General features: G+C 36.9%; 5 protein-coding genes, 1 long non-coding RNA gene and 3 other non-coding genes across 10 annotated transcripts; 2 read left to right on the top strand and 7 right to left on the bottom strand.

Annotated features, from left to right (window-relative positions):
• Positions 1-11,535: 11,535 nt before the first annotated feature.
• Positions 11,536-21,061, top strand: LOC107760096 (microtubule-associated protein TORTIFOLIA1). Of its 2 annotated transcripts, XR_012711486.1 has the most exons (8): positions 11,536-12,481; positions 14,862-15,053; positions 15,542-15,644; positions 15,728-15,784; positions 15,884-16,326; positions 16,410-17,294; positions 19,053-19,310; positions 20,685-21,061. XR_012711486.1 is itself a non-coding variant. In XM_016578116.2 (7 exons), the coding sequence occupies exons 1-7, from the start codon at positions 11,825-11,827 to the stop codon at positions 19,248-19,250; spliced, it is 2,535 nt and encodes an 844-aa protein (XP_016433602.1). In that variant the 5' UTR covers positions 11,536-11,824; the 3' UTR covers positions 19,251-19,492. The 2 variants fall into 2 exon arrangements, 1 of the variants encoding a protein (XP_016433602.1); XM_016578116.2 differs by lacking the exon at positions 20,685-21,061 and having other exon boundaries at positions 19,053-19,492.
• On the bottom strand, positions 20,428-25,137 carry LOC107760097 (putative serine/threonine-protein kinase PBL23). Its single transcript, XM_016578117.2, has 5 exons — positions 24,569-25,137; positions 23,361-23,542; positions 22,522-22,711; positions 21,648-22,039; positions 20,428-20,952 (listed from the first exon to the last, which is right to left on the bottom strand). The coding sequence occupies exons 1-5, from the start codon at positions 24,714-24,716 to the stop codon at positions 20,641-20,643; spliced, it is 1,224 nt and encodes a 407-aa protein (XP_016433603.1). The 5' UTR covers positions 24,717-25,137; the 3' UTR covers positions 20,428-20,640.
• A 1,794-nt stretch (positions 25,138-26,931) lies between these two features.
• LOC142165308 (small nucleolar RNA R21) lies at positions 26,932-27,011 on the bottom strand. Its single transcript, XR_012696149.1, has one exon. It is a non-coding gene; the product is annotated as a small nucleolar RNA R21 (small nucleolar RNA).
• A 560-nt stretch (positions 27,012-27,571) lies between these two features.
• LOC142165314 (small nucleolar RNA R21) lies at positions 27,572-27,653 on the bottom strand. The gene has a single exon (XR_012696152.1). It is a non-coding gene; the product is annotated as a small nucleolar RNA R21 (small nucleolar RNA).
• Positions 27,654-27,703: 50 nt separating this feature from the next.
• LOC142165312 (small nucleolar RNA R21) lies at positions 27,704-27,784 on the bottom strand. The gene has a single exon (XR_012696150.1). It is a non-coding gene; the product is annotated as a small nucleolar RNA R21 (small nucleolar RNA).
• An 8,817-nt stretch (positions 27,785-36,601) lies between these two features.
• LOC107760095 (vacuolar protein sorting-associated protein 22 homolog 1) lies at positions 36,602-40,745 on the top strand. The gene is made up of 7 exons (XM_016578115.2): positions 36,602-36,741; positions 36,834-36,944; positions 38,186-38,321; positions 38,994-39,148; positions 39,681-39,788; positions 40,191-40,280; positions 40,402-40,745. Exons 1-7 carry the CDS (start codon positions 36,691-36,693, stop codon positions 40,504-40,506), a joined length of 756 nt encoding a protein of 251 aa, XP_016433601.1. The 5' UTR covers positions 36,602-36,690; the 3' UTR covers positions 40,507-40,745.
• Positions 40,746-42,161: 1,416 nt separating this feature from the next.
• LOC107760094 (protein FATTY ACID EXPORT 6) lies at positions 42,162-46,055 on the bottom strand. The gene is made up of 3 exons (XM_016578114.2): positions 45,729-46,055; positions 43,635-43,722; positions 42,162-42,423 (listed from the first exon to the last, which is right to left on the bottom strand). The coding sequence occupies exons 1-3, from the start codon at positions 45,925-45,927 to the stop codon at positions 42,351-42,353; spliced, it is 360 nt and encodes a 119-aa protein (XP_016433600.1). The 5' UTR covers positions 45,928-46,055; the 3' UTR covers positions 42,162-42,350.
• A 6,868-nt stretch (positions 46,056-52,923) lies between these two features.
• LOC107814451 (bifunctional dTDP-4-dehydrorhamnose 3,5-epimerase/dTDP-4-dehydrorhamnose reductase-like) lies at positions 52,924-53,232 on the bottom strand. Its single transcript, XM_016639865.2, has one exon. It carries the CDS (start codon positions 53,230-53,232, stop codon positions 52,924-52,926), a length of 309 nt encoding a protein of 102 aa, XP_016495351.2.
• A 2,644-nt stretch (positions 53,233-55,876) lies between these two features.
• LOC142163416 (uncharacterized) lies at positions 55,877-57,684 on the bottom strand. The gene is made up of 3 exons (XR_012694480.1): positions 57,553-57,684; positions 56,808-56,969; positions 55,877-56,667 (listed from the first exon to the last, which is right to left on the bottom strand). It is a non-coding gene; the product is annotated as an uncharacterized LOC142163416 (long non-coding RNA).
• Between the last annotated feature and the right edge of the window lie 13,188 nt (positions 57,685-70,872).

Genomic DNA, 70,872 nt, shown 5'->3' with positions numbered 1-70,872 from the left:
ATGGACGAAACATAGAATCTGTATTACAACCCTGGAATAATCCAGATAAACTGAAAGAGAAAGCAAAGCCCACTACCAAAGCTCCTTCCGAGTAGGAAGAGGAGTAGCTTCCCAATTACTGATCTTTACACTTGGCCCAATGAATTACACATCCGCTTGACTTGATCCTTCTCCAGTTTCCACCATGTTAACATCTCTGAATAACCTATCGAACCCCTTATCTAAATCTTTATCAACATCAATCAATGAAACGGGAACCGTTGCTGTTGGGCACTTTCTGGCACTGGGCCTAACAAATGATCTGGATAGCCGCGGGATGGGCTTTGGAAGGACCCACACCCTTTGCCTCAACTTTTTATATCTTCTTACATTTGCAGTTGTGGTCTTAAACCCCAAACCAAAGGTATCTAAGTTTTTGGGCAGAGACACTAGTTGTACGATGCCCTGCAACGAAGTACCCAAACCCTTGCCAGGTATGAAGCCATTCTTCAACATCTCAGAAACCACCATGTCTGACGCGGCTGTTACTTTAGGAACTAGAATGCTTTTCCCCTCTGGGATATTTTCAACTGATACTGCTTCAAAGACCTGATATACCCATGGCCCTTTGTCGTCTTCAATTTCGATGAAAGGTATGATGGCATCACTTTGGGCACACATATTATCCTCACCGTGCGCCACAATTTCCTGTCTGTCCCATTTAAATTTAACCATCTGATGCAAAGTAGACAGTACTGCCTTGGCGGCATGAATCCAGGGTCGCCCTAGCAAAAGATTGTAAGAAACTGCCACGTCCAACACTTGGAATTCCATAGTGAACTCAGCGGGCCCTATTGTCAATTCCAGTATTATATCACCTACTGAATCTTTGCCCCCACCGTCGAACCCCCGAACATAAATGCTATTCTTGTGAATTCTATCATTGTCTACTTTCAGCTTGTTCAACGTGGAGAGAGGGCAAATGTTCGCACTAGACCCATTGTCGACCAGAGCTTTGGTAACCATAGAATCTTCGCACTTTACTGTTAGATAAAGTGCCCTATTATGCTCCGTACACTCCACGGGCAACTCATCATCGGAGAAAGTAACTCTGTTTACCTCAAATATTTTATTTGCTATCTTCTCCAGATGGTTTACCGAGATCTTGTCGGGAACATAGGCCTCATTCAAGATTTTCATCAGCGACTGACGGTGCTCATCTGAATGGATTAGCAATGAGAGCAATGAGATCTGAGCAGGCGTTTTCCTCAACTGCTCTACAACTGAATAGTCCTGCACTTTCATTTTCCTCAAAAACTCTTCCGCTTCCTCTTCAGTTACGACTTTCTTTACCAGTGTCGGATTATCATTTGCTCTTCTTAACTCCTCGGGAGTAAAACACCTTCCCGAGCGAGTTAAACCCTGTGCTTCACAGACTTCTTCTTTGACTTCCTTCCCTTTGTACGTCATTACCACTCATTCATAATTCCAAGGAATGACCTTGCTGTTGATTATTGGTAACTGGGTTACTGGTTTGATAATAACCAGATCTGCGCGGGCACCTTCCACGATTATGATAGGTTGGCTGACCGCTCCTGGTACAATCACCTTTATCCCTTACTGTTTCGTTGCAACCTTGCTCGAAGACCCTTTCTCAACTGCCACAGCTGGCTCAACACTCTTTTTGCTCGGCTTGAGCACCAACTTCTCACCTGCTGATTGTTCATCTATCTTGACTCCACTAGACTGAATCATCATGACGGTCTGTGATGGCTTCTTGGGCTCTCCCTCCGCATGCACTATTTGGATCATATTTGCCTCTTGGTGGGCTGGTATTGGATTCCTGTTAATATTGGGCGCCTCGGGAGCTTGAACTTCAATTCTATTGGTATCAATAAGCTCATGTATCGCACTTTTCAAGTGCCAACACTTCTCTGTATCATGACCCAGAGTACCAGAACAATACTCACAGCTGACAGTATAGTCAAGATTCTTTGGATGAGGATTTGGCAGTTTGGACTGTATCAGCCTTAGCATATCTAGTTGTTTTAGCATATGGAACAGACTAGTGTATGATTCTCCCAAAGGAGTAAAAATTTTCTTTTTCTGCAGCTTTTCACCCTTGAATGCTTGACTAGGCTAGAAACTTGGTCCGGGAGTGTTTTGGTAGGCTTGTGGATGTGGATAAGTATTTTGTAGGATGGGAGCACGCCATTGAGTGTGGGCAGGAGGTTGGTTGTATGCTTGTGCATGGTGGACGAAAAAATGAGGTTCTGGTGGGGGATAGTAGTGTTGGGGTGGATTGTGGTGATAAGTTTGTTGGTGGGGTCGAGGTTGATTGTAGTGGTAAGGTGAACCTATGGATCCGGACCAAGTTCCTGAATCAACCATTACTGCTTCCTCTCTTTTCTTTTTCCCAATCCCTCCTATGCCGCCCTGAATAGCCAGAGTAGTTGCTTTGATAGCCGAATAGCTCATGATTTTATTCGACTTGAGGCCCTCTTCTACCATGCCCCCCCGTCTTTACCACTTCGTTGAATGACTTTCCCACAGCTGAGACCAAATGGCCATAGTAAGTAGGTTCCAAAGCCTGTAGGAACTAATCTACCATCTCAATTTCATTCATTGGGGGATCTACTCTTGCTGCTTGCTCCCTCCATCGGAAACCATATTCTCTGAAGCTTTCACTGTGCTTCTTCTCCAGTTTAGTCAAGGACAGTCGATCTGGAATGATCTCAAGATTGTATTGGAAGTGACAAGCAAATGTTTGTGCCAGATCATCCTATGTGTACCATCTTCCATGGTCTTGGCAGGTATACTATTCCAATGCTGATCCACTCAAACTATGACTGAAGTAAGCCATTAACAATTCATCTTTTCCTCCCGCTCCCCCATCTTGCTGCAAAAACCCCTCAAGTGGGTTACTGGATCACTGTGCCTGTTGTATAAATCGAACTTGGGCATCTTGAAACTTGCCGGTAATTGCATATTCGGGAACAGACATAGGTCCTTGTCGGCCACGCTTACTTGCCCTCCCAATCCCCGCATGTCTCTGAATGATTGTTCTAAGCTTTTAACTTTCCTGAACATCTCCTCATGTTCGGGATTTTTGACTGGTTTATCAGCTTCTATCGGGAGGTCAAAGCGAGGAGTATAGGAATGGGTTTCTGGAGCTTTGAAAGTGGGCTCCAAGGGGTAGTATTGGTTGTCCTAGGCCTGGAACATAGGCTCGCTAGGAGATTTGTGGAGTGTAACTGGTGGAGGTGCTACGAAGACAGGAGTTACTGGTAGAGGAGGGTATGGAATTGGTTTAGGGGGTGGAGATTGTGGTGTATGAGAAGTAGTGCCCCGGTAGTGTTGGTAAATGGGAAAGCTCGAGGATAGATCGATGGCAAGATGATCCTGAGTTTGAGCCGGTGGTGGAGTGAAGGTAGGGTTAACTGGGTAAGCGGATGGCGATTGTCCTTTAGCCCAGGCCTGATACATTTCGGCCATTTGTTGTTTCAATTTGTACATCTCTTCTTTCATGGCGTTAACGTCCAACTCTTCTCCTTCGATGACACTGGTGTCTACATCTAGGATAGACATGATTATTTCACCGTTGGATCTGGTTTGGTATGGGTGGGTTGCCAGTATGCTTAGGTGAACTAACTGCTTGAATTCTGGAAACAACAACCAAACTTGTTAGTGATTAGAGTTTTAACAAATAAGCAACCGCACATAGGAATACAATGCACCTAGGCAATTAGTCATTTCTATCATGCATTTGCTTGGTTGCTTGTGTCATCCCGACTTTTTCTTATTTATGACATCTCCTTTTACTGTCACTCATGCCTATTTTCCTTTTAGTTGTGTCGAATCCTATAGATATTGCCTACGTATCATGACCTCGCATGAATCAGACTGACCGTAGTTCTGGTGGAAACAATTATTATTATTTTTATTTATTTTAACAAACGAAACAGTACAATGACAGAAATGATATTACATTTGGACAACACATTAAGAAAATGGTTTAAAAGACTCAACATGGACTCAAACTAAAACATGACTATTATATGAAAAGTTCTAACAATTATGACTATACTTCACTCAAGAATCTTTTGCTTTCAATCACTGGAACATCTGCTCAGGGTGGGGCTTGACCCGGCTGACCCCCTAATGTACGGTACATCCTCTCTAACTCTACTGCAAGATGACGGGAAAAAGTAGGCACATGCTCCAAAAACCTCTCATAATCCATCCCCTAGCAGTTCACATAACTTTGAGAGGTATAAACGGCCAAATCATGGATTTGTGCTTTGAAATCTTGGAGATTCTGGTCTTGGTTTTGTAATTGTTGTTGGCGAGTGATGGCTATATCTCTTATGTGTCCCTCGCGATCTAAAACCGACTCCAATTGAGCCCGAAGTCTGGCCTGCTCGAGTCTTTCTTGTGCTCTCTCCCTATTAATATCTGCATGTTGATGTTCTCTGTTGTACCTTCTCATTTCTTCCAATTGTGCATGGAGCTGAGCCGTTGAACGTATCCAATGATCCTTCTCTTTTTCGAATTGAGCCATTTCTTCTTCAAATCTCATTACTTGGTGTTCTTTACTAGATTTGACCTCCTCATTCAACTGTATGATTTTTTCCTTAGCTTTGTCTAACGCCTTTTTGGTTTTTGCCAAAATGGAGTCATAATCTTGCAACTTTTCCATCAGATTGGCAATGATTTTCTGATCTTTCCAACTTCTTACTGGCACTTCAGAGGCTTTCTTTATCTGTTGAAACTGAGCGCGGAGAGTTTTATTCTCGCAAATCAGACTCTTTTTTTCACCTTCTGCTTCTTTTGCTTGTAAGTTTTTCTCAAAATTGAGGTTCCTCAAGCTTTCTTCTAAGGCATGAATAGTTGCTTTGTACCCCTTTTCCTTTTCACCCCAAGCCAACCGTTCTTGGATTTTGTCATCAAAGGCTTGGATATGCGGTCTTTTTATGGGCCTTCTGGGATCGGGTTCTGGTGCATCATCCACACGAGATCTTTTCTCAAACCACCTAGCATAACCTGGATCTATCTCACCTTTCACAGGATTTGGAACTTGGGTATCATCTTTCAAGTATCGACAACCATTCCAAATCTGCTGGATTAAAGCCTTAGGCAGTGTGGCTTCGGGGTGTAGCTCAATCACTTGCACACTCAAATCTTCATCATCAGGCACCACTTGGTATCTCCCTAGCTGTCTTAGAACTCTCTATGGCGCATATGGCTAGACACTCTTCAAACCCAACAACAGCAAATAACTCTTTAAGGCCGACATGTGTATTACCTCTTTTACCGGGAGCCGTCCCAAAGTCCACTCAATTTGACTTGCAATTAAAGATCTTAGGTGGGATATCCAGGCTTCCAGCCCTTATAGAGATTTATAATCTTTTATTCTTTCTTCATAACTCTCACTAAAATTGTCCCTGCTCGGACCATATTGCATGAACTTGAGGTGATGTCGAAGATGTTCAGTCAACCACATTTGCAACAAAATATTGCACCCTTCGAAGAATTTTACTCCGGACTTACACAAAGTCAATGCCCGATAAATGTCTGAGAGAATGATCGGGGCAAGAGTGTGATGCTCTTTGGTAGTGAGGACTTGTACGACTCTGGCTATGCGAATATCAATCGTCCGCTCTTTGTTTGGGAAGACCATGATTCCCAGAAAAGCTACTATGAAAGCGAAACGATGGTGAATCTGTCAGGTGTCCTTGCTTTGTTTGTTAATAAGGCACTTTTCATGAATTTCAAACTCATCCGGCTTTCCGAACCTTGAATATAAGAAGTTGAAAGAATAACACCCTTTAACAACGTTGCTTTTTCTGATTTGATTACTGATATTTAGAAGACCAAAGAATCGGTGCACAAAGGGGGCCTTTGGGAATATGAGATTCTGGTTTCTCAAATCTTCGTCAAAACCGGAATATCCAGCTATTTCTTCTAAAGTGGAAGTAAGCTTAAAATCAGAGAAGCGAAAGACATTGTGAACAGGGTCCCAAAAAGTCACTAGTGTCGTAATCAAATCATCGTGTGGTTTAACTTTCATAATATTTGTGAGAGCTCCCAAATACTTAATGACCCATTCCTGACCATCTCCTCCTAATTCATACCACCACATCTGGAGCCGAAATAGAAACTCATCTACATCTGTGAATGGTGGGTTCTGGATAGTGCTCATTTTGTACCTGTGAGTGATTTTTTTTTTTTTAAAATCAAGACTCATTTTGACGCAAAAATCATCACTATTTCTAAAAAATTCATAAAAATATCCTGCTTTGTCAATACGGCCTTTCATCACTTCGATGAAGAAAATTTAAAGGCTGTATTTGCTAACCGGTCAAAAATTTTGAAAAATGATCAAAGGCGACTGTTCTTGCAAAAATCGCCTTCCGGCGCCCTTTTGGGGATATTTGGCAAAATTTTGGACAAGAATGGCATCGCCTTATTTATGGCAAAACAATGACATTTATGTACCCACATTTTTGTGATTATTAATTTTTCATTTATTTCTTTTTTTTTCCAAAAATAGTTGGGCCCGATGTGGGCTGCCTACGTATCTCACATCCGGTGAGAATCAAACTTATGTAGTTCGTATTAAAAAAGACCACTCTTAAAAGAAACACAAAATTTTCTTCTTTTTTTTACAAAAAAAATTTTTTGGCAGAATTTCAATATATTTTGGAAATTGGTTTTTCAAAAACAGACAATTTTCTCTCTTGGTTCTCACATTGATTTTCCTTCTCTAACTTTCCCCTATAAGCCGGTCAACATGCAAATCCGAAACAAATGAATGCACAAGTAGCAAGTAAGATGCATTAGGATGGTCTTTTCGTTTCGGGTACATCTGTCCTAGACAGACCCAACCCCTGTCTCTCTCGACCGAGACTGGGACCTAACTTCGACCGTCATTACGTAGATCCTTCATTGCTTCTGCTTGTACTGATGTCAGTCGTTGGATCGGGCTATTGAGATCATCTTTATCGGCTCTTACCTCGGCACAATAGGCGTTATGAATTTCTTCCCAAGTTGTGGGAGGGTATTTCATGAGCCTACTTACTAGCTTTCTGGTTGCTCTCGACCCATTTCTGCTGTCACAGCTCCTTTTTACCTACACCCCGGAAGGGTATAAGGGAGTTTTTTCCAATTTAAGTGACATTATTCAAAATGGGATTATTTATTTATTTTCAGAGTCGCCACTTGAAATATTTTAATTGGTGTCCCAAGTCACCGATTTATTTTAAATCCCAAGTCAAGGAAATTTCGACTTTCCTTTTTAAGTCTGTGAACCAAAAATTCTAGATAAGAAATTCTGTTAACCTGGGAGAAGGTGTTAGGCATTCCCGAGTTCTGTGGTTCTAGCACGGTCGCTTAACAATTTATACTTGGCTTAGTAAAATTGTTTAATTACTGGTTTTAGAACCTATGTGCATTTAACTTTCACCGCTTTTTAACTAAGAAAATTATCTTGAAATGGGTCACGCACACATGTACCCAATGACGATAGTTCATTTATTAATACGCGCCTAAAGCATACTACCGATTTGTGAGTTATTCGTTTCCTGTGTTTGATTTAAGGTTAGGATAGATATGGAATTATTAAGCCCAAAAAACAAACTTCTTAGTGAACTTAATAATTTCAAATACCTTATCCAACGTTATTTTTTGTTCTTTTCCTTTTTTTTAAAAAAAATATTCCTACTAAATTAACACTTGAAAATTTTCAACTTTTATGGCTAAGTGGTAAAGAATTGTAAACACATTTCTTTAAAAGAAACTTACTATAATCTTAAAAAGAAAATTTATTAGTTTATGGTCTATTCACAAGAATGATTAAAAATATTTAACTGATTTATGACTTAGGGATACTATATAATTATTTCGTCCACGATTAACGATGCTCTATTATTATTTAAAAATTTGGCCGAAGTTGCGCGAACACATACTCCGATTTATTTTGAAAATCATAATTATGTCACGCGAACATGTACATAATCACAATAATACATTGAACGTGCTTAAAGCAAACTACGATCATTTGTTATTTTATATCTAAGTCATAAGAAATTAATACGAAGGCCATAAATTATTTGTGCTCAATTAAACAACCTACGAATTGCAACAAGATTCTTTTAGCATTAACCTCACTAATAGCCAAATTCAAATACCCAAGCATCACAAATTAGCACAAGTAAAGATTATACGATAAAGAAAATCTTGACGCATTGTTATTATTCCAAAAGAAATAAACTTCTCTTAGCATGAAGGAACAATTCTAACTTTTTAAAACAAACACACCGAAAATGAAGATATGACACCCCTTCAACACAAAATTATTTACATTAACACCGTCAATTGTAAAGATAGGACGCAGATGGTAAACTAGGCTTTGCGTCAAGTAAGAGTTAAGTCATGACTTAAAATTACTAGCCTAAGTCATGTGAGCTTGAGTAATTATAGCCGACTCCAAATTAACACAGGTAATGGGATACAAATGAACATGCCAGACTTTCGTCCATTTGAGCGCAACAAACAATTTAAGCCAAATTCGAAAGAATGCCTAATAAAAATGCATAATATCAGAATGATTTATAGTATTGATATGAGTCCTATTTTCATCTCAAATCTGGGCTCAAAAGGGAGCCCAAGTCACGTTGTAAATGCTACTGGCCTAATGATTTCTAAGTAGCCTGAATTAGGCCCAAAAGAAGGCCCAATTCGGCAACTATTATGCATTGACAAAAAAACAGGGATTCAAGGTCGAATTCCTTCAGCAGCACAAACAGTATCCAAACTCAAGATTGAAGGACCCCAAATTGACTTACAACACACGAAATGGTCCAGACTTAACTCAAAAACAACCATGAATGCTCATTTAATAATTAACCCAAAGCTGACCCTATGTGAATCAGTTAAAATCCATAAGACATACACATATTCATCCACTTAGCCTCCAAAGTTAATTGCTTCAAAAAGAACGAACAACTAAACAGCCAGGAGAGACTCAGAACTAAATACAATAGCAATTCTATAAACTAATCTGATAAACATTAAAAAGAATCGAATTTACCTCACACTAAATGCATTCACAAGCCTATCATAAATGTATGAGTATGAGCTTACTAATAGTTTTAGCATGGATATCATAGCTAATCATGATTCGAATAAAAAATTTAGACAAGAAAACAGACAACTGATGCCTCAGATAGTTTATAACTTAACAGAATCACATGGATTCAGCTGATCCATATTTGACTTGAATATTGTTAAGATCAAATACCTATTATTTCTAGCAGAATTTAAACACAAACATGCCTTTCATGGCTCAAATAAACCTTCACTACAACAAATGATAAATGGTCCTTAAATCACACGGAAACTAACTAAGAAATGAAATGAACTACAACGCAGTGTCAAATAAATGAAGTACAACACTAGTTGGAGCCATATTCTGAATCTCACTCTTTCATTTCATACATCAAACCTGACTGCACATATTTAATAGAGCTCAAAATATAGTACCTGGATATGAAATGAACCAAGGAAGTGAGGTCAGTGATCAGCAACGCTATCCCTGTTAGGGTTTCACCAAACTTTTTCAGTATTATCGATGGTACTTGTTCTCTCGAAAGATCGTTGCTTTTTACTGTTGTGACGTAGTGGACGATATGATCTTCCGAATCTGTAGTACCGTTATATATCTTCAGATACGGTGGCATTTTGAAGGTTTTAGGAATGGCGTGGGGGCTGCTTCCTCGTTGTATAGTTGTTCGATGAATCGACCAACGTCCCGTTTTGGTAACAGCCTTAGGCTCCTGGTGTCTTATCGACCCTTTCTTGATATTCCTTCATCTGGTCGCGGAGCGCCTTATTTTCGTCTTCCATTTCTTCCATTTTCTTTAGAATGGCTGCGAGTGCGTCACTACCTACATCAACAGTAGTGTGAGTGTTACCGGTTCGGGGGGCATCTTGTTCGCCTGTGGCTGTGGTGATTTCTACGTGTGCAGTGTCCCTATTCTCCCTTTGGGTGGGTTTATCAAGTATGTTATTCGGAGTGTTTGTTAGCCATTCTTCCAGTAGCCTTTTTACCACCAATGGCGCTTCTTCCGTTATTGATGTGGAAGCTTCTTTTTTGCGCGAAGCAGTAATGCTTTCGTGGGGGGAGGTGAAGCATTTCGCCTAGGCATGACGCTTGGCATCATGTTCTCATTGTCTTCCCTATCATCTTCATTGATAGTGTTCAAGATGTTGGTAGTCACACCTGCTATCATTTTCAACCTCACATCTCTTTTCCCTGCCATTGTTAGTTGGTGCAAACGAAGAAGAGTTGTGTCCCCTTTTTCTTTATGATCTAGTAAGAACTACAGTTTCAACTGAAAAACTCCCCACAGACGGTGCCAAATTGTTTGTGCAAATAAATGCTAAACTAATTAATGTAAATTGATAGGATGAATCTCAGTTGAATTTAATAATCTCTAGATTAAATGGGAACTAAACTTCTGTACGATGAATAACGTTTATAGCATTAGACAGAGAAATCGTTATGTTATGAGTGACAAGATGTATGATATCATAAATGTATAATAAATGCAAAAAATAGTAGTGATTGTGATATAGAGGAATAGTCACCCAATGATCATATGATTGGATGTTTCCTTTTTCTGGCGACGTGGAACGGAAAGCATTCAATGTCTAAGTGGGATCTTGTGATTTATGGATAAAAATGATCAACAACAAGTATATGGATGCTATGAATAAGACAACTTTCTAGTATATTCTTTTCTCAATCTTACAATATCTCTCAATTCTAGATAAGGGCAGTTCCCCCTTGCTTACTAACTCCTCCTATTTATAAGGGACATTTCCCAAAAAATCCTAAGAAGTACAACACAAAGAATATTCCAAAGGTATATTCGTTTTGTCTCTTTCGGAGTTGACACTACTGACCCTACCTCACTTCGGCTGCTCGCCTCTGGTCGTCGTCCTCTGCCACGACGGCTGTTAGTCGTGATATTGTAATGACTCTGTTCCCTGGCTTCGCTTATCCGTCGTCGTCGTGGTAACCAAATTTGGACCAATACACATATGCCAATTTTAGTACCTTCTTGGCCAAAAGTGCTTTCTTTTTTGTTCAAAGTACTTTTCTTAAAAAAATTAAGTTGTTTGGCCAAACTTTTTGAACGAAAAAAAATTACTTTTGAGTAGAAGTAGAAGCAGTTTATGAGATGTAAAAAAATAGTTTTTCTCAAAAGCACTTTTAAGAAAAATATACTTATTAGATTATTTTTTAAAAGCTTGGCGAAACACTAATTGTTGCTTAAAAAAACTTTTCAACTTAATTAGTCAAACATATACTTATTAGAATTATTTTTTAAAAGCTTGGCGAAACACTAATTGTTGCTTAAAAAAACTTTTCAACTTAATTAGTCAAACATAAAGTGATTTTGCCAAAAATACTTTTTTGAAAAATACTTTTAAGAAAAAACACTTCTCAAAATAAACATATTTTTAGAAGTTTAGCCGAAGATTATTGCCGTAAAAGAGTTGTAGTGAAATGAAAACAAAAAAATTTGGCTCCACACCACACCGTTCAATGTTCACTCACAGAGCAGATCTCCTTTTCCTTTCAAAATTTCTCATCTGCTCTGAAAGCTTCTTGCTTCCTTTTGTAGCAAAACCCAACTTTCTCCCTTCACCCTCACAATTTCAAATTTCTTCTGTTCCCTTCTCCTCTTCCACTATGCCTCACTAACAGTGACCTCCAAAAACACACACACACACACATTGTAAAAATCCAATCTTTTCAATCAAGATTCACAAAAAAATGGCTTCAACAGTACCCAAATCGACAAAACCTTCAAAACCCACAAATCAATTTTCATCCCATTTAGCCATGATTGAGCTGAAGCAAAGAATTCTCACATCTCTCTCTAAACTCTCAGATAGAGATACCCATCAGATCGCCGTTGAGGATCTTGAAAAAATCATTCAAACCCTATCAAACGACGGCGTTTCAATGCTCCTCAACTGCCTTTACGACGCCACTAACGACCCTAAACCCGCCGTTAAAAAAGAATCCCTCCGCCTCCTCCCTACCGTATGTGCTTCACATAATGATTCTGCGGCCACCCATTTGACCAAAATCATAGCCTGCATTGTTAAAAAGCTTAAGGATTCTGATTCGGGTGTTAGGGACGCGTGCCGCGATGCGATTGGGTCGTTGTCTTCGATGTATTTGAAGGGAGAGAGTGATCAAAGTGGGGTTGCATTGTTTGTGAAGCCATTGTTTGAGGCAATGAATGAGAATAGTAAGAGTGTTCAGAGTGGTGCAGCTATGTGTATGGCTAAAATGGTGGAATGTGCTTCCGAAACGCCTTTATTGGCTTTTCAAAAGCTTTGTCCAAGGATCTGCAAGTACCTTAACAATCCTAATTTCATGGCTAAGGCTTCTTTGTTGCCTGTTGTTTCAAGCTTATCACAGGTTCTCTTAAAGCAGTTACTCCCTTTCGATACAATTTATTTGACATAGTTTGCATTGACACGGAATTTAAGAAAAAAATGAAGACAGTTCGAAATTTGTGATCATAATCATGTCATAACATTTCCGTGACTGAAAAACTTTTGAAAAACTTGTTGCCTTAAACATGCCATAATATTTGTGTGACTATAAAAGCTTCTCGTTAAGGATAAAATGAGAAGTGTAAAATTAATAGATTTGAATTATAGATGTTTGTGTTTGTCGTTCTTTTTTTGAAACGAACTAATAAGGAAATAGTGTCACATAAACTGGAACTGAGGAGTATTTGTTTACCTTGGTATTGCATCATGTTTATTCATTTCTGGAATGTAGTGTTATGCTCTTGATATTAAGTTGAAGCCAGTGAACTTTTGTGCTGGTGTTGCAGGCCTAATATATAGTAATTAATATATAAAAGTGTCCCTCTTTAATAGCTTAAGCTTTATAAGATAGCTAACATAATTTAACATATTAAGTCTCAATGCTGCCTATCAACTAAATATTTTCGCATATTTGGTGCAAAGCATCAGCCAGCACGTGAGGGCGTGTGTTGCAAACCTGAAACAAATAAATAGAGTGCCATTTCTCCAACAATTTAACACTTTTAGACCAGGGGGTTTACACAGTTCAACACTAGTTTGCTTTAAGACGTATCTGTTTATTAAGGTTTTAATTTCAAGTTTCAACACGTAAGTGAGTGAAACATTTTATTTTTTGTTATAGATGATGTTTAATTACAAAAAGAGAAATCAAATAGTGTTACCTAATCCGTGCCTTCAGTATGATAGATATTGACTATAGGCTTTTTGGTACGAAATAGTGAAAGCCAAACTGGAGTCTGATGAAGGACTTAAGATTATAGGCGCTTCTTATGTAGTGTGCATTTGGTGCAGCATGAGGAAATGGTTATTTCCATGCCCAACGTGTTCTATGATTCCGAAACTGTTTTCTGTCATTATCATTTGAGAATGCCTCTTGTTGAGGGAGCAGCCACTAGTCAGTTATCATATTCAATAACCTGATATTTGTATTCTGATAATAATTAAGATAGCATTTCTGCATCTTTTTTGGTTCTCGAAGCACTTACACCTCTTTGAACTCTTTGCACAAAGATATTGTCAGTGGATTTAGCTGTTTCCCGCAGCTTTATGTATTTTTAGGAGTGCATTCTATAATGACTTGTTCTGCACCAAGCATATTTTGAACATGTAGGTGATGATGAGCATAAGTATGAGTATAGATAGATCTAAAACAACTAGAGGGCTGAATTGTGTCTAGAAAAGCAAAAACACTGGGAGAAACATTTGATAACATAGTTAGTCAAGTGATACTTTTGAAAGAGCTGTGCTTTCTAGGATTAGATTTCTTGAAGTGAAAAGAAGGGTTTAAGTTCAGACGTTGAGCGGAAGAATGTCCCATAGTTTCCTAAAAATATACCCCTAAATTAACTAATTAAGATGGTGCGAAAATAAAGAGAGGGGCCCCAAATTTGTGAATTCTTTAGAAATAAATTCAAACATTCTGCTGGTTCATGGATCAACCAGATCAAGTTACGTGAAGGGCTGCTTTATTTTTTTCTTAATTTTTGCATAAGCATCACACCAGAACAAGGACTTCCCTACTCAGGAACTGTAGGCTATGCCAAAGCTCGCGACTCATGACCTCTAGGGCAATTCTGGAACACTTGAGTCTCCAAAGTGAAGAGAGATAATGTGTAACTACCTTATCAAAAGAAAGTGAAGATAAATAATGTTAAGTTGTCAACTCTCAAGATCTGTGAACAGCAAGGAATACTATGTATTTGTAAAACAAAAGTATAAACCAATACTGAATTATATCTTACTTTGGGAATGGTTAAATGAGTCCTTAATTTGCTAAGTATACTTATCCGAGAAGGATAGGGTTGTGTTTGTTTTTTACTGATGATATTTTGTTAGACGTACTTGTATAAAAAGGAAAAAACAAAAAAGATATTGTGATATGAGTGACGTCTGGTTATACCTTTTTTTATAGGCATGAGTTCTGGTTATACTTGATAAATCTTTAGTTCTGTTAATATTTATACATGTTTGGCCCCTTGTAAATTATTCTTCAGTAATGGCTTTTGCTTGCTTATTATAGCAGCAGCCGAGGACTCATCTTTTTGTATTAGATTTGTTGTCCTTCCGTGTGATATTGGCAAAACTGTATAAGTACATGAACTATACTTTGAGATAATTCACACCTTCGGATTTGTCTCTTTTCCCGTCCTTTCTATTTGGCATCACATATAATGAAAGCTTAAATGTCATCTTTAAAGCGGTTGTGGCTATATTTAAAGCCTTCAGAAACCATACTATTGCAGGTAGGAGCCATAGCACCACAAAATTTGGAACCTTTATTGCAGACAATTCACGAATGTCTCAGTAATTCGGATTGGGCAACTCGTAAGGCTGCAGCTGATACATTAAGCGCCTTGGCGTTGAATTCAAGCAACTTGGTAGCAGGGGGAGCCACTTCCACTTTAACTGTGCTTGAAGCTTCTCGGTTTGACAAGGTACCTTCCTGTAGTAATTCTGTAACATAGTGTTAGGGTAACTTCATAGATTATTTTTGAAGGGTACTATAATACTAGTTTGATAAAGCTTGGTCAACAATAACGAGAATCATGTCTAGCCAAAGTTGCCCTTAAGAGAGTTGAAATGATTTAAATCATGTATGAGTTTGCTGCTGAAGGCCAAATTAGACGGTCCTAAAGTTGGTGGGTGAACAATAACACTTCTGGTGACACGATTATCATGGAGCATTTCCAAACTTGAATATATAAAAAATAAACTGAATTTTGACTAACCAAAATGTAAAAGTGAATGAGATTAAATTTAAACATATCTTTGAACATGAAGTTTGCAAGCAGATTGCAACTCTATGTTAAATGTTAATTTTGTGGGTACACTCAACTTCAGCAAATATATGTTATTCACTTATTTGTTTGTCATTATGGGTAATATTTTTCTAGCAAATCTAAATCGTAATTGCGTTTTCCAGATAAAACCCGTGAGAGATAGTATGCTGGAGGCTTTGCAGCACTGGAAGAAAATTGCAGGGAAAGAAGATGGAGCCGCAGATGATCAGAAAGCTTCAGCTCATGGTAAGCGGGGAAGCGTGTATATTTTATATGCCGCTTTAAAGTCTATGGATCTCCTTCCTGCTTTAACGGGACTATCATTTCAGCTGGTGAATCTTCTGAATCTGCTGGATCGTCAGAAAAGAAGGATCTCCAAAATGCTGGTGAGTGCAATGAGGCTTTGGTCAAGGACTCATATAATGGAGCTTTTTCCAATAATTCTATTTCCTAAACTCAGGCTAGCAACTTTTCTGATAAAACAGTGGGCATATTAAAGAAGAGAGCTCCAGCTTTGTCGGACAGAAAGTTGAACCCAGAATTCTTTCAGAAACTTGAAGAAAGGAGTTCAGGTGATTTGCCGGTGGAAGTGGTTGTCCCTCGTCAATGTCTTAATGCATCAAATGTACCAACTGAAGTAGAGTCTGAGTCAGACAAAGCAGAAACAGGACAGAGAATAATTAGGAAAAGCCAGCTTGATGCTGGGTATAGTAACACGGAGAGTCAAACTTCCGGGGTAAGTGGCAGACATGACACTGTTGATGAGGGAGATTTGAATCAGAGAGAATCATCCAGTTACCGTGCTGGTTTTGCAAAAAATTCTGGTCCATCTGAGGGGTTTATGGCTAACAAAGGAAACTGGTTAGCCATTCAAAGGCAATTGTTACTTCTGGAGAAACAACAAGCTCATCTAACAAATATGTTGCAGGTTCGCCTATTTAATATTAATTTTCTTATTTTTACAATGGTTTCACTATCCACTTTTCTACCAACAGCTCTCCCCAATTGCAGGATTTCATGGGCGGATCTCACGGTAGCATGGTGGCTCTTGAGAATAGAGTACGTGGCCTTGAAAGAGTCGTTGAAGACATGGCACGTGATTTGTCGCTTTCAGCAGGTCGAAGAGGTGGTACTACTTTTGCAGCGAGATTTGATGAATCTCATAATAGGCCTCTTGGGAAGTATAATAGCTTTCATGATTACTCCAGTACCAAGCTAGGTAGAGGTAGTGAAGGGAGCATCTCATTTGGCGAAAGGTTTGTGCCATCTGATGGTAATTCTTCGGGCATGAGGGGAAGGAGCCCACCAGGGAGATTGGATAATCCTGATGCTTGGGACTTTCATGCATATGGTAAGAATGGGCAATTGGGCTCTAGGAGAGGTATAGGTGGTGGGCACATGGATGCTAGGTCGTCTAAACCAGAAAACGAGATAGATCAGGTTGGCACCAGGAGAGGATGGGCCAAAGGAGCGGGACCCGTTAGGTTTGGCGAGGGACCTTCTGCCAGAAGTATCTGGCAAGCTTCAAAGGATGAAGCAACTTTGGAGGCAATCCGTGTGGCTGGTGAAGACAATGGAACTGCTCGAGGTGCTAGAGTAGCTATTCCAGAATTAGAGGCTGAAGCACTAACAGATGACAACGTCGTGCGAGAGCGTGATCCGGTTTGGAATTCTTGGACCAATGCAATGGATGCATTTTCTGTGGGTGATATGGAATCAGCTTTCTCTGAAGTTCTGTCTACTGGAGACGATTTCTTGCTTGTGAAGCTGATGGATAGATCAGGCCCAGTGATCGATCAACTATCTAATGAGGTGGCAAGTGAGGCCTTGCATGCTATTGCTCAGTTTTTTATGGAGCCAAACTTGACAGACATCTGTTTATCTTGGGTCCAACAGGTACAAATATCTCTGATGCCCTTTCTTGAGTTCATGTTAATAGATTTTTCTTCTTCCAGAGTAAGTTGTTTCCGTAGAATATCTCTACAATTGCAATAATGTCTTGTAGTTTTAGTTGTCTTCTCGGGTTAGGAGGTAGACGTCATAGAGCTCCTCTGACAGAAACATGTAGTTCCTCAACCTGATTCGTCCACATAAGTACAACCTCCTCTTACCTGATACAAGCAGTCAAGTTTTGAATGGGAGCATTGCGGAGAGTCAAGTTCCTAGCCTTCCCTGTGCCATGCAGAATCTGTTCATTTTGCACTCCAAGAGCACATATAGCAATGAACTATTTTATGCTACCTAGTTTGTAAATTCTGAATGGAGTGTATTTACCATTGAGTTTATAAAAAACAAAGGAGCTAATGTGTTGAATGTAAATAATGAGGTAATGGGCTCTGAACGTTATCTTTTTGCTCACTCATTCAAAAAATAAGTCTCACTATCAAGAGAATTTAATGAAATCTATTTCGTTCACTTTTGGGTATAACCCTTCTACATTTAGCATTTCCTTCAGACTGAGCTCAAGTAAATCATGAATTTCTACGTAACATGCAGATAAGTAGGAGTCAATCTGTCAGTTTTCCCTTTAGTTTGTCGCTGGATTTTCTCTAATGGAAAATTGTGCCTTGACTTGAACTGTTCATTTCCTTTTCAATATCATGCGAGCGAAAGATAAACCGCATCATTACTGTATAACAGACAAATTATTCATATTTCACATCAATTTCTGTAACTACTTAATACTTTCTTCTTAGAATATGGAGGTCGATGATTAGGGTAGAAAGGTAATTGGTCGTAGTGTGTTTTTCTGATCTGTTCCAGGTTTATTAGAGCTAGGCTAGCTGACTAGTACATTGTCTTCGATTCTTAGAGTGGTAGTACTAGGGTTGTTTTTTATACTATCTTCCGTTTCGGTTTTCTGGTACCTTGTTGTGTTACTGCTTGTTGCTATTGCCTTTTCTATTGGTATTGCTTTCTTCCATTTGTTTTTTTCTCCGGTTCTTACATTGCTAGTATCATTTTTCTAGCCTTGTTGTTATTTACTTGTTTTCTGCTCTTCCTCTTGAGCCGAGGGTCTTTCGGAAACAGCCTCTCTACTCCCCTAGGGTAGGGGTAAGGTTTGCGTACGCATTACCCTCCCCTGACCCCACTTGTGGGATTTCACTGGGTTGTTGTTGTTTTTGTTGTTCTACATAATAGTTTCTTCAATTATTATTATCTGGCGCTTAACCACTACAAATCTGAATCTATAAACTTTCTATTATCAGCTTAGGCTTTCAAATGCTCTTCTCTGGTGAATTAATCAATTAGGAATGTCGTGTCTGGACTGCAAGACAGTTCTATTTTTAGTCTGTTTAGCTTTATTTTTTGGAAACACGTGTGCTAGGATAGGGTTTGAAAGATTTTCTTGTGTGCCTGAAGATTTAATCTTGGAAGAGCCTTTCGTCTCCCGAAAAACAAATTTCAGATCTGTACTCGTTATTCTAGAAAATAAAACAACTATTTTCCAGAAAACTATTGTTTCGTTTACAATAAGGTCCCTAAAGTTTGAATATTTCCCACATTATTTTCTCTTTTTCCCCTCATAATCTGTGTCAAAATCCTCTGTTGCATTTGTGAAGTGTGAACAAATTAAGCTGAAGCTTGATACAATCTTATTAAGTTTTTACACTGACTTATATCATTGTCCTTTTTTTTTCACTGTGTTTTCAGTTACTAGATATTGTTGTAGAAAATGGACCTGATGTAGTGGACATTCCTATGGAAGTGAAAAAAGAGCTGCTGTTTAATTTGAATGAAATTTCATCATCAGTAGATATGCCCGAGGATTGGGAAGGTGCAACACCAGAGCAACTGTTGTTGCAATTGGCTTCTGCTTGGGATATTGATCTGCAAGAGCTGGAGAAGTAGCTGCCTTCTAGCTGGTTCCGCCTGTTGCATGAAGTTACTGTCTCGTGAATTTTCTCCCGGGCAAGCTCAATTTACATAGAAGCAACTCTTTTCCCAGTTTACTAGTTCACCTTGGAAAATATTTCTGCATTGATTGATATTTGAGATTTGATGTAAATTGCGATGCTTTATTCTTCGAATTCTTGTACTTGGGCAGTCTGCTTCGCTTGCAAATCACAATTTTGCTGTCATCTTAACCAAAATTGTGTCATGGATTGTTCTCGCAGCTCAATAGTTAAGCGGTCTGTGAAAGTTAAATAAGATTCATATATAACGTTTAGTAAAGGATCACCACGAAAGGGTGTGGTGGGATCAATGAGTTTTTTCCGTCCGTAGCTAGAGGTCTCAGGTTTGAGCCTGAAAAATTCTGCTCTCCTTTTATACTTTGTTACTACTTTTTCTTTTATTTTCACACTCCTTTCCCCTTTATAGCTTGAGTAGAGTGGAGAGATAGACCAAGACCTTTTTTTATAGTTTCTAATATGTCTCTTCATACATACCCATCAAAAGTACTTATTCCTTAGATTTGAGTTCAAATAATTGCTATTCAACTATGCCCCTAGGGCCCAGCTCAAGTGGCAAAGGGTAGTGGATTTGTGTCTTACGTCACAGGTTCAAGCCCCCACACCATGCAAAGCAAAGCCTGATATTTAAGTGGAGAAGGGTAGAGGGGCGGACCCATTATCCACCGAGTTTCGAAGGCTGCGGTTGGTCCAAAGGATCGCCCCAGACGGATTTCTCGGTCATCAAAAAAAATAAAAATTGCTATTCAACTATGTAGTTCATTAAAACATAAGATTCTCTAAATATTCCAAATACTTAAAAGGGGAGCAATGGTAAAGTTGTCTCTCTGTGACCTATAAGTCATGGTTCGAGCCGTGAAAGCATTAACTGATATTTGCATTAGGGTAGGCTGTCTACATCACGTCCCTTGAGGTGCAGCCCTTCCCTCGATCCTGCGTGATCCTGCGTGAACGCGGGATGCCTTGTACATCGAGCTGCCCTCTTTATATCCAAATAGTTAGTTGACTTTGGTCATTGTAATCTAATTTATCCATTAAAAATTGACAAAAAAACAGTCATAATTAACATATAAATGTTCTTCATATATAGAGGAGGTGTCCATTTAACATTGATAGATTGAACTATGGTCATGTATCTTTGAATAAACTTGAAAAGTTATAAGGACTTTAGTCATTGTCTATATGCATGGTATGTACATTAGTCCCTTAAAAATTAAGTATATGTGTCAATACATAAACATGGTCATGAAAGGCTATATTTTCCTAACATAATGTACAAAATCTGAAGAAACTTCACAAGAAAAAGTAGTCATTATGCTTAGAAGGTTTTAGTCTTTTGCTGTATCAACATTAGCTTCATTGCTTTCAACAGTTTCAGTGTTATTTGCATTACTTTGCAATGGAGCTGGGGATTTGGAAGTGTCTTCTGCAGCTTCCTCTTCTTCCTTTTTCTTGTTCCCTGATAGATATGCCAAAGCAGTGACGACATCGCTGATCAACGGACGAACACTGGCTTCCTGTTGCAGACACATTGCTGCAATTGCTAGAGCTTGGTACAGTCCCTTCTTTGGGTAGTTCCCTTTCAGCATTGGATCTACCATTAAGTGAAACTTTTTCTTGTCTTTGAACAGTGGTTGTGCCTGCCAAGCAATTTGTGTAAGAGTTAACTTTTATACGTTGACAGTGTAAAAGAATTCTTATATTCTCAACTCTTTGAAAAGATAATTATAGGTTATCCGTCCATAAAAAGTCAGATTAGTAACCTAAATCAGGCAAATCGCCTGTGCTATAGCAGGTTAACAAACATTAATGTCAGTGAATAAAGATTAACACAACAATAAGAGTTGCCACCATGTGACAAGGAGGTTATGACTTTAAGTCGTGGAAACATCCTCTTGCAGAAATGTAAGGTATGATTGTGTAAGATAGACCTACTGTGGTTTCTCCCTCCTCCCCCCCCCCCCCCGACATAGCGAGAAATTTGTAGAAATGACACCAGGTAGCCACCTTAAAGGGCTGCTATTTAGGAATTAGCCAGTGTGTCAGGAATTTCAGTTTGTCAGTTCAGATTTTCAGGACAGAATTGTCCTGAAGTTAAGATTTTTAGTTTAAAATTTCAGTATAAAATAAATACTGGCTAATCTAATCTCTAAATAGCATCCCTGAGAATGGCTATCTGTGCACTTGCCCCGAGAATTTTGTGCACTGGGCTGCCCTTTGTTGTGTATATAAGTTTGGAATGGTTCATAATGTTACAACAATGTTTTAATTGGAAGTAAAAGTGTGACCTCATTGCTTAAGCATTTCATAGTGGCAATGAAATGTTGGAACTTACCCACTGAACAAGATTCTGTTCTGCACTTGGTTTTGAGGTGTCAATGACTCTTCTTCCTGTGATCATTTCCAAAAATACAACTCCAAAGCTGTAAACATCAGATTTTGCAGTCAATTGACCTGTGGAAGCATATTCAGGTGCACAATAACCATAGGTTCCCATGACCCTGGTGGACACATGACTTTTATCGCCCGTTGGCCCTAACTTGGCAAGTCCAAAATCCGAGAGCTTCGGATTGAAATTCTCGTCTAGAAGTATGTTGGAGGCTTTAAAATCGCGGTAAATCACCGGAGGGTTAGCTGTTTCATGCAAGTATTCAAGTCCTTTTGCTGCTCCTTCTGCAATTTTCATCCTTGTATCCCAATCAAGTGGGTTTTTTTCTGGATCAAGTTCTGCCAAACAAGGTGAATATAATTGGTAAACAAAGTGAAAATAAACTCAAGGCTCATGTTAGTGGTTATGTTGCGCGAGCTTTCCAAAAATATTGTTGCACCAGTGTCGGATCCTCCAAAAGTGCAATAATGTTGGAGGATCCGACATGCACCTAGCAACATTTCTGGAGAGTCCGAGCAACATAATTAGCGGCCTTGTATCATTAACAGTGCTAAAAAAGGTTGGCAAAAGAGTAGGCTGGTGCATTAAGCTCCCGCTATGCGTTGGGTCCGGGGAAGGGTCAGACCACAAGGGTCTATTGTACGCAGTCTTACCCTGTATTTTTGCAAGAGGCTGTTTTCACGGCTCTAACTCGTGACCTCTGGTCACATGACAGCAACCTTACCAGTTACGCCAGTGCTAAAAAAGGTTACTTGATGAGTATGCAAAACTTCAAGTTGTGTAAAGGAAGTAAGAAATGGTGGCATATCCATATACATACCAAGAAGGTGATCTTCTAGTGAACCATTTGGCATGTATTCATATACTAATATTCTCTGGTCACCATCTGAACAATATCCTACCAAATTGACAAGATTAGGGTGATGAAGAAGACTTAATATCAGAACCTCCACAAGAAATTCTCTAGTTCCTTGGAAACCATTCCTGTCAAGTTGCTTCACAGCAACATCCTTGAATAAAAACAAACAAACAAACAAAAAATAAAAGAAGTTAAACCTTTTGATAGAATAATCATTCTAACTCTCAAAATTTGAAGCAATCATATTAAATTATTAATATTGGAGAGATAGAGGGTGTGATTGGTATGAAGGAAAATATTTTAAAAAAATAAGTCAACTTTGGTGTTTGGTTGCCAGAAAATATTTTCTAAAGAAAATTATTTGAAATAACTTCACTTATTTTTTGGTAGAAATCATTTTCCTTCACAATATAAAAAAAGGACAGCCCAGTACACAAGACATCCCGCCTTCACACAGGATCCGGGGAAGCGCCATACCCTAAGGGGTGTGATGTAGACAACTTGCCCTAATGCAAGCATTAATGGCTTCTTCATAATCATCTAAACTCTTAAATTTATTGCACGGCTTTAACCAACATTTAGACATTATCATCAATCTTTAATACTCAAATTTTTTATCAAAATACTCTCCGATTTGCTAATGTTATTATCAATCTTTAACTGATATTTTCTTTGAAAAATATTTCACTCTCCCATCAAACATCGAAAAATAAGTCATTTTTTCGAAGAACCTTTTTAAAAGTTAGACTTCTGTCATACCAAACACACCCGAGGGAGAAAATCGAAAGCGAGGAGAGTACCAAGTTCTTGCTTTCAATGTGTCCCTTGTACACTCTGCCAAAACCACCTTCACCAAGCAAACGATCATTGTCAAAGTTTTGAGTGGCAAGTTTCAATTCTTGGAATGTGAAGATTTCAGCAGAAATGTTTCCTTTTCCAAGTTTTGCTATTTCTTCTGCTATGTACCTCCTTCTGCTGCTGTCTGCACACCAGCACAAGGATGATTATGATGTGAAAGCTGGAGAAAACTAAGGTCCGTTGGTGAGGTTAATTAGTTTTAGAATGGTAAAAAGGATAGTTCGGTGCACGAAGCATTCCGCATTAACGCAGGGTCCGAGGAAGGGCGGCACCGTAGGAGGTATGATGTAGGCAGCATATCTTGATGCAAACATGGTGGTTGATTCCACGGCTCGAACCCATGACCTATAGATCATACAAGCAATTCACATGGTGGTTCAACTATTTTTATGTTGATCGTCAACCTATTGCAACCCTTTTCAATGAATTTCCAACACAAGCATTTTTCGTATGGGAGTTCTACTATTTTTATGTTCGCTATCAACCTATAGCAACTTCAATGAACTTCCAACACAAGAATTTTATTATGGCGATTCCATTATTTTTATGCTGGCGGTCAACCTATCGCAACTTTTTCCAATGAACTTCTACCACAAGCATTTTCATATTGGAGTTGTATTATTTTCATGCTGGCTATCAACCTATCGTAACCTTTTTTTGTGGGGGGTCTAGAGTTGGGACCGGTTAATTAGCTGAGTACACATAGGCCTAGTTTTTCAAAACACACACTAATGTGATTAATTTATGTTTGATGGCACCCAAAAAAAAGCATTTGATTCTTTTATCAAGCACCATACCATTGAATTTATTCAGCAACTATGTTTATTTTGATGGTTAATCAACTTTTTTTTTTTGGGGGGGGGGGGGGTAGGATCTTTTAAACCAAAGGCAATGTCTTTTTATTGATAAAACAGCAACAACAACAATAACAAAAAACTTGGTGTAATCTTACGAGTGGGGTTTGGAGAGGATAGTGTATACGCAGACCTTACCCCTACCTTGAAAAGATAGAGATGTTGTTTTCGATACACCATCGGAAAAGAAAAATGCAAAATTGTAAAACATTCAAAGACAATGCAATTCCAATTAAATTTAACAAAATGGGATGGCCAAAAATAATAGATAAAATCAAAGGGCAGACAAATTTTACCATTTCTAAAAGAAAGATTGGATTGAGTTTTTGTGTTCTTGTGTTCTTGAATATTCTTTCTCAAAGATCTTTTATGAACAGCTTCTTCCTTTGCAACACAACATGTAAAGCAATTCATCTTCATTTTCTTCTTGTTACCCAATGTCATACCTAATATTCACAACAAAAAATCATCAACAATGAGCTTCTCTTTTTTATTTCTTATATTTTCCTGGCCGACAGATTTCGCTCATCAAGTTCTTGTTTGATTTTCTGCCTGTCACAACACCACAATATTCATCTTTTTTGGGATTAATGTCCTAACTGTTGCCAATTTAATTTGATCTTCTGCTCGTTAGAACACCACAATGTTCGTCTTTTGGGGATTAATATCCTAACTATTGCCAAATTTAATGATGAAAATTCCCAAATAGGAATCTAAGAGGAACACATTAACAAATTTGATAATCCACATGAAGATGAAAAATTGAAACCCTTTAATTCCAGAAAGAACCAATTTTCTTTCTGGCCTTTTAGGGAATCAATTTTTTTTTTTTTTTTTTTTTGGGTTAGGAAAAATGTTTATTTTGCTTCCTTGCCCTTCAGACAATGATTTCTGGTATGATAGGAATATATTTAAATTCATTTTGTTCCTTCTTTGGAGAATATTACACTTGTCAGGGAAATATTTCTCTGAAAAGCAAGTAATTTTTTTTTTTTTTTGTATGACTAAATTGACTGGCTCTCCTTCTCTCCTTCTTTTTTTTTTTTTTTTTTTTGCCTATGCAAATTACTAATTTTTATTTTTTTTATAACTGATAGCAATAAGGTGGTTTTTATATTTATTCTCTGACTTTAATTAAAAGGTGACTTACTTTATCATTTTCTCCAGTTTAGCAAGAACAAATGGACCTTCCATTTAGTTAGGAAAATTTCAAAATGTACATAGATCTTCTCTATGCAATTTCTAAGGGTTGTTTGGTTGGAAAGATGTTATTTAGAGATTAATTATCTTGGGGTTAGTTATTTTCGGGATTAGTTATTCTGCCTTTCTATGGGGATAAAAAAATACTATAATTCCGGCATAATTAATCTCGTGATTAATTATATCGCAATTTTCTCCCAACCAAACATAGAATAAACTTTTCTTAAATTTAGTCCCGGGATTAATTATTCTTTATCTCTCATACCAAACGAGCCATCAATATTTAACAAGTGAAATATGCACATCTTGTGAGATTTTAAATTTGAATAATTTCTTATATGTTATATATAATATTGAAAAAGGAAAAATAGTTAATTTTTGGATAATTTTTATCTTAACGGCTTAAAAATATATAAACATCAAATGATGTTATAGGTATATAATCATTCATTATAAAAGTAAAAAATATTGTATATAATTAGATGTATTACGTCATAACATCTTGCAAATGTTTAACAAATATTGTCTTTAACAAATTGCATCAATCTCCATATATCCTCGCCAGATGTATCTATTTCCTAAGATATTGTCATATTCTTTTGTGTTATTGTACCACATTCTTTGCATCTTATACTATATGAACTTTCTTTCAAAATGTCGACAAAAACACTTCACACCAAACTCTTTTTATTCCTGAAACAAAAAATTAAGCCCCCGCTTGATCATAGAAATTTGTCATTTTTTTGGACAAATACTTGTTTGTTTATATCCATATTTTGGCAAATTTCTAAGTCCCAAAACCAACTCAAGAATTATTTTTGGCCTAAAATATTACCATTTGATTTTTTTTAAAAAAATCAAAAATAGCCCTATACTTTTATTTTATAAAAAAGCTCACTTTATGTTATTATGACCTAACTAATTGGGTCAATTTGTGACAATCCATTGCAAAGATAAAATTTGAAGGTTATTTGCTAAAATCTGCTAATAATTGCATAAATTTTCTTCGGAGTTATAAGTATTTTTGATAGTTTTTAAAACTTAAGGATATAAGTCACATTCATTTTTTTAAAAAGTAAAATAAGTTTTAAAAAATTATTTCCAAATAAATTTTCAATCTTCAAACCAAATTTCACTTAAATCAAACTTTTTAAAACAAATTTAGGAATCAAATTTTTTAAACAAATTTAGAAATTTATGGTCAACCACTAGCTAAGGCTTAATCCCGACAATCCACCACATCCCTTTGTGGTGGTCTAAGATGTTTTTCATAGTTCATTTTGTTTATACGTCTTTGTATGAGATTACACTGAATTTATTGATGTTCTAAAGTGAAAATGAAAAAATAACATACTTTTATAATTATCATATCATATTTATACATACAAGAAAATACCAAAATATGAGGTATAACATAACTACAGTAGTTTTTATCATCATACTAAATAAATAAAAAAGGAATCCCTCAGAACAAAGCTTATCATCAATGGACATCAGGCCACTACTTTTAAATTATTCAGCTAGTTCATCAATGGGATTAAAAACCTCCAAATACTAAAGCAAATAACAAGATACATTAAAAAACATCACAGAAATAAATATTCCATCCTAATTTATATGACAGTCAAACGAGGGTTAAGGTTTGCGTACATATTACCCTCCCAGACCCCACTTGTGGGATTATACTGGGTCATTGTTTTTGTAGTCAAACGAATTTTTCTTTTATCACAATTTTTTCATATGCATTTTAAATATTTTAATTATTCATTAATATGACTTATAGTACTTTTTCATTAGTTTTCATGTATATAAATTTTGTTTGAAATTTTTTAAATATCATATATCTAAATTCACGATCAAAATTAAGAATATTAACTCTCGAAATCCGAGTTATGCCACAAAAATTGGGACAAAGGGATATAAATAGCACTTTAAAGTTGCTACTCTAGTATTCATATTGGAACAAAAATATAATTAGAGTTGCTATTCATAGCAAAAAATGATTAGAATCTTAAATTGTAATAAACAACTTCAGGTAAATATTACAAAAATAAAAAAAATTCTCAACTAAGAAAAAATACTAATGTAAGAAAATAATGCATCCCTCAGAAACAATTTTGTCTTCCTTAAATATCAGTCTACTTTTAACGTTAAATTTATAAAGTATTCATCACAGGGATGTAGTGACAGGAAATAAAAAGGGAAAAAGAGAAAAAAAAAACTGGAATAAATATCGCTCGGAATTAATTTGTTCATCAATGGAAATTTCAGTCCACTACTTTTAAAACATAATTTTACTCGTCATAGCGATAATAATCCGAAGAAAATCGGGAAAAAAATTATACTTTAGAAACACCAAAAACAAAATACAGTGTACCCAAAACAAAATAATGAAAATCTAAGTTGAAAAAAATACGAAAACTGAAGAATCACCAACTAAGCATCAATGATATTTGCAGAAAATGTAGAAAGCAAAATGAAAAGAAGCGTGGAGACGGCGACAATGAAAAATGGAGTAAAGGGTTTTAAATAGAAAGAAGAGAATGGGCTAAAGTGGAACAGTAAGCCCAAATCTCGACCTGAAGCCCTCTTACCATCTAATTTGAGAAAACGTCAAAATTGCACCGGGCGCCTATTTGGTTGCCCCATTTAACTTATACTTTTTTTTTTTAATTTTTAATTTATACCAACTTTTTAAATAACTTCAGTCTCCTTTCTTCTCCCCCTTCGTTTTCTTCTTCTTCTTTCTTCTGCTGTTGTTGGTGCTGCTATGAAACTTCAGTTATTAAAATTTTGTGTAGACATATCTGGTTCAATAATAAGACGAAAATTTTCTTACACTACTGTATTTCAATCAAGAAATACGAATGGATCTGCAAGTGATCATTGTTTGGCACCATATCCTTTTTCACCCTTAACTTCAGCCTGAAGTGAAAGCAATTCACCACAAATTTAGCATCTTGCCCATGACAAGGAAACACCAAGTTACTTGTATAGTTGTATGCAATAAGAAATAAAATGTCCATTGTTTATATAGTGCTGAAGTTTTTACAAATAAACTAAATAACTTCAGCTCTAAAGCTGAAGTTCGACAGTTACAAAACAAAAATTTCAGCTCTAGAGCTGAAGTTCGCCAGTTACAAAACAAAAACATCAGCTTTAGAGCTAAAGTTCGCCAGTTACAAAAACAAAAACTTCAGCTCTTGAGCTGAAGTTCGTCAGTTACAAAACAAAAACTTAAAACAAAAACTTCAACTCTAGAGCTGAAGATTGTCAGTTACAAAACAAAACTTCGTCAATTACAAAAACAAAAACTTCAGCTCTAGAGCTGAAGTTCGCCAATTGCAAAACAAAAACTCTAGAGCTGAAGTTCGCCAGTTATAAAACAAAAACTTTAGCAATGCAAATAGAGAACAAAACTTCAGCTTGTGAGCACGTGATTTTTGCCTCACAAGAACTACTCCAAAAGAAATCACAAATAATTTTTCTATGTATTCAATTTTGAATTTTCGTGATATTTCGTCTGTGCATGTGCATTTTATTCTAATTAAGGAAAAATATTAAAAAAAAAATGGTAATGCAGATGCATATGCATTCAGGAATTAATATTGCATTTTTAGAATTAATTAATCATGGGTTTTTATAAAAGGATAATATAAAAATAATATATAGGAAATTATAAACCATAGTTTGGTTTTAAAAGAAGGAAAATCACAAAATATGTAATTGTCATAATTTTTGTCATTTAAGCATGCCTTTGTGTGATTTTGACTTTTAACTAAATGTTTAATTTGTGTGATATTTATTGTCAAGTGTTGATTGATTTTATAATTTAATTAAGAATTGTGTAAAATTAGGAATAAAAGTAGAAAAAGAAAAAGAGTTGGAAAAAATAATGAAACCCCGGTTTGGGCCAAAAAATTAAAAGGAAGGCAGACCCAGACGAGCTGGCCCAATGCGTGAACTGGTCCATCTCCTCAGAGGTGCCCGAACGGCACCGTTTTTGTCACAGTTGAGCGGGGTCGTTGATCTCAAATAGATCAACGGCCAAGATCACATCTTTCATACCCGTCCCTAAAACCCGACCCATCACCCCAATACCCGGACCGCCCCAGCACTACCAAAACGACGTCGTTCCCTTAAGTGAGGAGATCCTGGCCATCAATCTCACCTGATCCAACGACCAGGATCCATCCACCCCTCCCCTATATAAGTTTAATCCTCTACCCCAACCCCCCCCCCCCAAACCAAACACCCCCTCTCCTGTTCATCATCTCCTTTGAAGACAGACCCAAACCCTAGCCGCCTTAACTCCCCTTTGCCTGAAACCCGGCGGCAACTACGCCGCCGGCCACCACCTTTACACCATAGCTTCCCCTCGATCTCCTCGTTCCAAATATGTAACCTATATCTCTCGAATCAGGCCACAACGTCTCGAATCTTCGATCAAAGCTTGGCCTGAAAACCCAACCTTTTCCGATGGCTTCCAAATCAACACCAGGGCTTCTCCTGACTATCCTCGTCATAGATCCGGTAATGGCTTAGGTCGAATCTTCTTAGAACTGCTCGAATCTTCATTTGAATATTCGAGCCAAACAGGAAATGCCCAGATCCTTTTCGAATCCATACCAGGTGACCCCCAGGCCTCCTTCACCCCCAAACCACCCTTGATTCCCTTCGAATATGCCTAGAAATGTTCGAGCCCTAAATCTGGAAAAAAAATGGAACCCTAAAATTCCAATCATGGAATCTATCCAAATTAATTGAAGGGTTGAGGTCTAATAGACTTTAATCGAGGTGTTCTCAGTTGAGAACACTTCAATTAAAGTCTGTTCGACCTCAAAATGCTTAGGTCTGACTTCGAGCCTGGGTCCGTATAATTTTGAGGTTATGAGGTATTTTTCTTTTTCCTTTATTCTACATTTATGATTTTCTGTCTATGTATCTTCTTAGTTTTATTGATTTCCCCTGTTTTTAAGTACTTCTTCTCATCTCCGCTAGACCTGTTTATTTGATCCGATTCTAGCATTGCTTCTGTTTGTTGTAATTGTTTACAATGTGTGTAATCGATTCGATTAAGTTCGTCGATTAGTTGTTGTATTATAAATTCTTGTTCATGTTAATGCTGATTGAAACAACCTGTTTATCTATTTTGGATTGATTGTTATCATTTGTTGTAGATAATCAGTTAATTAGTTCTTGTCGATTAATTCGTTCTTGTTTGTTAAATCAGCAAGTTCGTCAAATATTGTTGTGTATGTTTGATCTATGGCCACCTAGTTTCAGGACATTGTCATTAAGCTGACAATGAACCTGCATTCACATTACCTTCATTCATGTGCATATTGATTCAAGTTTCAATTTCAGCTTCAATGATTCTGTTGAGTTCTGTGTTGTGTTAGTTTGGTTTTGATTTAATTTCAGTTCAGTTGTTTCAATAAGAATTCAGCCTTAGTCATTGAGTCTTAGTCATTCAGTCATCAGCTGATAGGTTTGAAAATATAGAGGTTCAATAACAGGTTACTGAAGTTTTGAATTAAGGGCAGTAATAACAGTATGATTACAGGGGTATTTTGGGAATGAAAAATGGGCAGAATTGACTAAATTAATGGTCAGATAGTCAAGCACTAATAAAACAAGAGCTTATATATTAGTTTAATGTTAGTGGAGGACAAACCCTTATATCATGCCTTAATTTAGGGAATAAAATAAGAAAAAGCATTCCTTAGTGGGATTTTGTTGAAAATAAGCAGATTTTTTGGGATTTTGGTCGGGTAAGTGAAGCTTTTCAAAAGGGGGCAAATCTGTTTGGTTATTATATATACCTAGAGCTCGGAGAAGAGAAAAAGGGGAAAAGATCAGATTTGAGAAGAAAAGAAAAAGACTGAAAAGAAAAAAAAAACTAGAAAGAAAAGATCCGGAAAAAAAAGTAGGACAGATTTTAAAAAAATCAGACAGGGATTAAAAAATTAAGGCTGGTCAGTTAAGTGGAGAGTTGGACAGCTTTGAGTGTTGAGAGATAAAAAGAAAACCAAAAGACAAGGCTGGATTTTCAAGCCTTGAATAGGCTAGCTTAATTTCAGTTCAATAGAGGTTTAAGAGAGGCTTGGGATTTCTGAACACAAATATCAAAAGCCTGTTTTCCTGCATCTGTTTTCTTTCTCTGATTAGCCTGTTATTTGTTGGGACACCAGCTGAGTTTTCAGTTTGGTTTTCTAGGTTTCCCTGTTGGTTTAACACTGTTTCATTTAAGTGTTGGGGGTTTTCGGAGTTCACTGGATTTCTGTTTGGTTTAAATTTGTTTGCTCGTTTCTCTACTAGTCATTATTGGAATTTCTTGCTGGGTTTTATTTGGTTTCAAACATTTGTTGGCTGGGTGGTTTGCTGCTGAGTGCTGCTTCTCTTGTTGCTGCTGTTGTTGTGTATGCTACTGCTCCCACTGATCATTCCTCTTCTTCTTTTGCTTTTCTCAAATCTCAGGTACACAACTTTGTCATGGCTGTTGTAGGTCTGAAAATCTGAAGCATGAATATGAGATGAAGAACTGAAATTTTTACGTTTGGTTGCGTGTATTCTGAAATTTTAAGTTGTGTAAAGGATACATAGTTTCATTTGTTAGAAGCACGTGGTAGTTTTGCTATGTAAAATCGAGTATTCAAATAGTAATAGTATATAGAACTCCTCACATGTTATTCTACAAGAACCAATAATGTAACGATAGCATACTGTTATTTCAGCTCATTTCTGTGCAAAGCATGTTTCAAATACTTATAAAGGCTCTAGGCTGATTAATCAGTAGTTTAAACTGTTTAAATTAACAAGCTTGTTTATTTTGAGGCATAAAAGGAGTTTTGTAGTTGTCGATTCCATTTTCTGCCTTCTTGTAAATACTGGAAAATGTAAAAGTAAGCCGCAGGTTGGACGTAAAAAGTATATATATATATAAATGGCCCCGGTCCAGTTCCGTGCTCGGTATGCTGGACCTGGGCCCCCCTAAAATTGTGCTAGCCCCCCTGTTCCCGTCTATCTTCGATGTTAACTATTTAGGTCCGAAATTCCTTTTAATAATAACTCTCAAGCATGTAAATAAATCAGGTATCTTTTTCTGTCATTATTAGAGACAAATTCAATAGAAAACATAGCCACTATAGGACGACCTTTTTTTTAAAAAATGAGATGAGCCTCGCCAAATAAAAATACAAAATTGCGGGGCCCTCAGTAAAGATTTGCTTTAAAATTGCTTAAACTTCGGGATGGACCGTTTAGCAAAATTCCACAGCCCTACCCAAAGTAAATGGTACGCTAGTCACTTTAGGCGCGCCTTTAATAATTTAATTTTCTTAAATTCGGGTGCACATTTATGTGACCCAAATCCAAATCTCAACGGAGTCAAAGTGTGTCAACGACCACGGGTACATTTATTGTGACACGGTTTGAGATACATTTTCACAACGTTGCAATTCATTGTAAAAATAATAATAATAATTATGAAATCGGTAAAAAGATAAAATTTGCATATAAGTTCATATTTGTATAAAATCAGATAATCAGGCCGAATATAACAGTTGAGCGACCGTGCTAGAACTACGGAACTCGGGAATGCCTAACACCTTCTCCCGGGTTAACAGAATTCCTTATCCGGATTTCTGGTGCGCAGACTGTTAAATAGAGTCATTCTTTTCCTCGATTCGGGATTAAATTGGTGACTTGGGACACCCTAAATCTCCCAAGTGGCGACTCTGACATAAATAAATAAATCCCGTTTCGACTGTCCTTTAATTGGAAAAAACTCCTTTGCCCCTCGCGGGTGTAGTGAAAAAGGAGGTGTGACACAACTACTACGCTTAAGTTCAATAATTACAAACAAAAACTTCAGCACACTTGGTTCAACACACTTACTACTTCAGGCCCGTCTACTAGAATGTTGAAGTTTTGTGTGATTGTCTTTGCTACTTCAGCCCCGTATGTTGAAGTTATGCGAAAAAAGCGGGTGCGTTTGCAATTTTTTTTGCAAAGTGGACACAAGTTAAAACGTGACACAAAAAGCGGGTATACATGCAAATCCCCCCAGAGAAAACTACATAGTATAACCGTTCTTACAATTAAAGGAAATTACGCGACATATTAAATAATCACAGTATCTTTATTATTTGTAGCTATACTTTCAGTAAATTTACCATTCATATCTATATTTTAAATTTTACAGCAAAATTCATCAAATAAGAGATTAATTATTTTGAACTAAAATAAGAGAGCAATAAGCTCTCGTAGTACAGTTGATTAGAGCGTCCGTTTAGTTAGTCTGCTTAAGTTTGACTCTCAACTAGAATATTTTATTTTTTTGTATTTCTGTATTTCGCCTTAGTTGTATTTGTTCGTACTGTATTTCTGTATTTCGCCTTAGTTAGTAAAGGTCTTACGTTCGACTCTCAACTATAATATTTTATTTTTCTATATTTTTGTATTTCGCTTTGGTTGTATTCGTTCGTATTGTATTTCTCTATTTCACCTTAGTTAGTAGCGGTCGTAAGTTCGACTCTCAACTAGAACATTTTATTTTTTTGTATTTATGTATTTCGACTTAGTTGTATTCTGATCACGCCCAACTATGTCTTATATGAGACAAGATTAAAGAGGTCTAGAGTTATAATTTTCCCTATTACCGGAATCTTTTCTGCTACGTTTTCTATAAATTTGCCTAAGTTTCTCTACTGATCATTAGCTCTCTGAGTGTCGTAATTCTCTCCCGAGTAACTACCACAATTTACTAGACATATTTTTCCGAATTACGCTAGATGGCACTAAGTTACGACTCACTCGGATCGCACCAAGGTTTCGTTTTTCAGTCCTACTTTTAAACCCTCCGTATTGATCCCTCATATACGTTAGGAGTGATGTTGTTCAACAATTACCTAAATATGCACTCTCTTCCGAGTAATACACACTAAATAGGCACAACCGATTGGGAGCTCTTCAACCAACCACAATATAAACGTAGTTGAACAAATAGAGAAAAAGCTACAACAAATCTCTATTAACATAACAAAAAGATCATCCTCCAATAGGTTTCATCAAAACCTTAGATAACAAATTAGCTATTCATAATAGTATGCATAACTACAATACTAAAATTCATAACCAATAATGGAAATAGGAAGAAAGAAGTGAAAAACTCGTAGAAGAATTTTCCGCCTTGCTCCTGGTGTGTTCTTGCATCCTTAGGTCGAATCCCCGGTCTCAAATCTGTCCAACCTCGACCTCTATCTCTAAAAATAATATTCAATGACTATTTATATGTGTAGGGAAAATCTAGATAAAATAATAAGTCCAAAACCAAATTGGATACAAATTAGGCCTTAAAGACCCGGACCACGCGAAGCATCTCGCTCTAGACTGCGCCTGGCGAGCTCAAACGCGCGAAATGGTCTGACGGGAGCTTAAACGCGAGAAAATTGCCTCGCGTTGCCTGACTTCTCCAATTCGTTGCCTAACTTTTGCTTCAGCTTTCATTTTTGATTTCTGCCTTTCTCTTTCTCATTTATTACTTTTCAAATTCTTCTTTTATCAATGGCGTAATACATACGGAGACATCTAAAGTTGGCACGATTTTTCACTTACACACTTAAACTAGACCTCTTTCCAATTAGACACGTTTCCTAGGCAATTCTCATACCAATAAAACACGTTTTTTGCTGGCTTATTAATTAACCAAGCGCGTGTTCTGCAATCTCTGTCTACGTGGCAAAAGTAACCATTATAAATCGTGTCACATCATATTACTTTTCAAATTCTTCTTTTGTCAATTGTCTTTCTTTGTCTTCTTTTATAATGCTCAACTTCAATCATTGTCCCATAATTAAATAATCATAAACCATTTTTGTAGTATACAAAATACACATAAAATCTTTAGTTCGCTTCCAATTTCATCTTCAAAGTATCTATACATAAAATAAATTCAATTAAGCACAAATATAATATAGTTTAGCATTAAATCACCTAAATTCAAGGTAAGTAATGCACTAAAAATATATAATTATAACCAAACTTCATATCCGTTCGCACTGTATTTCCGTTTTTCGTCTTAATTGTATTCGTTCGCATTGTATGCGAATATAGTTGACACAAATTGTCTTCGTTGCACTGTATGCAAATCGTACTATTCATTAATGCTTGAATAGATAGAAAGCAATCAACTATTATTTTTTATCTTCTCTAAGAATTGAACATGAGATTTCTTCGCTCTAACCGACTTCATTGAAGTTCTATTATTATGTATTTAAATTATATACATATATATTATTGATGTGATTTATCTTATTATAGCATGTAAACTTACTATTTATTTTTGGTTACTGATAATACGTTATTTAATGCATAGAACTCAATTTTCATAAGAATTGCTTCCATTTCATTCGTATGATTTCGTTTGATTAAATACAATGTTTAAGAAAAAAGAGTAAATCTTTAAAATTTATGATCTTAAATTGGGAAAAATTAAAAAATAGCTAGATTTACAAGTGATCATTCAAAAATAGCCAAAGTTTTAAAAGTAGTTGAAATTTAGCCACTTTTCATATAAAGATAATTTTGAACGAAAATACTGTTTAAAATCCGGAAAATACTCCAGCATAATATACTGGAGTTCCAACATAAGTATACTGGAACTCTAGCATATCATAATGGAGTTTTAGCATAAGTATACTGGAACTTCCAGTATAATATGCTGGATGTTCATGTGCATGTGCTCCAATCTCGAGTATATTATGCTGGAACTTTCTGCGTGTTGGAATTCCAGCATAATATGTTGAAAGTTCATACACATGTGCACCGATCTCCAGTATATTATGCTGGTCCGGTCCCTATTGCAGCAAAATAGTGGCTATTTTTCGATAACTTTGCAAACGCTGACTATTTTTGAATGATCAATTCGAAAACTGGCTAGCCCATACTATTTTAACTCTTAAATGTATCTTAGTTTTTGTCTGATTATTATAAGCCTTTTAAAATATATGGTCTTAATGGTGTCATAATATTTATATGACAAGTTGAATTATTTTTAATTTATAAATATATCATCGTTTTTGAATAGCCTAATAAGAAAATAATAACACTTTTTAAGTAAGAGATATTTGTTACTGCTTTTTCTTTCACAAAAGAAGGAAAAACAGCTACGGGGAGACGAGGAATACTTCACAGAATTTCTCTCAGCAGCTGAAGGATGAGGCGGAGACCGGGAATCGGAGGTTTGCAGAACGCCGCGGCGGCTAGGGTTTGTGACCTAAGTTTATTTTGACTTTTTCAATTCTTTTCGTACTTTTTTTTGTTTAATAATCTCCGTTTTTCTGGCGATGTTAATTGTAGGATCAATATCGATTGCTAGGGGAAAATGTGGCGAAATTGAGAACTGATCTTATGAAAGAGCAGCTCGCTACTTTTCGCTCTCAGCTTGAAGACTTTGCTCGCAAACACAAGGTTTTGCATTATTTTGTTTTTTAGTGATTAATTTAAAGCTTTTTCCCCCGATTATTTAAGTTTATTTATATTTTTAAAATAATCAGTTATTCTGCCCGTCCTTGATGTAATGATATGTTAGGAGTACGATGATTAAAGCATCTAATTTTGTAAAATAAAAACCTATGTATTGATATACTACAGAAAAAGTACTTTGAATCATAATTTTGTTTATAAGTACTTGTAAATATTTGAAAAACCCATGGCTGAAAGAACTATTTAACTCTAGAACCCGAGGTTATAGCCTATTGGTCATTGAAGTGGGAGAAGAACCATGAGATATCAGTTTCAAATCTCAGCCGAGGCAAAAAATGGTGATTTTTCTCATCTGCCTAAGCTTGGTAAGTAGAGTTACTCGGCACTTGTATTGGCGGGAGGTAGCTGGTACCCAATAGAATAGTTAAGGTGCACGCAAACTGGCCCAGACACCAAGGTCGTCAAAAAGAAAGAAAGAAAAGTAATTGTCTCATCTAGATTGAGACAAAAGGAATCATATATGCTTGCTAGATATAAGTTCTGAGGAAGCATGTATGTCTCTAAGTTATTTTAAATTGGCCACTGTTGATAATTCCAGAAAAGACATGAAAAAATGCAAAGCTATTCATTGTCGATTTGGGATTTATGTGTAGTTATCTCGGCAAAAGGATCATAATTGAACTCCACTAACCCTCAGGGGTTGGCGTGGTGGCAATTGACTTGAGCTTTTTGCTCCCTTTCAAGGTCTCAAGTTCGAAACCCACTGGGTGCAAACAATTTCTGAGGGCCATCGGACTGGGTAAAAACCTGAATTAACCATGGTGCACTTGCGGGAAACTCCTTGCCGAGGGCCTGTGCGCCCCTGGGATTAGTCGGGGCTCGAAGAGACTCGGACACCCGGTGCAAATCAAAAAAAAAAATTGAACTCCACCAGTTTTATTTTTCTCACAGATCATACTTTTGGGATAGTATCAAGAGTTAAGATGGGGTTATATTGTCACATGCGTGATATTTCTAAAGTCTGAGCAGCAATCAGGGCTGTTGAGCTTGATAAATCTTTTTCTTTTTCTTGTCTAACTGGGGTGTTGTAATAGAGGTGTTCCTTGTGCATTGTGCTTCTTGGATACTTCCTAATTGAAATTTATCAACATGCTTTTACTTGTTTAACTAAACCTTTTTTTTGTCATAAAGAGAAAATTTTGGTTATTCCTTGTTTTATTTTGCAGAATGACATTCGCAAGAATCCTGCATTCAGGGCGCAGTTCCACGAGATGTGTGCTAAAGTTGGAGTAGATCCGCTAGCATCAAACAAGGGTTTCTGGGCAGAATTGTTAGGGATTGGCGATTTCTATTATGAACTTGGTTGGTATCAACCTCCTTAGTAATTCGGGTTATTGCAAGACGTGCTTGTTAACTTCTTAATGGTGCATGAGAGGAACATTACGTAGTATTCGACACTGCATTGTTAGATCTAAACGGCGCTTTTACTTCCTTTTGTACCTTTTCAATTAAAAAAAGAACGTGACAGTTCTACTTCCCCTTGCTATATGATTGGTTGACGTTGAGTTTTGTCCCACATCAGAGGGATTTTAGGTCCTTGGTCTTCTTATATGGTCTTGGCCAATCCTCACCTCATAAGCTAGCTTTTGAGGTTGAGTTAGGCCCAAGGTCCATTTATCATGGTATCAGAGCCAGGCCCATCCCAATTATTATTACCGATTACCGATGTTGGATCCCCATTTATGTTGTCCACGCTCCAGTTTGCATGCCTGGGCGTGAGGGGGGTGTTGAGTTGTCTCTCATCGAAGGGATTTGAGGTCCTTGGTCTCCTTATATGGTCTTCGGCAATCCTCTAGCTTATGAGGTTGAGTTAGGCCCAAGGTCCATTTATCAACATCAAACCTTGAACAGTAAATATATATTAGATAGCTTGCAGCATCGCGCTTAGTTCTTGGCTGTTTCCTAGTTAAGTATTATCATTTGTCGATAATATAATACGAACTGGATTTAAATGAAACCCACCTGTCTAGGCAGGGGTGCAGATCATTGAAGTATGCTTGGCTACTAGACCCCACAACGGAGGTTTGATAAGCTTGGATGATCTTTGTAAACTGCTTGGTCAGAGACGGAAAGCTGTTCGTGAGACAATATCTGAGGATGACTGCTTGCGTGCTATTAGCAAGCTGAAGGTACTGGCTCAAGTTTTTATGTTTCAGTTGGCAGTAACTGAATGATACATTGAGCAGCTGGCGCTAAATCTGGCGGATCATCCTTTTCCATTTAATTTGAAGAGCATATTTCACATGTTAGTGCTTTGCACGTTTAGTTATGAGGATCATGTTTCGCCATTGGATACCAAGATATTGATTTTGCTAGTTGTCCATTTACCAAAATGAATAGAAAAAAGAATCTTTACTATAATCCACACGCATGTCAAAAAAAAATGGTAAACTGCAAAAACTTATTCTTTCTGTTTCTTAAGTTCTTATAGGTCCTTAGCACATGAAGCACCCAAGTTAATGGTGAATGTATATGGGCAGGTCATTATTGCTCTTGCAACCCCTCATTTAGATGGAAGATAGGAGAAATGCAAAGCTGTCTGAAACATGCTTTAAAGTTCATCATTTATCTTGAGCGTGTAGTGACTAATTTTTTTGGGCTGGTGTATGTTTTATTACTGTTGCAACAAACTATAAACTAACATTTAATTGCATCTTTCAGGTATTAGGTAGTGGTTATGAGGTGATTACAGTGGGAAAGAGAAAGCTTGTTAGATCTGTCCCTACTGAACTGAATAAGGATCACAATGAAATTTTAGAGCTGGCCCAGGTATTACCTTTGTACTTTATGTTTACTCCAGGTTCATGCAGTTAGGTAGTTTCTCTCTTTGGATAAATTTTGTAGTTCAGTAATTGCCGTGCAGCTCAAACTGTCACTTTCACTTGATGCAGTAGTTTCCCCACTTGTAGTAGAATTTCAGAAGTTTAGTTTCTTCAATCAGTCATCGATATTTTGGCAACTTAAAGGAAATCTCTCTTTCCTTTTGAATCCATGAGTATTAAAAGCTACTATTTAGCTTAGGGAGTTATCCCCAGATTGCTATGTTTGACTTTGAAATATTGCCTACTATGTTATACGGGCTTGTTTTATCATTATATGTTAAAAGAGGAAATTCTTACTCAAGAAAAATATGTTAACAGAGGAAATTGTTTTCTGGTCTCTTTACCACAGGCTCAAGGCTTTGTGACAGTTGATGAGGTACAAAGACGCCTAAACTGGTCTTCAGGTCGTGCAACTGATGCACTTGAAACACTTTTAGAGGTAAGTTCTTGATGTCATTTCTTCTACTTCTTTCCTCCTAAGTTTTCCAGCAAGGCTCTAAATATTTCCTATTAGATCTCTTGTGATTGAAGCTAACAAATGGCTCACATGTATCATACAGGAAGGACTTGCCATGATTGATGATGGTCACAGAGATGGCAGACGTAGATACTGGTTCCCCTGTGTGTCCTCTGTCTCCTCCTATGTAGGAACAGACGCTCTTTAGCGTTTTCCTCGATCAGATCTGAGGATCTTTCGTTTTTGAACCACTGATCCTTAAGGGTTTCATAACCAGAGCTTGGACGATAGATTGCTCGTAGAGATGCAGTCTTTTTCCATTTCCCTTGGTCTAACGCTTTTGATATGCAGCTTTTGTATATCTTAGAATGTTGCCCTATTTATGTAATCCGTACAGTGAAATTAGTGCTGAATCATTGATTGTTGTATGAAACTTGTTTCATATATCTGAAATGACTTGCCTGTTTTTATGAGCTTTCTCCAAATTTGAACTTCATAGCATATCATTATGGTGTACAATGCAGGGAAAGAATGTGACTTTGCTTGTAGTTATTCCTGTTGAATTGTTTGTTGATGCGTCATTTTTCTTAAACAAAATGGCCAAATTGGCGTTATAAGAGTTATGGAGGATTATATAAGTTGTAATTAAAAAGTAGTAATACTATTAAAAATCCGAAAATATTCCATCATAATATACTGGAGTTCGAAATTTTTGACATATGAGCTTCCATCATAATATGTTGAAAATTTATAATATGCTGGAGTTCCATCATAATATGCCGGAAATTTATATGCAGGAGTTCCATAATCCCGCATATTATACTGGAACTTTCCGTGTGCTGGAGTTCCAACATAATATGCTGAAAGTTTATACGCTAGAGCTTTATAATCCAGTATATTATGCTGGAACTTTAATTTCTGTGTTTCAGCAGAACAATAACTATTTTTCAATAACTTTGCAAACGCTGACTATTTTTCGATTACCAGTCCGAAAAATAGCTAGCCTTATATAAGTAGCCTCATTCAGTTGTGCAATTGTTAAGTCATACTGTTTGAAACATAAGCCAGGTATCTTGCTCCTTATGTCTCCCATTTGAGTAATACTGGTGTGGATTTACTTACATAAGGTTTGCATAAGATTTACCTAAAACCCGTTAACACTAATCAGTGACAGAATACTCCCTGCCCCCAAAAAGGAATGTAAATCTCAATTCTAGACTAGTTAACATCGACTATATGAATTCTAGACTAGTTAATGTCGACTATATGAATCCTGTGTATATCCGAGCTTATCTAACCAGCCACTAGTTCAATATGAATCCTCTGTGTATATCCGAGCTTTTTTATATCAGGGATGCACATATGTTCTGCCTTATGGTGTATCTAACAACAACAACAGACCCAGTTGATTCCGACAAATGGGGTCTAGGGAGGATAGTGTGCACACATGCCTTACTTCTACCTTGTGTAGATAGAGAGAGAGTCTGTTTCCGATATTATGGTGTATCTATTTTTTTTTTAATTTCCATTTGTAGGAGGTATTGCTCCTTTGGTGACTCGAACCCACAACCCTTGGATTGTAGGTGGGTGGGTGGGGGGTTGCTGACCATCGGAGCAGCCCCCCTCTTGTCATCGTGTATCTATCAATTTTATCTTTTTCTTTCCAAGTGGTTTTTGCAGAATCATTAATAGGATCAGCCAATTCACTTGCTTCTGCCCAAGCTTTAATTCAAGACCAGGAAGTTGTTTAATGCTAAGTTCCATTGGCCTAAAGATGCCAGTTGTTGGTTATAACTGATTTAACAGCCAGAAATTACACCACAGCTGCAAATTCAAATGCTGAATCAATACACAATGCTATGAAGAGTAAGAGAGACTTAAATTCTACTCATTGAGACAATGCTGTTCAGTTCAAAAATAAAAATAAAATAAAAATAAAATAACATAAAAAGTGTCAGGTGGCCGTATACAGTAATACGCGATAAGAATCCAGCTCTTCCCATGTACAGTACACAGTATGGAACTGGAACTCCACATTATGGACAAATGCCATTACTCGGCTTTAGACGGGAAATGGTTTCCACCAGTGGCGATCTTATACAGGTAAAATCCAGTCATTACCAAACTGCAAAAGACGATCAAAATAAATGTACTGTCAACCTCATTATTAGATAAAAAGCTTCTATGATCATATTAGCAACATAGATTTTCAGACAAGAAATCTTTTAACAGATTCTCCTCTGTGAGCAATCAGCACAACCAATGAATCATCAATGAAATAGGAAACCAAGCATGAAAAATTTGTTGTATCTTCCAACTTATATAATCCATAATCAATTTTTTCGCGATCAACTTTAAGGTTTTGTTGAGAGATCATGCAAGCGAGCTTGCAAAACCACCCCTTCCCCGATTTGCTTGTATTTCATATTGATGATGGCGGTAGTCCTCCCTAGATACTGATCTATTATCTCACTTATTCACCTAAAAACGAAAAAAAGGACACATTGCAAACCCCAGAAGGAAATGGTGATGGTTCAAGCTACTATAAATCTGTAGTAACGGGAACATGCATTCTGACATGTACATTTTGCACTTACATGAAGTGTTCAATAAGTCACACCCTTAATTGAGGTGTCTAAATGTAAATTTTTGGCAAGTCCGAGGAGTTGTCTATGTATTCGGCCGCTAGAGAATATGTGATTCGTACATATTCTGCATGATTACCTGAAGCAAACTTCAGCACTGATGTCTGCTTGGTCTTTCTTATATTCTAGCAAGAGTCTTAAAACACTTGTAGGAGAAATAGAGTTAAATAAGCTACTTAATCAGCCTACAAATAAAATTGTTTTACGGTCCATAGGATATGAAAAGAACCGGTGAACTTATGAAATTGTTCAGTGTTCCTCATGTAGACACAAATACTTAGAGATGGGAAAGTTTCTGTCTGACTATGCGCCATATACGAAATCAGAGAAATCTTTTTACATTTAGACGTAACTTGTGAGCTTGCATTGAAAAGGTTAAGGACAAAAGTTAATTTACTACTTGGACAGTTCAACTACCAATTGAATCTTTAGATGCGTGTCTACGTAAAATGAAGAAATACAAAATGAGAGGTAACGTTTGACGCCTCTAGGAAAGTTGACATCACTGCACATAGCAACCTAATATTCTGTTTGCGCTCACGACAGAGCAACTTCACATATTATATATATCAAATGAATCGTCCCCCCCAAATCTAATATGTTTATTAATGAAACAGAACAGATAAATGAAATGCAGAAACCACAAAGTAGATAACAAAACTTGTAAGGCATACTTTCTATATGAAGTTACCTGATACCAGCAACAACGCCAGCTGGCATTATCTTTGAAGTCTGCATGTACCGCTGTCCCATGACCCATGTTAACACGGCAGCACAAGCTGTTTCAAGCCAAGTAAAGTGAGTGGAGATAACTTGACCAGCCAAAAAAAGAAAAAACGGAAGTTCAATGTGATTGCAAGAAAATGAATGAAGCTTTCGATTTTATCTTTCTGAATCAGAATATGACCTTGAGGACTTCAAACAAACAAAAACTTAACACATTTATTGCAGTTGAGTGAAAATACGCTTATTGCGGCTTTGAAACTCTAGGCAACATGCTGAATAAAATTGAACAAAAAAGTAGGGAGATGAAGAGGAGTGCTTAAGACATACGCCGTGCAAGGTTAGCATACACATATGCAGTAAAGAATGTGACATTAGGATGGAAGCTAATGAATCATTATAGAAGGAGTTGCTAAAGCAATTGACGCATTTTTTCTCCTTTAGACACCTTCTTTATGCATCCTTTATAGCAGTATTAAGAGTTAATGACAAATTGGTAAGAGGAAAAAGTTGCCTTTTATCTCCCTATGGTTATTGTGTTTTGCACGTTTATCCTCTGGCACGTTGCAGCCACTTTCTCTAAGAGGGGGTAAAGCACAAAATGCATTATATGATTTTTCCACTTTAACAACGGCTGCAGCATGATCAGCATCGACATTACCCAAACGTGTCATTTCGACGAAGAAAAAATACGAGATAAGGGCAAATGGAGAGATGCACAATCATTTCCTTTCTACTTGGTCTAACTAGATCAGAACTGGAACTGAAAAATCGTAGCACGATTCAAAGAAGATCTATAGGAGAGAAGAGGTGAGAAGTTCCCCATCTCTCTTAGGCCTTTTGTCTCTTGAAAAACTTGTATTCTTATGTTTGAGATCGCCTCTGTGCTTAAACGAAATTTACCCATCAGTTTCTCATATATTTAGTCTCATTGTTCACTTCCCCTAGCCTAACAATCAAGAATTCCTCATTTTGTAGGAAGGACCAATTTAAATGCTATCAAACAAAAAAACAGAAAATGGAAATGTAGAACACAAGAGCTACTAGGACAAGTAACTAAACAACTAAACCATCCTATAAAAATATCAGAAGAGAAATAAACACAATCCAATACCTTTGTCTATCCTCTGCTGCAAACCATACAGCTCACATAAACTTTATAAAGAGACAAACAATCAAGGTGAAAAGCTTTCTCCCCCTTAGAATCTTAAGTAGAGCAGCAAATATCAGACCATATACAGTACATAGTCAGATAGAAATCAGGACTTACTACTGTATCAACAGAGGCATATTCGAGATTTGAACTTTAAAAAGGGCAACCCGGTGTACTAAGCTCCTGCTATGCACGGGGTCTGGAAAGGGACGGACCACAAGGGTCTTTCCGCATTTCAGCAAGATTTGAACTTTATGGGTTCGAAATTCTAGGATAGCGACCTCAGTGCTAATAATTAGGTTCAAAATTTAATATTTGTACATATTTAGTGGATTTCTAAACACATACAACGTCTAGGCCAATCCGAACCTGTAGCTTTCATTGTGGATTAGCCCGTGTATCAGCTTATAATAGAATGAAAACCATAGGCAGATCGGCTCGGATGGATCCACATCCTTCAATTCCAGTAATATTTATATATAATAACAACAACTATGCCTCAATCCTAAACTATGAATCCTCGATATCATGAATGCTCTATTTAGGTCCAGAGGCGGATGCAGTGTGGAAGTTAACGCGGAGTAAAAATTTATGTGTAAAAATTTATTAAAATTGCAAAAATAATAGATTTGAACCCATAATTTTAAAAATATAATGGGTTCAATGTTAAAAATCTTAAAAGTTGAAGAGTTCAAATCCTGGATCCGCCTCTGTTTAGGTCCAAGTGATATTTACATGATTGAAAATTTTCATATCATAAAGTAGTAGTATATTTTTATTACATTTGCAGTCATATTACAAAAGAGTTATGGGTAAAATACTACAACAACAACTACTACGCAATTCCAAACAAGTTGGGGTCAGCTATATGAATCCATACTTATCGGTTAAGGAAATGAAAAGCTATACCAGTTTCAAGAATCAAGGCAAAGTAAGAATTTTTGCGCTTGTGAAATGCTTGAAGACTCAAGTAACCAGCTAAAATGAGCAAAAATCCAGTACCCAAACCTCCAGCCAGTGAAACTGTGCTTCCTTTCTTGAAATATCCTATAATTCCACCACATACAAGAATTAAACCATATGGGATTGTGAAGCAAAAATCATGCATTTTTATCAAATGGGGTTTTAGGAAAGATTGATATTTCGACGAATTTAGCACAGACTTGAGAGATCAAACAAGAAAAGATTCAATTTTTCAACGATCTTGGTGTCTTAAAACTTGGAAGTTCCATTTTTTGTAGGTGGTCATGGCAATATATTAGAAGAAATGACAGAACTAGTCCCTTATGTTTGGGATTGGTGTAAAATAGTACTTTAAATATGCATCTCAACAGTTTTAGTCCTTTATGTTTATCAAAGATGGCCCCTTTTGATCTCCATTATCTATAAAGCGCAGCATTAATTGGAAGAAATTCAAAAATAGCCAGATTTACAAGTGATAATTGAAAAATAGCTATAATTTCAAAAGTAATAGAAATTTATCCACTTTTCATGAAAAGATAAATCTGAACGAAAATACTGTTCAAAATTCGAAAAATACTCCAGCATAATATACTGGAATTCCAATATAATATACTGGAACTCCAGTATATTATACTAGAGTTCCAATGTACTTATGTTGGAACTCCAGTATAATATACTGGAGCTCCAATATAATATACTGGAGCTCCATTATAATATGTTGGAAGTTTATACATAGGTGCTCTAATCTCCGGTATATTATGCTGTAACTTTCCGTGTGTTAGAGTTCCAGCATAATATGCTGGAAGTCCATACACACGTGCACCAATCTCCAGTAGGGCTGTTCATTTGGATTAGATATACGAAATCCGAACCGATCCGTTCAATTTCAGATTTCAGATATTTGGATCGAATTTCAGATTGTGTTTCTTAAAATTTCGGATATTTGGATCGGATTCGGATTGGTATGATTTTAACCTGATTCGATCCAAAATCCAAAATTATTAGGGCATGTATAAATACTAAACTTTAATTTAGGATAGTCAGCATTTCTTTTACATCTTTCTCCAAGTTATTACCTTTACAATCGTTGGATTTGGCTATATTGGTACCATAGTACTCTCATAATTGCAGAAACATGAATTTTTCTTACTGTATTGCCTCTTTTACAAAGAAAATATACATATGAGTTTGCAACTTTGAGGCATAATAATCCGATTCGAAATACGAAAATTCGATCCGATCCGATATTAATTCGGATCAGATTCAGATTCAGATTGCATTTTGTAGAATCCGAAATCTGAATCCGAAATGTGCTAAAATCCGACCTGATCCGATCCATGCACAGTCCTAATCTCCAGTATATTATGCTGGAACTTTTCGTGGGATACGAACGATTAAGAGTTCTTGCTTAAAAAAAAAAGCCTCCGTCCCAAAAAAAGATGTATATTCCGGACATTTTGTCGTGGGTGCTACTAGAAAAAATTGTTATCCGACCGATGGATTCCCCGGTTGGCTATTTTTCAATTACTAGTCCGAAAACTGGTTAGCCCGTACTATTTTAACCGGCAATTATGTTTGGCAAAATTGGCTCGTAAGAAGTATGTTAGCCATTTAAACTGGAAAAAAAAAGAAAAAGAAAGAAGAACATCCACACAAGCTTCTTCTTATTCATTTCGCGCAGTTTGTACCTAAAAAAATATTTTCCTTTTCTTTCTAAAAAAAGAATCTTAAGATTTAAATTGAAAAAATGAATTCCGAAAAGTTGTCTCAATGGTTTATTTAGTTTAAGCGCTTCATGTGCTTCTCACGACCATATTCAGTTCTGTTAATGATAATAATGTCGTGTGTTTCAACAACAATAGAGATCAAAAGTGCTCAATTTTAGAAAACAGGGACTTATAACTGCTCAAGTATATATTTAAAGGACTATTTTAGATTATCCTTAAATATAAAGGACTAGTTTTATACTCCCTCTATTTCAGTTTATGTGAACTTATTTTTTTTTTTGGTCCGTTCCAAAAAGAAAATCCCTTTCTAAATTTGGTAACAATTTAGCTTTAACTTACAATTATACCCTTAATAAGAAGCTTTTATAACCACACAAATACTCTGACCCCATTTGAATTAGTTTATGATCACAAATTCCAAATATCTTCATTTTTTTCTTAAACTCCGTGTCTAGTCAAATAGATTCACATCAATTGAAACGAAGGGAGTAATTTTCTCTAGCATATTACATTTGATAATCATTTGTCAAAAGTCCAAAGGTTCATGTTACCTAACCTCTATCTTGTCTGTGCCATTGGTCTAAGTTGTCCTTAGGATTCTTGTTAAATCCACATATACAACAACAACAATAATAATTTAGTATAATTTTATTTAGTGGGGTCTGTGGAGGGTAATGTGTATGCAGACCTTACCCCTACCCCGGGGTTGAGATGCTGTTTCCAAATAGACCATCGGTATCCCTCCCTCCAACAACTTACCACCTTGCTCTTTGAGGAGACTACAATCTCTTGATTGAAAGTGGATGTTGCTTAAATGTCACCTATGTAAGTTTAAATTTACAGCTGAAATAACAAGTATGGGAGGGTAAGATCGTCAAGACAACCCAGTAGGTAGCCATTTGACCCAGTGTGCTTGTGGCCTGGTGGGCAGTCCACACGCCATTTTGAACAAATTTTTAGTAGGTTAGGGTATTAGTTTTTGGAAATGTTTTATATATGGTTTTGCTGTTTATTGTACAAAGTCGTTTGGTTTTTGTAATTTATTTCTCTTTTATAAATAGTTGGTTGTGTTGTGAAAATAGTCGGGATAGTCAGTAATCGGACTGATAATTGAAAAATAGCAATTATTTATAAAGTCATTGAAAAATAGCCATTATTCTGCTGAAACACGAAAAGTTTCAGTATAATATGCTGGATTATGAAGCTCCTGCGTATAAACTCATATGTAACAAATTCTAACTCCAGCATAAATATGTTGGAAATTTTTCTGAATTTTTAAGGGTGTTTTTGTATAAAGTTTATCTTTACATAAAAAATAGATAAATTTCGATTATTTTTGAAATTATGGTTACTCTTGATATGTATTGCAGTTTCCGAGAAATTTTATTGTGTGTCTCACACAACTGATATTACTTGTGTGAGACTCCTTTTTCTCTCACAAATTTGTAGACCCCCATTTTACACTTCTGGATTCACTAGCTTTTGGCTTTTTTTTTTAATAATTAATATGAATGTTATCGTGTATTGTCACACCTCCTTTTTCCGCCCCCCCCGCGAGAGGTGAAGAAGTTTTTTCAATTAAAGGACAATCGAAACGGGATTTGTTTATTTATTTCAGAGTCGCCACTTGGGAGATTTAGGGTGTCCCAAGTCACCAATTTAATCCCGAATCGAGGAAAAGAATGACTCTGTATTACAGTCCGCGAACCAGAAATCCGGATAAGGAATTCTGTTAACCCGGGAGAAGGTATTAGGCATTCCCGAGTTCCGTGGTTCTAGCACGGTCGCTCAACTGTCATATTCGGCTTGTTTATCTGATTTTATACAATTATTAGCTCATGTGCAAGTTTTAACTTTTAACCGCTTTCGTCATTATTATTATATATTTTTTCAAGAATTGCAACATCATGGAAATACATCTCCAACCACGTCACATCAATGCACCCGTGGTTGTTGGCACATTTCAACTCTGTTGAGATTTGGATTTGGGTCACATAAATGTGCACCCGAGTTTAAGAAAATTAAATTATTAAAAGGCGTGCCTAAAGCGACTAGCGTATCATTTACTTTGGGTAGGGCCGTGAAATTTTGCTAAACGGTCCATCCCCGAATTCTAAGTATTTATTATGACCAATTATTGAGGGCCCCGCAATTTGCATTTTTATTTGGCGAGGCTCGTCTCATTATTTATTTATTTTTTTCAAAAAAAAAAAGATAATCTTAGAATGACTACATTTTTTTATTTTTCGTTTTTCTCTAAAATAAATGAAGAAAATGTCCTACTTTATTTACATACTTTCGAGTTATTATAGTTAAATTTTGAAAGTGAGTTGTTTAAAGAGTTTACATGGGCAGCGCATAGAATGTTCTACATACAGATAGTAAAAGAAAGAAAAGACTACATTAAACTACAACTTCAAATCTTTCTCATTTTTTGCATTCATGTTTCGAGTAGCTTACAAGATGAACCAGTGTATCGTTTGTGTACCTGGTATTGTAATACAAGAAGAAGAAGGTCAGCAAAGTAGTATGTAACACAACAACATACAGCATCAGAAAACCCAACACAGTAGCTTCAACACCTTAATCCAGAAATCCCAGCAACATGGAGAAAACTAGTAAAAATGGAGAAGAAAAATAGTGCGGAAATCCCTCTTTGTTTTTTCTTTCTAGATTTGAACTCTCTATGGTGTTCTTCCGCTCTCAATATTTCAAAAAATTTGGTTCTATCTTTTTTACTCTCTCCAAAATGAATTCTGTCCCTGTATATTCTATGTATCCAGAGTGTATATTGAGTGTATACTGCTCTCTCCGCCCCCTCTTTTTTTCTTCTCTCTATCTAGTTTTTCCTCTTTTTTCCCACTACTTTCTTCCTAAATTTTCTCTTCTATTTATAGCAAAATTTTCGGAATTTTCAGATTTGTTTTTTTATTATTTTTTTATTTTTTAATTAAAAGAAATCTCACTTACAAATTGCTTTTATTTTTTTAGAAAAAGAAATCTCACCTTTATTTACTTTTATTTTTAAAATTCCAACTTTAATTACTTTTATCTTATTTAAAATCCCACTTTTTATTTTTTTAAAAGAGAATCTCACTTTATTTAACTTTTCTTTAAAAAAACAAACCACTATCTTTTCTTTTTCTTTTAAAAATGCTACTTTCAATTACTTTAAATTTTTTAAATTTTCAGATACCTTTATATTTATTTTTTAATTCCAACCTTCTTTTAGTTTTTAATTTTTAAAAATTTCCACAAAACTTTTTATTTTTTTAAATTTTCTACATTCTTTTATTTTTTTTTAAAAGAGAATTCCACCTATTTTTTATATATATATTTTTATTCAATACTTCCCTTTTTTTTATTTTTTTAAATCATTCCCGAAATTATTATTTTTGTTTTAAAAAAAATATTTTCGGATTTTTTAATATAAAAAAAAAATAATAATAAAAATATTAATAGTGATAATAAAGCTTTTAATTTTTTTTTGGTATTTTTATCCTATAATAAAAAGTGTAATAAAGCTAAAATAATAGTAGGTTAAAACCCACTAAAATATTTACATAAAAAAAGTGATAAAAAAATTAAATGTTGTCAAAAATTAGGTGTTCACATGTATGCACATATAATATAACTTATTTTTAGTTAAATACATTACGAGATGTTTTCTCATACTTTTTGCATGTGCTTCTAACTATTTCCACAAATTCTAAGAGTAATAACAAATATTAACGCAAATACATTCAAAGTCAATATATATAGTGGAAGGAGACACTTATCAGATTAGAGGTATGCGTAATGTCATGGGCTGCTTTCCAGCCACGCCCAATGACCCCTAGGACGCGGCCCAAGGCATCCTGGCAAGCCTCCCAATGCCCAGCGTCATGGTCGGCCCCGTGGTCTCGGCAGTGCCAAACAAGCGCGCATGTGTCTATGTCGCCCTACCGATAGCCTCGCCAGCGCCCAACGGCTGGCAGATGCCAATAGTGCTGCGTGCGCAGACAATGTAGCGCACACAAATCATGATGATATCAACAACACCATGCGCACAAACAATACCCCGTGCGCAAATCCTGATACCTCGCCAGCGCCCAGCCGCAAGCAAATTCCAACAGCGCCGCGCGCACCAATATTTTCGCATGTGCAGATCCTGATGCCAAGTGTCAGCGCCCCACCTCAGGCAGATGCAAATAGTGGTTGTTCTTTGCTGTTGACTTATTTGTTAAATTGCAGTTATGTACTCAGTCTTATTCATCATTTCATATCACACCTCAATCTTTGTTATTGTGTGTTGTCATATCTCGTATCATTTATTAGGGCTGCTTAGTATGAGCATTGTGAGCTCGATGGAGTGGAGAGATTGATGATTGGGTGAGGCCGATGACCTGATTGTGAGTAGTATTTATGAAATCGGACTGCACACCGCAACATGCTTTTATTTATTTATGCCTGGATCTGGCTTATTATAGCGCTTGGTCTGAAGGAGCCCCTTCGCAGTCTGCACACACCTAGTGAGCAAAGTCTATTTGTATAGAGGGATGGATATTCCCTCGGCATGAATCTTGCCCAAATCATTTATATTTGGGGGTGGATTTTTCCTGGGCTAGATTGGCCTTATACAATACTGAGTGACTGACTGTCAGTTGATATATATTTGGGATGGATCTTCCCTGGGCTAGATTGGCCATATACTGTACTGAGTGATTGAATACTCTGAGAGTGTTAGTACGCGAGGCTTTCATTGTAGTGCATCACATATAGCATGTACATTGGCGCGTAGATATAAAGAGGTCATATTCCTCATATCATTCAGAATTGATCTATCTTATTTGTTTTGAGTTTAACTGTTGAACTTGAAAACATGCCTACATTTCTGTACTGTCATTTCTATATGGAACTGTACCTACCGAGTTCGTCACTACCTTCGGTCCAAAGGTTAGATTTGTTACTTTTGAGTTGGTTGTATTTGAAATTTAGAGTTGTATTTGGCCATGAATATAATTTTGGGTTGTTTTTTGAAGTTTTGCGAGTGATTTGAGCGAAAATTTTGAAAAATGGCTTTTTGGAGTTTTTCAAATTTTCAAAATTTCCAAAATGCATCTTCGAGTGAAAATTGAAAATTTTATGAACAAACGCTGATTTCGGAGAAAAGTGAATTTTTTTTGGAAAAAATAAAAAAATTTCTTATGTCCAAACAGGGTCTTAATACAAGAGAAAGGAAAAAGAAAAGAAATTACTTAGGAAAAAGTTGCACCTCCACCTCCTATGATAGGGAGTTCACATCTTCCCAAAGAAACTCAAATCAGAAAATGACAAGACAAAAGACAAGCCAACTGTAGCTATTAGAACTGAAACATAGTTGATTAATTAAACAAAGACAAAACAAAAAATAAATCTGAGATTTTCTCTAAGTTTCAAGCTACTCTTGTTTTCCTATTTGGCTTGAAAACATACTCAATGAGGGACTCTTTGATGGATTTCATTTCAGGGAATTCCTTGCTCATTTTTGAAGTATCAAGCTCATTGTTAGGAGCAACAATGACCTTTGCTTGCTCCTCATGAGTGAAATTCTTCCAACTAAAGCTCGGGTCGACATTGTCACGGTACATTTCAAGAATCTCATTATTGCTAACAACTCCAGGATTAGTGAAGTTACATATTCCAGTCAGGTTTCTCTTTGTCATCTCGAGGGATATTGGGAGAAGTTTATCCAAGATTGTCATCGAGTTTGGGATGTTGACTACCTTATTGTATCGAGTGATCTTGGTGATGAAGTTTCGGGGGTTGGTCAAGGCAGCGGAGATAGGCATCCTGACTCATAAAGTACAGATGTTGTCATAGTTCTTCAGCAATTCCTCTACCTGAAAAGATGATAAGCCGAAATAAGAGCAATTTAAAGGTTTTAACGACAAGCCCAGGCATGCCCAGATTGATATAGTAGTTGGTGAATGATCTGGACATCTTTTCCAGGATGGACAAGAGACACATTAACAACCAAAAACATAATATTTCCAACAAGTGATCACGCCCAACTATGTCTTCTAAAAGACAAAGCGGTCATTGCAAATATAATCCGGTTTTAAGTCCGGAGTCAAATCTTTAGGGAACTAACCTATCTATTACAACTTTTTGGCAATGCTATTATCAACTCAACCACTTTCTAGATGTAAGATTTTGATCAATAAAGGTGTGATTTTCGTTTAACTACTTCAAATAATAATAAAAATAACAATAAGCTTAAGCAAAGATAATTCAATGGTAAAAGGTCTAGGGCAGTGATGTTCCCAATTGCTAGTTTAGATCTTGACTCTTTTGCTATAATCTCGCCGTAATATTCTATGAGGATTAAGAGCTATGAGTTATCGTAATTATCTCTCGATCAATTACAATAATTTACTAGAGCATTCTCTTGAACTACTCTAGCTGACAATATGTACAACTCTAAATTATCCCACCAAAGTTTCGTTATCTCTAAACCCACTTTTAAGTTCAAGTAATGAATCTCTTCAATTACCCAAAAGTGGTATTGTTCAATATCAATCTAACCCAATATTCTTTCTCAAGCAATAAGAGGTAACTAGGCACGATTAATTAAGGCCCATTCAATTAATCACCATACACAACATAATAGAACAATCATATAATAAATCTGGCTCGATTATAACAAGTTGGGTCAAAACTTCAACCAACAATTGGGTTCATCAACCCTAGATAAGTGTTTAGCTACTCATAACAAAATAAGAGAAAACTACTAAATTGTTCATAATATAAGATTGCAAGAAAATAAAAGGGAGATAGAAAAACTCTAATGTTTGGTTGATCTTCTCACACTTGTTCTTGCCTCCATTAATATCTAAAAATACAGCTTAGCTCCATTGTGGGCGAGCTTCTAAAGTATAATAAGGGTTTGGAACAAGTTTTCCCGATTTTGCCCTAAATTTCTGGCAAACGAACAGTTCACTGCGGTCGCGGCAGAACCGCGGTGAACAATAAACATTCTGCCTCGCCACTTGATCTGCCGCGGTTTAACCGCGGTTCCACCGCGACCGCGGTGGATTTCCTTCGGTCCAATTCGCCACTTCATGCTCGGGTACTTCTTGATTGGGCGTTTTCTTCACATTATTGACTTCAAAACACTCCTTAGTGCTTCCTCGCTTAGATTATTCCCTGCGAAGCCAAAGAACACCAATTAGAGCATTTTGTTATCAATTTGCCTATAAAGCCACAATAAAGTATGGTAATATTGAGGTGTAAATATCATCTATATAGCCTAATATCAACACCCCACACTTAAATCATTGCTGGTCCTCTAGCAATCCACCACACTCTATCAAAGTTCCTTCCCTAAGCTTTTCCCTTAATGAATCGCACCTTGAACAATTTTATCATGCAGCAAGCTCAGCACCAGCAGTCACTACCTCAACAAATGACTTCTCATCCTTTGCAACCGTCGAATTTGCCACAGCTACAGCCTCCACATATGCCTCTAATGCCACATCCTCATTTACCTCGGCCACCACACCAACTACAACAAGTAAACATGCCTGGCCTTCCGTCTTCAATGCCAGGTTCGGGATCCATCCAAGCAATGCCTATCCCTGGTCCAATGGTATGTATCATATTTCTATTTGCAGGTTGCATCTTCTTCCCCTTTTTTCCTGTAGATGTGCCATACATATCTTGATTCATCACGGTGCATCTTTAAGTTTAATGCTCTTGCTAATCAAACGGAAATAAGTAAGCGTTTAATGTATTTTTAGTGTAGCATGCATTCTGATTTGTATCTCTGTGTTTATGTTTGCTTATATTGATAGATTCTGAATTCATCTTCATTCGAACCCCCCCCCCTACCCCCACCCCCCTCTTTTAGTGAAGATGCCTCTTCTTCTCTGTAGATTTTCCAAATCAACCTAGTGCACAAAGCATCCGGCATTCACGCAGGGTGGGGAAAGGGCCACACCCTTAGGGGTGTGATGTAGACAACATACCCTATACCCTAATGCAAGCATTAGTGGCTACTTCCATGGCTCGAACCCGTGACCAATAGGTCACACGAAAAATAAAGAGAAATCAATATTTGTGTAGATTTTCCACATTCATTTTGTGCAAAGTGCTTATAAAACTTTGATATTAAAGAATAAGTGTTGTGAAACAGAGATTATCTTTTTGTAGGATTCCAACTTTATTTTACTGATATTCTAGGTTTAAGGCCATAATAATTTCCGAGGCGTTAGTCATGTATTTGTATTGAGATGACAGTTGTAGCCAAATGGGTACAATTTTTCTTTGCACCTGTTGCAGATATAAAATAAATTAGTAAAAGTGTCCCCTATCCGAGAGTTTAAACTTTTAAATTAGACAGTTCACGCAGTTCAATGTGGTATTATAAAAGGCAGAGGGTCCTCAAGCCTTCCCGTCATCGATCTACAAAATATTTTCATGTGCTTGACAAGGGGAAAAATTCAGGGTTGCACGTGAGAGGGCGAGGTTTAATGACATAAGTTACATCAATACATGCGTCATGTTTCTAACTGCTAAAGCTTTTACACGAGACGGTTCTCACTTTTCAACTTGCATGGATCAAATTTCATTAGCATCTTTGTGTCTTCTTGAATAGAGCGGAATTGGTAGCAACCCGACGGCTTTGGAATTGTGGCATATATTTGATTGATTGATACGAAGTGCATTTGCTTGAAGGAAATACATCGAGAGGATCAAGGGGTTATTTCAGCATCACTGCTTGGTTGTCTTCTTGTTTTCAGGGGATACAAGGTAACATGAATCAGATGGTTCCTCCAATGCCTCAAGGTCATTGTTAGGACCGAAAAATCAGGTGTCATACGGAAGCTAGCAAAACAAAACTTGAGCGACGATAAATTATACAACAAAAAGAAATATACCAAAAGAGATACAAACATTTAACGTGGTTCGGTTAACTGACTTACATCTACAACGGAGATGAACAATCCACTATATAAAAAAAAGAGTACAAACTATCGAGAGAACAACCTCACGAAGAGGCAAATACAAGTGACACACTAACACTTGTCCCGTAAAGTTCTCTCCCTAAACACTACTCTCAAGCCCCTATGGCTACATTGTGGATGCTGCTGAATGAGAAGGACGAATCCTCAATTTATAGAAGTCCAAACCTTTTCCTACAAGAAAAAGGACTAGCCAAGTATATGAGAATTATAATTTCCTTCTACAATAAGGAAAACCCAATTAAGGTAATTATATTGCCATTTCCTTCAACAAATAGGAAAACCAAATATGATAAGAAAATTATGGTAAATACCTAACAATTTTGTGGGCATGCCTTCTGGATCTGGACCACAGGGCAATGTTCCTCCAGGTGGACTGCCAAACATGCAAGGCCCTCAAAATCCAGGAGGTAATCAGATGTTTCCACCAGGACGAGGCTTCAACAGGCAACAAGCTGGACAAATGCCGCTTATGCCTGGACATAATCCTTATCAGGTGAGTGGCTTGTAAATTACTTTAACAGACCTAAGAGTGCAAAGGCTATAAACTTTTAGCACCTTATTCATTTTTATTCTGTCAGGATCCCCTTTTTGATTTTGGGTTCTTGGTTTCAGTTAGATGTATCAAACCTTTTAGTTAATCGTTAGCTATTTATTACCTAGGTTTCCTATTTATTGCTGATTTAAGTTGGGTAGTCGATAGCTGGATTCAGGAGATATTTACAGTCTAAGACTTATTATTAGCAATTGTTGTCTGTACTTTTCTAAGCTATTCTCAGAACAAGAATTCTAGGCTGCAACTTCAACTTATGCTAGGGAACTGCAGCTTAAATCCTTTTCTATAAAAAGGACTAAAGGTGGCCGCTGGATGTGAAGACAAGTAATTCCAGTGAGAATAAGACAAGTGATCCTAATGAGAGTAAGTCAATGATGTCGTGTTTGGAGATGATTTAGTGCTGGTACTTGTAATACTACTATGATGCCCAGCATATCAAAAGCGGGAGGAGTTCTGGGTGATATGAAATATTCTTTGCCGGAAAAAAAGTTAGGTATCTATACCTGTCGGCATGGGTGGATCTAGGCGGACGGAAGGGGTTCGTCCAAACTCCGTTCGCCAAAAGGTTATAATGTATATATAGGGTTAAATTTGTTTTCCTGGGTATATAATATATGTTGCATCTCGTTGACACAAGCCAAAATCTTAGCTCAATGGTCAAGGGGTTCAGGCTTTGAGTAAGGTCGCATGTTCGATTCCCACACAGTGCTGGAATTTTTCTTTATACTATTTTACACGGGATTTTAGTTAGTGTCTGCCTACATTCGTTCATTCTTCCTGTTGTTAATAAAATAAAGTCAACTTAAGCACACGGTAACTCGGGTAGGTTTTAACCTGGCTATTGTAAAAAAATTTAAGGTCAAACATAAATTTTATTTAATGCGTATATATTATATATTGAATTCCCTTGACACAACCCATATATTTTTCTTTTTGTGTGTTTATATGTATTAGTTATAGGAAAAATTAGTTAGTGCTTTGTTATGTTTTGGTTGAAAGTTTGTATCCAAACATCCTCCACATCAAGTATACTGTTTTAATACTTTTAATTAATTAGGATTATTTATTTATTAGTTATTTCTGCAATCATCTTTAGTTAATTTTTTGTTTATTATATTATGATCTTTTTTTTTTTTTGCTTTATATTCCTTGAAATGCATTTTACTTTTTTTTTTTGGTAATTAAAATTTTTCATTTCTCAACAAATATTTACATACTATACTCGAGCTTAATCTGGACATACATCCCAAATTTTAGCTCCATTCCTGGCTTCATCAACTAATATTACAAGAAACAATTTAGTCTAACTACTATCTATAGAACAATCCTTACATACTAGGATAGTAGTTGAGTTCCCGTAGTCTTCTTTGTATCCTGTGTTTACTTTCTCCTCTCCCATGAACATCCTGTGTAATTGCTCTGCGTAGAGTGACTTCTGATCGTTGCACTCTTTTGAAGATCTTGTCATTCCTCTCTTGCCATATGTAATACAGTGTTCCTGCCAACACAAGTTTATACAACTCAGCTGTTGTGCTCCTCCCTCTGTAGTACTTTCCTGCCCATTCAAGTTCATTTGCCCACATCATTGGTTGTCTCTGGATCCCTTTCCATTGCAGCATTGCTGTCCATACACTTGATGAATAGGTACATTTAAAAAACAAATGATCCACTGTCTCCTCTTTACTGTTACATAAAGAACATGTTACATCCTCCACATAGCCCAAACCCCTCAGCCTGTCTTTTGTCATTAATCTTCTATGTGCAGCTAGGTAGACTATGAAGTTCCATTTTGGTACTCCAACACTGTTGTGCACCAATTTCCTCTATGGTATTCTATCAAAGTCACCCCTCAGTTTCCCATACATACTCTTAATAGAGAAGTTGTTTATCCCCTCTACATCCTCCTCTGTATAACCAGCTTCCTCAAAGTATTGTTTGGCTTTAAATATCTTCTGTACTATCCAAGAGGCTTGTTTTGGTACAATATTCCACAATGCATTCTGCTTCTTATAATACACATGTATCCATTGCACCCATAGCCTATCTTTCTTCTTGCAAAGGTTCCAAAGGAGTTTACATATGGCTCCCTTATTCCATTCCTCTATAGCCAGCAGATTTAAACCACCAACCGCTTTAGGTTTGCACAAGCTGTCCCATGACAATAAAGCTTTCCTTGATATTTCTACACCCCAAGTCCAAAGGAATGTTTTGCATACTCTTTCAATAAGTTGGATGAGTTTCTTTGGCAACACAAACACCCGAGACTAGTATACTTGGATAGAGAATAACACACTCTTGATTAACTGAATTCTTCTTGCATATGACAGGAACTTTGATGTCCAGGATTGGATTCTCCCTAGCATCTTCTCAAGCAGAGGCTGACACTGTATTACTGATAATCTCTTAGGGCTTAGAGGTACCCCCAAGTACTTAACCGGCAGAGTTCCTTTGACAAAACCCAAGTCTTGTAATATCTTCTGTTGTTGGTCATCATGCACTCCACCAAAGAATATGGAACTTTTATCAGCATTTGCCACTAGCCCCGATGCCTTTGAGAATTATTGAAAGCACTGAAATAGTAGTTGAACAGATATGGCATCACCTCTACAGAATAGTAATAGATCAACAGCAAAGCTCAATTGCACTATGTTCAGTTTGCTATATTTTGGATGATAGTTGAAATTAGGATCCTTTTTAAGTGTCTTCAAAAGTCTTGTCAAATACTCCATAACCAGCACAAATAGGTAAGGAGATAGGGGATCTCCCTGTCTCAACCCTTTCTTAGCTTGAAATGGCTTTGTAGGCTGCCCATTAATCATAATGGAGTATGAGACTGTTATAACACAGCTCATAATCCATTGCACAAATATCCCTGGCAACTGCAGATGTGTCAACACTTGCTCTAGATAACCCCACTGTAAGCACGTGATTTTTGCCCTATGAGAGAATTACTCCCAAAAAATTAGAAATAAAAACAATTTTTCTTTTGTGTGCAATTTTGAGGATTTTGTGGTATTTTGGGATAATTATTTGTATTTGTCCATGCATGTTTATTTGTTAAATCAATAAAAAATACAAAAATATGTCGCATTTGCATTTAGGATTTAATTCTACAACTAGGAGCAATTAAATTTGTTTTACAAGAACAAAAAATCATAAAAATAATGTACGTTGCTTTTTAGCATTTAATGGCCAAATTGTGTGATTTTATCGTAATTACTATTTAATTGTGTGTTAATTGTTATTGAGAGTTAATTTGCACTTTTATAAATTAATTTAGTTCTATATGATAATAGGATTTTTAGAATTTAGTTTTAGTTAAGAAAAAATAAAAGAAGAAAAAAAGAAGCATTGGAAATAAGAAGAAAATCGGATTGGGCCACCTTTTAATTTAAATCAACCAGGCCCAAACCAAATAAACTCCTACCGGGTCGACCCACCCCGGTCCGCCCCATAACCCCAAGTAAAACACCCCTCTTCTTCCAATTTTTCATTTTTCATTTTTTGAAAACCCTAACCTAAAAAATACCCGCCCCCTCTTCTTCTCCTTCCAAACCCTCCTCCCATGGCTGCCCTTCTCCATCTGTTTCACCTCACGTCCCATGGCTGCCCCCCTCACGTCCAGCAGCCCCACGACCACCATGGCTGCTGCCTCGTCTGCTACGTCCAGCCATCAACAAACAACACCCCATCCCCATAGGTCTCAAACGACCATCTGCTAAACGACCCCAAGCTCCAGCTCCCATGACTGCCCTTCTGCATCTTTTTCGTCCCCATCATGTCAAGAATCAACACCTCCAAACCAAACGTTGCTGCTTCTTCTTCTTCATCATGCTGCTGTTTCTTCTGCTTCGTCTTCAACCAGCGAGCAACTCCAGCTCGAAGTCCCACGACCACCATCGTCGCTCCATGTCCAGCAGCTACTGCTGCTGCTTCACCTCAACACACACATACACACAGCCTCACGGTCCAAACAACCATAACACCAAACGCAACTGCTTCCTTCTTCAGCCCATCGCACAGCCTTGCAAACACCATTTCCGTCCAGTTTCATCGTCAAACGACCACCCCTGGAAACTCAGCTGCAGCTTGTCGTTAACCATCGTCGAGGTCGTCTACCAGCAGCAGCTTCATCTCACGTCGAGGTCGTTGGCCGTCTTGGTTCGAGTTTTCCGTTTTCGTTCGAGTTCGTCGTTGTTCATTTCCGGTTAGTTGGTTTACGTTTCATTTCTGTCCGTATTTTGTTTGATATTCTCAGATCTGAAATCAGTATATGTTTGATTCATTTCTTGATTATTTCTTCAGTTTGTTTTTATTCATTTGTTCTTGTTTAGTTTAATATAGAAGTGTGTTGGTTATAATGTTGTTAGATTTAATTTGAAGTTCAATTGATTTTTGAGTTTAGTGATTTGAATCTACTTGTTTGTTATGTTCAATTTGTTACTGTTATTGAATCTGAAAGTATGTTTGTTGTTAAAAAAAAATGTTGTTCAGTCAAAATGATTTCAGTTGTTTCTTTATTGTTCATCATATGGTTTGGTTCCCTGAATCCTTAGTCTTTGTTATAATGATATTTGACATAATCTGAGTTTCTAGCTTAAATTTGTTGATGAAATTTGATAAGGAATTGGTTATAGTTGCTATAGTTTGGTTAATTGATTTAGGAGGATTGGATATAGGTGATGGGATTGAATGGTAATTTCAGTAGTTTCAGGGGCATTTTCGGGATTTTAAATGAGTCTTAAAAATAATTAATGAGTGCTCTGTCCACTAAGTATTAAATAATATTAAAATAATACATAGAATAATACGTAGTGGGGGACAAGACATAATGGTGGGGAATTAATACATTGTTTAATATAGTGGGGGACAAAGCATGCGATAGTGGAGCAATAAGGGAATTAAATAAGGAAAAGATATGTGTTAGTGAGAATTAATACATTGTTTAATATAGTGGGGGACAAAACATTAGGTAGTGGGGTTCAAAAGGGGGATGGGTAGAAGATGGTGAGATTTAGTTTAAATGCTTCAAGTTTGTAAATAAATAGGGGGGCTGGACACAAGAAAAAAGAGGTTTTTGCTGAATATTAAGAAAGAATTTTCGGACTAAAAAGGGGGATTTTCTGAACATTAAGAGAGAATTGGAGATTTTTCGGAACAGAAAAAACATTCTGGAAATCTAAAGAGAGAGTAGTATACACCCGATATACACTCTAGATACACTGGATATACAGGGGGAGAATTCATTTTGAAAAAGTGAGGTCTTCTTTACTACTGAAAATCAGAATCAGTTTGTTACCATTTAATTGAGTTTTAAGTGGTTTCTTGAGTTATTATTCCTGGTCTGCATTGGTTTGCGTTGATATTGTTTCATTGAGTGTGTTAGAATCGTGTTGGTTTTCAAATCTGTCACTGGGTGTCCCGTCTGCTGGTTGTTGCTCGTTATTGTTGTTGTTGCTGTGTTACATACTACTTTGCTGACCTTCCTCTTCTTGTATTGGCAATATCATGTACACAACTGATACGCTGGTTACTGTAAGCTGAAACATGAAGCATGAATACAAATAAAGAGTTGAAATTTTAATTTGATTTAGTTTTGTTACTGATTGTACTTAGGACATTCTATACACTACTGTTCTGCAGTGTTAAATTTCTGCCATTTCTGTATAACTAGACAATGTTATAGTAATGTAGTCAATAATATCCCGTTGTTTTAGTTTGGTTATTAGGTAGTATAGGTTCAAATGCATGTTAAATAAAACCAGGCCAGTAGACTGTTTTAATATCATGGCAATTTAGCTCCAATAATCAATTGTTTGAATTTAGGATTAAAACTAGACCCTTAAGTTACTTCATTCCAATTAATTGCTCTTTCTAAAACTTGCATGTAACTTGCTTAGTTAGATACTATCATCTTATATCTTTGTAAGTGCAAAAATTGTGAACATGTGTAGAAATAATTAACTAGGCCCAATATTGGAATAAGACGGCCCAAGTCACGTTTAATACTACATGCGGTGAACCTGGGCCCACGTTGGCCAAGGGGTTGTCCATATTGTATTTACATTCTGATTTAACAAATTGCGTTCGAAACCCGACTATAACAACTCGTAAACATGTAAATAAATTAGGACCTTTTCTCTTTCATTTTTAGAGACAAATTTAATAGAAAATGTAGTCACTTTAGGATTGTCCTTTTAAAATAAATGAGATGAGCCTCGCCTAGCAAAATACACAGATTGCGGGGCCCTCACACATATATGTATTAATTACTTAGAACTCGGGATCGTCCGCTTAGCGAACTTCACGGCCTTTTCCCAAAATAACCATGCTTTAGTCTCTTTAGGCGCGTACTTTAAGTAACAATACCTTCTTAAACCCGGATGCACATTTATGTGACCAAAATCCAAATCTCAACAAAGTCGAAATGTGTCTCTAACCATGGGTGCATTGATGTGACGTGGTTCGAGATGTGTTTTCACGACATTGCAATTCTCGTTGAAAAATAACAATAATAAAAGCGGTAAAAAGTTTAAATTTGCACATAGGTTCAACATGAATAAAAAATCAAATAAATAAGCCAAATATGACAGTTGAGCGACCGTGCTAGAACCACGGAACTCGGGAATGCCTAACACCTTCTCCCGGGTTAACAAAATTCCTTATCCGAATTTCTGGTTTGCGGACTGTAATACAGAGTCATTCTTTTCCTCGATTCGGGATTAAAACCGGTGACTTGGGACACCATAAATCTCCCAAGTGATGACTCTGATCCTTAAATAATAAATCCCGTTTCGATTGTCCCTTGATTGGAAAAACTCCCTTCCGCGCCCCTTTGCGGGGGCGCGAGCGAAAAAGGAGGTGTGACAGCTCTGACGACTCTGCTGGGGATGATAACCCAGAACCACTGGTTCAGGGTTAGAAATTCGAGCTTAGATAAATTGTTATATTTGGTTTTATCTGATTTTTACATGTTTGGGCCTAATGTGCTAAATGCTGTTTTTTTTACCACTTTGATATTATTTGAACTGTACATATAAACTATGCTGAAACCTTCTTTTCTCACCTCCAGGGATGTGATTAATGGTTGAGACTCCCTATTCTGTTAGTGTCATACCCTGAAATAAAAGAGGCTCGGAAAGTTTCTAAGCCGGTTGACCTTTTGGTTCCCGGAAATGAGCTCCTTCCTCAACTCGAGTTGTCCGCTCGGGTACACTGTCTAGAACATATACCCAGGTTAAACCTAGAATAACTTGACTTCATGCCGGATCCCTAGTAGGAACGTTTATTTGCATCATGTTCATTTGACTTAGGGGACTCAACACAGGGGTTGAGTCTGTCTAGGACAAGCAACCTGAAATGAAAAAAGACCATCCTGCTGCATCCTGTTTGTTTTGCACATTTATTAGCTTCAGATCTGCATGCTGACCGGCTTCTGAAATTGGGAATTTTTGAAAAATTGTGAAAAAAAAGAATTAAAAAAATAGCAGTGTAGGAAGATAACTACTTATTTTTAGAAAAATAAAATCAATGTCCAAGTAGTGTCAAAACCCTACCGAAATTTTGAAAAATGAAAAAAAAAATTGTTTTTTTAGTTTGATTTATTTGAAAAACAAAAGAAAGGAGTCTTGTTTACAAGTTTAGTTTATGTTGCCCGAAATACGCGGGTCTGATTCTCACCGGATGTGAGATACGTAGGCAAACCTCTTCGGTTACGGCACACCATATTCAAAAAAAAAAAATCCAAAAAAAATATTTTCCATTATTCGCTTCTTTAGAAAAGTTTTTCTTTGCGACCCCAACTTTTTTTTTTTTAAAAAAAATATATTTTCTTTTAGTTGCTTCTCACAATCAAAAAATACAAAAATATTTTCATTCTTCTTTCGAAAATTGAAAAGAAAATTCAAAATTCGGAAATATTTTTTATAAGCATTTCTTTCATAAATTCAAAATAATAGTCCAAAAATATTTCCTTTCTTCGTTAGAAGTTGTTTTTCGAAATTTCCAAAAAAAAAGTAAAAAGAAGTTAAAATTCAAAAAATATTTCTTTAGATGTCTTTCTTTTCAAAAAAAAAAAAAACAAACGAATCGAAATCCAAAAATATTTTCTCTCTTCTTTGTAAGTATTTTATTCGGAAAAAAAAGTTAGTTTATTTCCTTTATTCTTAATCTTTCCGAACTACGCAAGATCTGATTCATGTTCTCACATGATACGTAGGCAACCCACATTAGGTTCGATCACCATTAAAAAGAAGTGAGAAAAAATGCAGAAATAAAAAAAAATATTGATAGTAATAAGGACCGACTGAGTCCATTCTAACATGTTTTGTTTTGAATTATGAACAAAGTTGAGGTGGTCGGTTTGTGGTAAGATGGAAACACAAGATCCAAGGAAAATGATAACTGACATCGAAGTTGTTACAAGTACTCAAGAGACTCAGGGTCAGAGGGTTCAACAAGAGTCTACTGTGCCGGAGAAAAATAGAATACTGAAACAGCAAATGACCGAAGTGTGTCAAGCATGGGCCAGTGGTCAAGGACAACCTCGTCATGAGTCACAATTTGCGACACAACAAGAGCAGTACCACTCTCCTGAGTACCACTCGTACTCATTTGATCTTCCTGCAAAGATTGAAGAGCCTGCCCGAAAGATGGTACAGGAAGAAATGACCTAAAGAGTGAAAAGCTTAGAACAATGGTTGAAAAACAGGCAAGGGTTGTCAGGTCAAAAGAGTGTTGCCTTCAAAGATCTATGTATGTTCCCCGATGTCCACTTGCCGCCTGGTTTCAAGACTCCCAAATTTGAAAAGTACGATGGACATGGAGATCCCATAGCCCACCTGAAAAGGTATTGCAATCAACTGAGAGGTGCGGGAAGAAATGAATATTGTTGATGACTTATTTTGTGGAAAGCCTTACGGGAGTAGCCTCCGAATGGTTTATGGATCAAGACACGTCTCGCTGGTATGTCTGGGATGACATGGCACAGGCCTTTGTCAAACAGTTCTAATACAGCCTCGACATTGCCCCAGACCGCATTTCCTTTTCAAACTTGAAGAAGAAACCAAGTGAAAGTTTCAGGGAATATGCCATTAAATGGAGAGAGCAAGCAGCTCGAGTTAAGCCACCCATAGATGACCACGAGCTAATAACTGTCTTCCTTCAAGCGCAAGAGCTAGATTACTTTCAAAACATGATGTCCGCAGTTGGCAAATCCTTCTCGGAAGCAATCAAAATGGGAGAAATGATAGAGAATGGTCTTAAGACAGGCAAAATTATAAGTCAAGCAGTTTTTAAAGCCGCAACTCACGCTGTCCGGGTTGAGTCTGATAATTTTAGCGACATAAATGAGAAGATTGAAGAAATCATGATGACATCAGGGTCGAGAAGAGGTCCCAGGAGAACATCTCGAAGGTATGAGCAGCCTTCTCAAGTTTTCCATGAATCCTCTGAGCAGTATTATCCCCCTCAGAACCCACAACACTCTGTTGTTCCACCTCAGTATGTTGCCCAGCCACCAAAACATCCCAGAAGACGAGCACGAGCGTCACAAAATCTCCAGAAACCTCGACAAAATTTTCAGGCGCCCTATAACCCACATCCAAGCTAGAGGTATAAAGGGGAACGAAGGTTGAAAGATAATTTTACACCAATAGGAGAGTCCTATGAAAGCTTATTTGAGAGGTTAAAGCATCACGACATGATTGCATCTATTCCTCCAAATCATGTGGACCCACGTGCAAGAAGCTTTGACCCTTCTAAAAGGTGTGAATACCATTCCAATGCCCAGGGGCACAATGTTGAAAGTTGTCGGGATTTGAAAAGAGAAATAGAAAGGATGATCCAGGAAAATCTGATTGTGATCCAAGATAGTGACACCCAGAATATCGCGCAGAATCCTTTACCTGCACATCATGATGCACACTTTGTGGGAATGAGACCTGATGACAGGGAGCACTCGAATCCTATTGGGAACTTGTTGACTGAGGTTGATGATATTGAAGTTGGTAATGGTCTTGACAATATTGATGCGAAGCTCAGTGGCTAAGATGCCAGGTTTGATAAGTGGGAGGAAGCTCCGTTCCTTGGTTAGCAAGAGAGAAGCTTTTGGTGTCTTATTTTGTTGTCATTTCTGTTGTCCGGATTATTCTTAGGGTTGTAATCCGGATATTGTCTTGTGTCAAACTTTTTTATCTTTCTATTTTTGTCATAGCGGTTTGTCCTGGTTGTTTCGGGATTTTATTCTGGTTTGTTTTTGTTTGTTTTGTTATTCAAACCATTTCACCGTTAGTCTAATGCAAAATCCGGTCTTTTATTATTTCCAGTCATCTTTTTGTTTAGTTCTTTTATCATTTTGTTCAGCGCCGATTCTAGTAACATGACATGCGCACACAGTTTGGGCCTAATCTTAAAAGTTAATCATAAAACCATTGAGAGGTGATCGGAACATTTAAAGGAAATAAGGACGGTTTGAGATTATTCGAAGCTCGAGTCATGTGGAACTGGGGCAAGTAAAACATAAAGAAAACCGTTAAAGGCAAGATTCGCCAAATTGACATGAGGGTCGTTCATGATAATGAGAGTGAGAGTGTTGCCCAACGGTACTTTAGATATGACAAATGAAAAAGCAAATGTGTGAATATAATTGTCAAGTCCAGCGCCATCAGAAGAGGCTACAAATCTTTGTTCAATTGTGTTGTTTGCACTTGACATGTTTTGAAGACTGGAATGACGAAGACATTTTGTTCTGCTACCTAAACACTTTATCCTTCATTACCCCTTTTGAGCCTTATTTATTTTCTTTCATACCCCTCGTTCGGAATCAGTAGCAAAGGTTAGAAACACAAACATGGAAGAAAAAAGAAAAAGGAAAAAAAAGGAAAAGAAAGCAACAAAAACAACAAAAAAAACAACAAAAGAGAAAAAAAAAATGAAAAGAAAAGAAAAAATGATAACAAAAATAAAAGAAAGTCAGAAGAAAACAAAGGAATTGGGAACTACGTTTGACCTGATTCCTCAAAGAGGATACGTAGGCGCCTCACGGCTCGGTCATAGTGTGCATAATGTGCATAGTGTGCATAGTGTAACATAGTGTAACAAAAAATCAAAAATCCCCAAGCAAGAAACTGGGGCAGAAGTTGTGTTTGAGGTAAAGAAATCTGGTTCCGAAGGTTGTAAATTTTGAACCCAAATTGATTCGTTTTGAGTCGCTAATACCCTTTCTTTCTAGCCCTATCCAAAACCCCACGTTACGGTCCAAAGAAAGACCTTTCGACCAGTCTTCGAAAGATGCCAAGTCATACAAATTGAAGTCGAGAATAGCACCCCAACCCCCAGCTGGAAAGTGAAACAAATGAGAGAGTTTTATCAGTGAAAATCTTCACGGGCACCATAAGGCGATGAAAGCTGAGAGAAAAGCCAAAATGAGAGAGGCTTGACAGTGAAAACCCTTCGGGCACTACAAGTCGAATAAAGATTGAGAATCAGATGGAAATCACCAGACGAAAGTTGTGAAAGGCGATTAACGACGGAGGATAGGCCATATGTGCATGTCATGACCATTAGAGTTGGTATCCGCATTTGATAGGTTTTTATTTTATAATTTCCTCGTTAGAAAGTCATCTCTTTCCTTTGTCTTTTATTCTGTTCCTTGTTATATTTCTCCTTTCATAGAAAAATTCCCCAGTAGAGTCTGTTTGGTCAGAACAAGTGAGAAATGACTTCAAAATCTGCCATCAACTTTCCAATTATGCAAGACGAGATCTGACTAGTACATCCAAGTGGTATAGTCAGCAAGGAACAAACGCGAGGCCAGTGTCAAGAAAGATATCCCCAGCAAGAGGGAATTGACAAAAGGATGGACGAATGTCAAGAGGGATATCCTCGGCGAAATCAAAGGTTATAGACCTCAAGGCCAAGGCCGTGGACAAATCAAGAAAGAACAACGCGTAGAGCAATGTGCATGATTTGGGAAATTCATATGAGACTAAAAGGTCGGGGAAATGCCAGTTTCCGAGCTATGCCACAAAAGAAGAGGGATATCCCCAACAGAAAAGGTTGTTTTCAGTGACACGAATAAACAAAGAAAGTGGTTTATCAGCAAAACATTGCAAAATCCTCAAGGGGAATCAACTGTCATGGAAAAGATACATGGTCATATGGAAACAACGTTGAGAGGTTGGTGAATAAGGAATCGACGATAAGGTCGGAAGTTATCGCCCAAGTTTCAAGATAGCCGAACGACGCAAAGCAGGTCAAGTCGTTCTAAGACCAGCATGAATATCATCCCCAGCAAGTTTTGATAGTGTAATGGAACGCAAAGCAGGGAAGGAGAAAGGGAAAAGCCATTCCCAGTAGGAGTATCACAACCAACCACCACAGTCGAATCTTAAAGGAAATGACATTGATGGCGGAAAGACATGCCATAAAGAAGATTATCAAACTGGGGCAGAAAATTTTCTTTTCATTTTGAAAATTTTCTGGAAGTCAGGTATCCACATGGGGAAGAAGAAAGATAATACCAGTCTTAAGGGAAATGGGTTTTGAACCAGTATTATCCCCAGCAGTGTTGAAAGAAAGAATATAACGAGTTCTAATGAAAGGAGTCGTATCCCCAGCCGACAGAACAAAGAGATGAAACTGGTGTTTAGAAAAAGCAAAAGCCATTATCATCCCCAGCAGCTTCCAGAAGAATGAAACACCGATTTGAAGGAATAAAATTCCCCAGCAGCGTTATCCTCAACAACGTTATTCCAAGATGATAACACTTTTATCCCCAGCAGTGTTGAGAGAAAAAAAAATAAAAATAAAATAAAAAATTTAGGAGGGGAATAAAGGAGACTCCCCCAGTGGTATTATCCCCAGTAGGTAAGTAAGTAATTCCCCAACAACATTATCCCCAGCAGTCTCGTGGGAAGACAACACGAGCTCTTAAAGGAGGAAGCCATCCCCAGCAAGGCCACAAACCGACCACCATTTTAAAACTGATAATTTTTCTTTGTTTGAGAGTTGAAACAGGAACAAAGTAGCGCAAGGAAAAAAGAAAAGAAAAGAAGAAATTACAAAGATAAGTTTCTCAAATCTTTGATCTTTACATTTTCCTCCTAGGATAAAAAGTCCTAGTCTGATAGATTTCCCTCCCGATACAATCTTGGTCCGATAGAATTTTTTTCTCCCAAGATAAGATATCAAATTTTAGTCCGATGAAATTTTCTCCTAAGATATCAAATCTTAGTCCGATGAATCTTTCTCCTAAGATCACAACAAAATGGACCTAGTTTGACGATTTATCTCCTAGAGTCAAAATCTTGGTCCGATGGATTTTTTTTCTCCCAAGATAAGATATCAAATCTTAGTCCGATGAATCTTTCTCCTAAGATCACAACAAAATGGACCTAGTTTGACGATTTATCTCCTAGAGTCAAAATCTTGGTCCGATGGAATTTTTTTTCCTCCCAAGATAAGATATCAAATTTTAGTCCGATGAAATTTTCTCCTAAGATATCAAATCTTATTCCGATGAATCTTTCTCCTAAGATCACAACAAAATGGACCTAGTTTGACAATTTATCTCCTAGAGTCAAAATCTTGGTCCGATGGAATTTTTTTTCTCCCAAGATAAGATATCAAATCTTAGTCCGATGATATTTTCTCCTGAGATATCAAATCTTAGTCCGATGAATCTTTCTCCTAAGATCACAACAAAATGGACCTAGTTTGACGATTTATCTCCTAGAGTCAAAATCTTGGTCCGATGGAATTTTTCTCCCAAGATAATATAACAAAGTCTTAGTTGGATGAATTTTCTCCTAGGATCAAAATCT

The sequence above is a fragment of the Nicotiana tabacum genome, chromosome 1 (genome assembly GCF_000715075.1).
Source record: "Nicotiana tabacum cultivar K326 chromosome 1, ASM71507v2, whole genome shotgun sequence".
NCBI classification, from domain to species: Eukaryota; Viridiplantae; Streptophyta; class Magnoliopsida; order Solanales; family Solanaceae; genus Nicotiana; species Nicotiana tabacum.
This window is presented reverse-complemented; position numbering and strand designations above follow the sequence as displayed.

Coding starts and splice junctions, on each gene's coding strand:
- LOC107760094 (XM_016578114.2), bottom strand. CDS start 45,927: ATGCATGATTTTTGCTTCACAATCCCATATGGTTTAATTCTTGTATGT. Junction 43,723..45,728: donor TGCCTTGATTCTTGAAACTG/GTATAGCTTTTC, acceptor GGCTTGAAACAG/CTTGTGCTGCCGTGTTAACA. Junction 42,424..43,634: donor GGCGTTGTTGCTGGTATCAG/GTAACTTCATAT, acceptor CGTCTTTTGCAG/TTTGGTAATGACTGGATTTT.
- LOC107760096 (XM_016578116.2), top strand. CDS start 11,825: ATGGCTTCAACAGTACCCAAATCGACAAAACCTTCAAAACCCACAAAT. Junction 15,785..15,883: donor GAAGGATCTCCAAAATGCTG/GTGAGTGCAATG, acceptor CTGATAAAACAG/TGGGCATATTAAAGAAGAGA. Junction 16,327..16,409: donor ATCTAACAAATATGTTGCAG/GTTCGCCTATTT, acceptor CCCCAATTGCAG/GATTTCATGGGCGGATCTCA.
- LOC107760095 (XM_016578115.2), top strand. CDS start 36,691: ATGAGGCGGAGACCGGGAATCGGAGGTTTGCAGAACGCCGCGGCGGCT. Junction 38,322..38,993: donor CGATTTCTATTATGAACTTG/GTTGGTATCAAC, acceptor CTGTCTAGGCAG/GGGTGCAGATCATTGAAGTA. Junction 39,789..40,190: donor AAATTTTAGAGCTGGCCCAG/GTATTACCTTTG, acceptor TCTTTACCACAG/GCTCAAGGCTTTGTGACAGT.
- LOC107760097 (XM_016578117.2), bottom strand. CDS start 24,716: ATGACATTGGGTAACAAGAAGAAAATGAAGATGAATTGCTTTACATGT. Junction 23,543..24,568: donor CAATCTTTCTTTTAGAAATG/GTAAAATTTGTC, acceptor GCTGGTGTGCAG/ACAGCAGCAGAAGGAGGTAC. Junction 22,712..23,360: donor ACATTGAAAGCAAGAACTTG/GTACTCTCCTCG, acceptor TTTTTATTCAAG/GATGTTGCTGTGAAGCAACT.
- LOC107814451 (XM_016639865.2), bottom strand. CDS start 53,232: ATGACAATCTTGGATAAACTTCTCCCAATATCCCTCGAGATGACAAAG.